At 37.6% G+C, this 72089-nt stretch overlaps 1 protein-coding gene and 1 pseudogene across 4 annotated transcripts; both read right to left on the minus strand.

The window, feature by feature from the left end:
* Positions 1-5619: 5619 nt before the first annotated feature.
* LOC114236493 (small nucleolar RNA SNORA11) lies at positions 5620-5737 on the minus strand (annotated as a pseudogene).
* Positions 5738-17423: 11686 nt separating this feature from the next.
* On the minus strand, positions 17424-51983 carry TNIP3 (TNFAIP3 interacting protein 3). 4 transcript variants are annotated; one of them, XM_007172409.2, is made up of 11 exons: positions 51690-51983; positions 48409-48489; positions 46652-46717; positions 45119-45226; positions 42924-43052; positions 38288-38407; positions 35290-35415; positions 31105-31155; positions 30105-30203; positions 27148-27208; positions 17424-18180 (listed from the first exon to the last, which is right to left on the minus strand). In XM_007172409.2, the coding sequence occupies exons 1-11, from the start codon at positions 51723-51725 to the stop codon at positions 18149-18151; spliced, it is 909 nt and encodes a 302-aa protein (XP_007172471.1). In that variant the 5' UTR covers positions 51726-51983; the 3' UTR covers positions 17424-18148. The 4 variants fall into 4 exon arrangements, with proteins under 4 accessions (XP_007172471.1, XP_057403054.1, XP_057403055.1 ...); XM_057547071.1 differs by having other exon boundaries at positions 30105-30218; XM_057547072.1 differs by lacking the exon at positions 45119-45226 and having other exon boundaries at positions 30105-30218.
* Between the last annotated feature and the right edge of the window lie 20106 nt (positions 51984-72089).

The following is a 72089-nucleotide window of genomic DNA, read 5'->3' on the forward strand; positions in this document are numbered from 1 at the left end:
GGAGGAAAAATCCCTCCTTACATGATAAAATTAAAGGCATATTCATAACCAAAAATTCCTCTAAGCAGAATTGAATTTTAAAACTTCCAGCAAAAAGAGACTGACGTCTCAGCAAAAAGTAAATAAAGATACTTTCTGCATCTTCTACATAAATTGACACTCATTTAAAAATATACTAATTAGTTGATGGACAGTGAACTAAGGAATTTTCACCTTCTAGTAAATTATGTGAAGTAGCGGCACCTACTGACAATGTACGATATTGCAGTCTAGCATCATTAGAAACAAATTCTAAAGACTTTAATATACGAAGAAACTGTTTTGTCAGGTTTTAATTTTTATTTATTTATTTTAAAATTTATTTATTTTTTATTTTTTTAATTTTTTGGCTGCGTTGGGTCTTTGTTGCTGTGTGCGGGCTTTCTCTGGTTGCGGCGAGGGGGGCTACTCTTCGTTGTGGTGCGCAGGCTTCTCATTGCGGTGGCTTCTCTTGTGGCGGAGCACAGGCTCCAGACGCGCAGGCTCAGTAGTTGTGGTTCACGGGCCCAGTTGCTCCGCAGCACGTGGGATCCTCCCAGACCAGGGCTCGAACCCGCGTCCCCTGCATTGGCAGGCAGACTCCCAACCACTACGCCACCAGGGAAGCCCGTAAATAAATGTTTGTTGTGACTTAGATGGCACAATTAGCCTGATTTTTTTTTTTTTTTATCTATGATGGAAATCTTCCAAAAGTGTCTCTGTTTCAAACACATTCATTTTTGTCTTACTATTAGAGGTTCTTCAGTGGAAAACTTTTAGAAATATTGGATCTAGCTCATTCCCTTTGTTTGAAAGATGAGAAAAGTCATGTTCCAGCTTGTGTCTAGGCTCAGAGAAAAGTTCAGGGAAGACAGACTTACAGACTCTTATTCTTCATTCTTTCCATCTGAATTTACCACAGGGTCCCCATTTGTGTGGTAGATAATCAAAATAGAAAAAAAATGTTCAATTTGGGGAATCACAAACACGTGGTCAAAAGAATTTGGGGAACGTGAGAAGTTCTACAACCTCGGAATCACTGAAAATTGGTAGCAATGCTACAATAAAAATCTCCCATGGGAGAAATTCTGCAAGTTCTCAAAGGACCGTGAGTGACATCTAGCAATTCCAACAGCAAGCACGTCTTCTTGCTGATCGTCAGTCTCTTTTTGCTGGAAGTTTTAAAATTCAATTCTGCTTAGAGGAATTTTTGGTTATGAATATGCCCTTAATTTCATCATGTAAGACAGCAATTAAATCACCAGCATTAGCTTTATAGCACGTTAATGTTCTGAAACACATCTATTCCACATAATGAAAGATACTCAAATTTAGGCCAAATTTTTAAGTTCAAAGAATAGCTTTAAAATAAGACTGCCAATGAGTCTGTTTAGTGTTTGATTTGCAGCTAGTTAGATATCCAGATTTTTGGGGTCATACATGTCTTTATGTTCTACTTTGCTTTATCAGAAAGCAAAAGGACTTAGATGTGGCCTAACAGTAGACAGATAACTTCAGAATTTCCAAATGATTCTTCAAAATGATATCATAGACTGAGGTTGGCAAAAATAAGAACTGATAATATGTAAGGATCATTACTACAGCCAATAGCCAAGCCAGGCTCAAATGGGTGCAAATTTGCTGTTACCATGTTGCTGAAGAGGCACGCATTTGGCTTTTAGTCAAAGTGACGTGGTCAACATGGAAACTTTATTGTCGCACATAACTAGTGTTGCAGATGTAGGGAGCCTCCAGGGTTTGTTAATTCAGCAACTTAAGACAGCCGTTAAATACCCAGAATTATTCTTTTCCTTCTATCAGCCTTGCCATCTGGGATAGGCCCTTTCATGCTTGCAAAATGATTCTATCTGCAAACTTTACATCCTCACACATCAATGTCCGGAGGAAAAACAAACTCAAGAGCCCTCTCTCACATGTCTTTTTTAAGAGCTTAGAATCTTTCTCCAGGAGTTACTCCAACAGATTTCCACTCATGCCTTATTAGATTTGGATCAGGTATCTCTTTCCAGCTCAATCTCCAAATGGAAAGGGAAATTGAACTACTGTGTTATGATTGGTTGAAGGTAATCAAGATTCACCCTCTTGGGGCTGTGACTAGGGCAGGACTAACCTTTCCTGAGCCCTAAGACCTGCATCAAATATGGGTTCTACAGAAGGAAAAAGGGCTCTTGGCAAAAAACCAAGTGTCTCCTACATGGCATATCATAAAGCAACAGAAATTAACATCCCCAAAGATCGATGGGGAGAAACTTTTAACATGGAAGGTACCTTGATATAAAATAGAATGTATAGGGACTTCCCTGGTGGCGCAGTGGTTAAGAATCCACCTGCCAATGCAGGAGACATGGGTTCGAGCTCTGGTCCGGGAAGATCCCACATGCCGCAGAACAACTAAGCCCGTGTGCTACAACTACTGAGCCTGCGCTCTAGAGCCTGCGAGCCACAACTACTGAGCCCGCGCGCCTAGAGCCCGAGCTCCACAACAAGAGAAGCCACCGCATTGAGAAGCCCACACACTGCAAAGAAGAGTAGCCCCAGCTCGTGGCAACTAGAGAAAGCCCGTGCACAGCAACGAAGACCCAACACAGCCAAAAAATAAATTAATAAATAAATTTTAAAAAATAGAATGTATAAGTGAAAGATATGCTTAGAGGACTTAAAGAAAGGAAAACACATTAGGTCAGTGTTTCCATCTATCCCTTCTGCTATCTGGGAATTTTATCTCTGACTCCTAATCACCAAAGGCAAAGGCAGACTAACATCTTAAGGCTGCTTTCCTCAGCCGGTATGTATACAAAGTACAAGAAGGATAATGACTTGTCTTGCAAAATACTGGGACAGCAAAAGGGTTTTGGTCCAGCTGCCTCTTTCCCCAGCACAACTCCATGGGTTCTTTGTGCTTACACACACACACAAATTCATAAAGGCTGTTTCTAGCATTGCTGTGTGCCTGACCTTGGGTTGTGGTATCCTGTGGGAGAAGGAGCACAGGAGATGAAAAGGAAGGCATTTGTTCTCAGGAAGAATTGTGAGCTCTTTGGGTTCTATGAATTCAATGTAAGGGTCCTGTGAAACAATGTAGATTATGTAGATAATATAATGGAAGTTTATGTTGATAATTTCATTTACAGTGCATATTCTTATCATGTTCTACATTATGGTTACAAAGTAGATTATAGGATTTTTTTCCTCAAACAAGATTGAAAAGGTCAAAGGGATGTTATCTTAATAAATCTCTAAGCCAGAATCACAGAACAATATCGTTTGAAGAAGAATTCTTAACCTTCTCTGTGGAAACTTGAAAAACATTAAAGAAAGGCAAACCTCAAGACTTTCTACTAAAACAAACTGGTTATAAACATTTTTTAGCATAAAAGAAAATTGTACTTGGATATCCTATCTAATAGTGATTAATGTCCTAAAATTATATTTAGCTAAACCATATTTAGCTGTACTAAAGAAAGCTCAGGCTCCTTTCAGATCTAATATGATTCCAAGATTTCTAAGATTTTATGTATTACTTAATGTTGTTGTTCTTTTTGTTACTGAGTATTTAAAAACTATACAGATTCATTAATTTAACAACTATTTATTCAATAACTCATACACGCCAGGCACTGTTCTGAGTGCTTGGGATACATTTGTGAACAAAAGTAGACAAAAGATTGAAGCCCTTGTGAGCTAATATTCTAGTGAGGAAAAGAGAGACCATGAATGATAAACATAACAGATTAATAGATACACTATGATAGAAAGTAATAAGTGCAATGGGGGAATACAGAGCAGGGTGAGAAAATCTAGAGCATAAGAGACGTTGCCTCTTTTTTTATGTTTTTTTAAAATTAATTTTTATTGGAGTATAGTTGCCTTACAATGTTGTGTTAGCTTCTACTGCACAGGAGACGTTGCCTTTTTAAATGAGGTGGATAGGGTAGACCTCATGGTGAAAGATGTATGTATATCTTATAAAGTTGTATGTGTATATATAATATAATATATATTTACATGAGTACATAAATGCAAGCTACATTAAAATTAAATATTAACTATATGTATGTTTTTACACTGAAAGTCTATTAATGTATTTCCCACTAATTTAAAATTTGCGATTAATTCAAACACTATATTGGTTAAAAATTTATCTTTGTGTTTTCCATGAAGAGCTTCTAATAGCCTAAAATGACTTCAAAGAATGTTTTTATAATATTTTTTATTTTTCTTGATTCTAAAAGCTTGCTTATTTTAGGAAATTCAGAATATTAAAAAGAAAGAAAATAAAAATCACCCATAATCCCACTGCTCATAGAAAACTACTAATATTTTAGAAAAATTCCTCCCTTTCTTCATACCTGCCCTTCTTCCTCTTTCCTCCCTCCCTCTCCCCTTCCTCCTTCACTTCCTTCCTTCCAATCTTCCTTTTATCCACTTAGATAGAATTAAAAATAATTATATAAATGGATAGGTTTTTTTTTTTTAAATTGAGGCTATGCATAGGTCTTCAATCTCTTATCTGAAAACTCTGGAACCAAAATGTGCTTGAGAATTGAGAAATGATTGGGTATAAAAAGGTAATTTTATATAAACTGTACATTACGTAACATCCCTAGTGTGTCTGGGGCAGGACCCTGCAATCAAATACATTAATAGTGAAATGTTTGTTCATAATACATGAGATTAATAAAGACTATAAACAGCCTCATATGAGTTACGGTCATATTTTGCTATTAATTGACTCACAATTAGTCACAAATAGTCTCTTGTTTTTCTGAGCTTATTAGATTTCAGAACTGCAGATAATGAATTGTGAACCTAAGCACATTTTTTTAAATGGTGTTGTTTCTTTACTTAAAGCTATATTTTAGAAAAAATTAAAAAAAAATTTTTAAGGTTATGTTAACATTCTATCATGTTAAAGTTTTGTAAACAATTTTGATAGTGACAAAATAGCTTACATATTAAAAATTTATTAAATATATTTTAGGCATGTTAGCCAGTTGTTCACCATATTTGATGTGTATGTTTTTCTAGTTTATGTTTACCTATTTATGTTGTTTTTAAAAATATTTACAGATATTACATGTATCAATAAATACCACATATGATATTTGTGGTGTCATCATACTTATGGCTGCATCTGTAGACCAAATCTGTAGGTTCTTTTTTGTTTGTTTCACCTTAAGTTTCACTTTAATGAAGTGACTAGTGTTGCACATTCTATGGGTCTGGACAAAAGTATGATGACATAGATCAATCATAATGTCAAAGTATTTTCACTGCTCATAGAAACTTCTGGACTCTGTTGTATTCCTCTCCCCTCTCCCCCCAAACTCCTGACCACCACTGATCTTTTTATTGTTTCCACAGTTTTGCCTTTTCCAGAATGACATATAGAATCTATTTTTCTTTTTTCTTTTTCCTTGAAAAGAGAGCTTCAAAGCCTTTATGTCTATAAGACCACTCATGGCCCACCCATGCGAGGACCGGACAGGCTCTAGGTGGCAAACTCCCCCACTAAACACTGTAGCTTTTCCAATATTGAGCCCTGTCCCACTGGTCCTGCCCAGCCGCCACGTGGAGGACGTGTGTTGGGTATTTGTTGGGTATTTTGTGCCCCTTGTCACAATGAGCCCAGATTCCTGTCAAGTGTGTTGTAATCAGACGAGCCATTTCTTCTCGTTCCCTGCTCTGAGCACACCCCTATAAGGTGTTTTCAGTTATGTCTTTCTTTTAAGATTTTATATTGTCCTTTTTACCCCTCAATCCATCTAGAATAAAGTCTTCAGCTACAAGGTAACTTCTAAACAAAAACATTTTAAAGATACATTATAGCTATATAGATATTACAGATATATAGTTATTGTAGATATATGTACAGGAGCATTGGCACGTGGTATAAGATTTTGGCAAGTACTTTCTGAGGATCCTCTCTGACTTTTGGGAGCCCTCTGGCTCAGAGAGCTGCTCTCAACCACGTGGAAGGTTTAGGATTAGAGCCTGACCCTGTCAGGAAGGACCACGTGGTTCAGCACTGCAGGTGCTGGGTCAGTATGAGGAAGGTTCTTAGTCAAGAATTATCTTCCAAAAATCAAAGACAGTGATTTCCAAGTGGATGAAAAAGTGAAGAAAGAAACGCAGCGTTTTTCTTAAGAAAGTTCTTGAAGAGTGGAAAAAGAAAACCCAGTGATTTCAGTGAATGCCAGTATAGCAGAAGAGAGGCAGCCCCTTTCTGCACGAGCTAACAGGATGCTAGTCAAGAACACAGAGAAATGTCTTAGACCGTGAACTGTGTGCGAAGATTCAGAGACTCCAAAAAAGAACTTGATGATTCTTATTCCATAAAGAGCCATAACAGATGGCCTTTCTCAGAAAAGTGTTCTCTGCTGGCCTGGTTGATAATCGTAATGTAGTTTTGTAGTGGCTGCTAATTTACCAAAGATGACCTCAATGCTTCAGACATTGACACTTAAGTATAAAGGAACTTCTGGCTGTAATGTTCCTGCGGTTCCCAGTGAAGCGAAGCTGATTGGTTTTGCTCCTGGAGTGTCAGATGATGGGTGTTCTTTGATGTCGTCCTTTCTCCATTACATTAACAAACCCTCAGCCTTTCCTCTTTCTGCCAACTGCCTCCTTCCTCTTGCAAAAGCTTAGTAATATCAGAAGATTGTGAAGAGGTCAGTTTAGATGAGAATGGGAGAATAATTTTTTAAAGCTTCCCACACTCTGAGTTCTGCTTCTTATTCTAGCAATCCTCAATCCAAGAACATGTAAATGCCACACTGGCATGACTGTTGCTAACTTTTACAAGCTGCATTGTAACATCCTTAGCAATCAATTTGGACTTCGCTTATAAAGAATTTGAAATGCACTCAGGTGGTATGTTTATTGGTAGAAAAGAACTTTCAGAAAGTCATCAGAAGAAAAAAAATTTTATCAGAAGTTTAGTTTTTCTTTTATTGTTAATTTTTTGTTGGATTATTGTCCATCAGGCTATTTAATTCTGTACTTAATATATATATATATAAGATTTAACATATATATCATATACAAATTGTTTTTATATATTATCTATAAAGGGAAAACATCTGGCATATATGTTTCTTACCTTTAATTTCCTTTTTTACTTAAACAAATAGCTTCAGGTGTATCTTTGGAGTATCTGTACTTCCAGTTTTTGAAATAATCTAATTAGGAACTAGGAGGCATATTCTATTGAAACTAATCGACAATCTGTCTTTTGGAAATTGGAGTTGTCTTGCAGACATGAACATCAAGAGTGCGCCTGAAGCTGGAATATTGCCGGATCTCCAAAATGTCTCTACATAGAGTGACATATGTAAGTTCAGCTTCATAAGGATGCTTGCAAACTAGGCTATAACATAAAAAGTCCTCATTCTGCAAATTGCTAACCCCGTATCCACACCTGTGATTTAGCTTCTCCTTGAGTGATATGATTTGTTTTTCTACAGAAGGTAAATGTGAAAACTGGAATCTGAGTTTAACTTGAAATTCCTCAGAACTGCAAGATAGAATAAAAATTTTGAAAAGAATTTTGTGTAATAGCCAAAATGTAAAACGCTCTTACGTTTTAAAAGTAAGCACTTCTGGCCCAAGTAGCCCTTGGCTTTGAACTGTGGCCGATATATAATGAAACTAATAACTTTCAGATTTTTAAACAGAAAGATAAACTTGCAGGGAGGCGGGCTCTTTGCATGGTACCATTGCTACATTCTAACTAACCCTAGATATGGGAGCACTTTAATGTATTTTTTAAAATGCAAATATATACTACTAAGAAATAAGGTATTTATAATCACTTTACCATAAATTCAGACATTATAAAGCCATTTATATAAAATGTAATGTAATTTAACTTTTGTATATTATTTATACAAGGATACCCCTGAAAGATGACTGAAAAGATAAATGAAAAATGAAAGTATAATGCCAAAAAAATGACAAGTGCTGCTCCATTATCTCCTTGTATGTCAAGTTGTCCAGCATTGGTTGGTATTCCCTCTACAGTTCCTTTGTAGACCAACTGATGTTTTTAGTTTAGAAACTTGTATGAGAATTTTTTAAAGTTTATGATTATTATTTTTGTAATACAAATAGTTTTTTCAGAATGTGTCTGTATAGTCTTTAGTTCATTCTGTCTGGATCAAGATGAGCTCTTTTAATTTGCGTGCTTTGATCCATTTTCAGTTGCTTTCAAATTGAACATCGTTATCACTCCCTGTTGGGTTTTCCTGGGGCTTACATCTAGGTTGGTCTGCCCCTCTGTCTATCACCATCGACTTGGAACATTCCGCCCATTCCTCCTGTCATCTGCAGCTGTGTCTTCCTCATCTGGGTCTATACCACCCACCCTATGGGTGTGCTGTACTTCCTTTCCTGTACTTCTAGCCTGTCCCAGCCACTGAAGCTAACCCTACGTCTTTGAGTGGTATGTGATAGGATAACCCTTTCTGTGTTTGAGCCACTCTTTTAATAAGCATAATATATCTCAACTTAACAGAGAATAACCACTTTTTATGCTTTTGTCTTGCAGAGATAATCTTTGGATGGCATCTGATTTTTGTGTTAATTCTATTTATGGTATCTTTATCAACATGACTTAAATTCTCCACAAGTTGGGGACAGTTCACAGAGTGAGTTTCATAACTTGCAATTTCACATGAAAAGATCTGAGAACTCCTACAGTAAAAACTGGGTTGGACAAAGCATTTCTTACATTTACGAGGAAATCCTTTCCTGCACAGCTCCTATTTTTCCTCCTATCAAGCACATTTTGGGAAATGTTACCCAAGAGAAATTTCTTTAACCGTCACAGTAAGCAAAGGGAGCTAACATACGATGAAAACCACCCAACTGCCAAACATCACATATTTGATATCATTTAACTTTTTACAAAAATCTGAGATTGTTTTCTTGTCATTTTTCAGTTATGAGAACTGAGGTTTATTAACATCGGGCACACTTGCTCACATTCATACCTGTGCAATCAGGGCCAGAATTTGTACCTGACTCCAAATCCCGTGCTCTTTCTACAAAATTTTCTACAAAATTTACTCATTCATTACATTCTTATTTGATAGAAGTGAATCTCTTGACGATCTCAGATAAAAGCTCTTAAATTATCTCAACTATTCCTATTTGGAAAAAAACTCTTATTTTTACCTGATGATTTTTTCATTTTACTGGAAAGCAATCAGTGGAGGGTGAAGGAAATTGATACTAAATAATTTGGTAATGAAGCAAGAATTAATGTCTAAAGGTAAATTAAAAGTTTGCTAAATATTGTTAGTGGTAGTTTCTTTTGAAAAACATATGACAAACTGGAAAAAAATTAAATTTACAAATATAAATATAAATTTATGTCAGAAACATTGGCCTACCAGTTCCTTATATTTTAAAAATTCATTTTAACTTTGTTTGTAAAGTTTCTTAGTGATTAATCTATGTCCTGGGATTAACTTTAATGTTCAATGGGAAAGATAGATTTCTGCCATACTGTTGGAACCTATTGAGCTAGGAGTAATAATAAATTAAAGAAAAAATAAATTAAAGGCTAGTTATTCTTTTGGGGAAAATGGATCTACATTTTGCTAATTAATGGAATAATACATTTTGATTAAAAAACTTACAAAGTTTTGCTAGAATATTTGAATATTATAATAGTTTGCTCACTTTAAATTGCCAAAATTTGACTGATTGCCTCCTGTGATTTATAGAAGGAAGATAATACTTCTAGAGACATTGAAAGACTGAGGAATAGGTTGGAAATTAAAAGGAGATTCAATCTCCCCTGGCTTCAATGCATTTTCCCCACAGCTGCTAGAATACTTTTCCTTAGACAATAGAAAGAATAGGAACTGCCTCTCTTTGGTATCACCCATGCATCACGCCACACACAGTACAGTTTTATGCAAATAAAAGAAATTTCCAATAAAATGACAATGACAAATAATAATCCAAAATAGATCATTGATCAAGATGAGAGTTAGGATATGTGTAGAATTGGCCAAATGTCCAAAAATGTATTGATTTACAAGAAAGTTTTAAGCCATCAGGAATTTTACCTTAACTTCTTATTGAGGAGCTGCCCTGTATTAGAATTCACATTTTGCTGCAGAATAATCTGAAGTTTATAATGCTAGAGTTCAACTTTGCTGGAAAGTAACACCACCATCTCACTGATTTTTAAAGCAGAACTCATTTGGTATAGTTCTTTCACAAAGGAATTCTATTACCTATGATTTATTTATTAACAACCTATTAAAATGTAGATTATCAGTTATATGCAAGTAGGCACTTCATTGAGAGAAATAAGGAAATTAGACATGGGCTTTGGTGGTTTTATTTCACTGGAACTTTTCCCAAAGTTGCTTCATTAAAATATTTTCTTAAGGAGCTTTGTCAGATTTTGGAGGAAATTCAAATGAATAATTGTATTTTATTTTTATTATGAAGTTTTCCACTTTAAAATATATTTGAGTGTACTGTGCAGTGATCCAAGGTAATATTTTGTCAGACGTGCAAGCATAGCATTTGAATTGTTTAACTCATCTGATTATATTGGATCTGATTATATTATTATAAAGCTACCACCAGTCCGACTTTCCATTTTCAAAGATATAATAAAGAAAAAAATATGTATATTGTATGTGTACATATATTCTTCACAAGACCCTTGATCTAAACTCTGAGCTTTAACTCCCACATTTGTGATTAAGATTCGTTTGTTTCAAACTAGAGAAACTAACTCTGACTGACTTAAAGAACTGATTGGAGAGATACTGGGTTACTCACATGAGTAAGAGGGAGGTTGTAGAACATGGTCAATCTTAAGGGGCCAAGGTAGCAACCACTATCCCCTCAAGGCACCCTGCTGCCTTGAAGTTCAAATTCCAGCAAGGGAAAGTCCAGCCGGCCTGGTTTGCATCTCATGGGTGTCCCTTGCCTAGGAGAGGACAGGACACTTTAGATCAAACTGGGTCCAGTGGGGAAAAAGATAATTTTCCTAAAGGATATTAAGGTGCTATTCCCAAAAGAAGATGGAATGGGTGTTTGGAAATCAAGAAAGCAACAATTTCTCAAATACCTTTAATAAAGTATTATGCTAGAGTAACTTTCCTCAGAGAACCAGGAAATCTTATGTGTATTTTTATCATTCTTTTGAGTATGCACATGCAAAGATATATAAGGAATAATATTGCCTAATAATTGACCTTAAAGCATATAATTGACAAGAGGTTTTGAGCTATGTCTAAGACTGAGTTAATTGGAAGTATCCCATTTTATAAATGAGGTAGTTACTGTATATGTAACCCAAGTTTTAACTCCGAGCTCGTATAGATAGAGAAATTTGTTACAGCATTTAGAAAACTGGTGATTTTATTCACATATATCTTTTGGGAGAGAATCCTCCTTGGGAATATCCCATTTCTTTACATCTTGCAAGCAGAGACACTGATTGCCTTAGTTCTGGATTATCTTTTCAAAAATATTTTTCAGGGGCTTCCCTGGTGGCGTAATGGTTAAGAATCCGCTTGCCAATGCAGGGAACACGGGTTTGAGCCCTGGTCTGGGAAGATCCCACATGCTGCGGAGCAACTAAGCCTGTGTGCCACAACTACTGAGCCCGTGTGCCACAACTACTGAAGCCCGCGCGCCTAGAGCCCGTGCTCCGCAACAAGAGAAGCCACCGCAATGAGAAGCCCGTGCACCACAACAAAGAGTAGCCCCCGCTCACGGCAACTAGAGAAAGCCCGCGCACAGCAACGAAGACCCAACACAGCCAAAAAATATATATATATATATATTTCAGAAGATAGAGGAAGTATTTCCTTCTGGAGTAGGTGGCAGACAGGTTTGCTGCCCAATATAATAAAGCTAATGTCTCTTTCCAAAGCAACAGTCAGGCAGGATTACTGCCCATCATAAAAGGCTTGGGTTCTCTAAATTTAGGGTTCCTTTCCTGTAATGTGGCCACTGCTTGTGTAGGTGTCACCTGGCCCTCTTCACTTTGCCCTGTGGGAATCAGGCTCAGATAACGGGCACAAGGAGATGCTGATATGGTGGCTACTGCTATTGCTGGGAGTAGTGAAGTCTTCTGTCTCTGACCCAGGAATCTTGTGTCTTCTGCTAGCATTCCTGAAACTATGGCAGCTGACTTATGTATTTCAGACTTTTACAGTTCTTGACAATAGCAGCCTTTATCAACATTGACATTTTTCTTTACAGATATTGAAACCAAGGAATTTATTGAGTCCCTACCATGTACCAGCCACTGTGTTAACCTCTTTATATACATAATTTAATCCTTAAATAATCCCATAAATTAATAACTATTTTCTTCATTTTGTGCCTTAGCACTTAGAGAATTCATTAGAATTCATTTCAGAGAGAGCCTTGCCATTTGTCTGTCTGTTTGTTTTGGTGACAGAATACATTGATAATACTCTTGAGTACAGGGTAAGACCTCAAGGACACGTTTGAAAAATAAATGACTGTCATTATATTTTTGACAAAGGGGTAAATGTTTGTTGCTACTGAAAGAAGGGAAAGAGTTGCAAGTTAGAGAAAAAGTCAGAGACTGAATACTACGTGGAAAAAGGCAGAAGAGAAAGTAAAAATAAAAATAACAAGGCAATAAAGCTGTGGTAGAGGGCAAGGCAGGGTACACAAATACTAGACAGGAACCTGTAGTGGGATGCTATGAATGCAATCCCCATGATCCCACAAATATTTAGGACAGACTGTACAAACCATGAGAAACTCATTTCAGGGATTAGATTACTTGCGGATCCTCTGGAAGGTTCCGAATTTCATATCCAAGTTTACATCCAGGGTGACATGAGGTTTGGAGGTCATGGTGAGTTGGTAAAACAGAGATGGCAAGACAGAGATGACAAGCCAGAGGGTCTTGAAGTCCCCAAATACTATGTGGGATACTTATTCAAGGAAAACCTGATGCTCATAGAGGTTGAGTATTTTGGTCAAACTCACAGAGTTATTGTGCTGTGTGGCAGAGGTTTTAAAAACGGAACACTTTCATCATGTTTAAGTAGAGAATCGCATGCAGAAATACAGTCAAGAAGGTTTTTTTCGCTTAACTTATGTGGAACCCAAATATCAAAGCAATTAACATAACCAAGCTGGTGCAAATGATTTTCAATGCTTGATTTGGATATCTTGAGTATGTCAGCTATCTCCTGCATGGTATAACATTGATTGTTCTCAATTAATGTCTTGATTTGATCGCTGTCAACTTCAACTGGTCTACCCGACCGTGGAGCATCGTCCAGCGAGAAATCTCCAGCACGAAACGTCGCAGACCACTTTAGACATGTTTGATCAGTCACAGCACCTTCTCCATACACTGCACAAATCTTTTTTTGTGTTTCAGTTGCATTTTTACCTTTCTTGAAATAGTAAAGCATAATATGCCGAAAATGTTGCTTTGCTACTGCTTCAAAGGTCTCTGGTTTATGGGACTAGATGAATGACAATTCTGTAGATGAAAATAGGAAATAGAAGACAGAGTGGGTTTAGAAGGGACGATGGCATTCATCACAGTTTGGGACGCACTGAGCTCTTTATTAGGAATCAGGAGAGGGGTCTGGATTAAGTAATAGGAATCTGGAGACTCCCGGGTAAGTTACCACATCTGAGAGAACTTGAGATCATACTGTTTACATTCACGCTAGCATCTATCTTGCCTTTTTGAAACTTCCGTTACTTAAAAGGAACACGAGAAAAGTCTGAATAAAGGTAACTGAAGGGAAAGACATGTTTTTGGTTGGCATTCAGGAGTGGTCAGGAAGCAGGAAGACATTAGGGTCTCCACCCAGGAACAGAGAGAAAGAACCTGTGGAAGTTAAACAGAATCAAAGGAGGAGAGAAGGCTTAAGTCTCATTCTTTACATGCTAAATCCTGCTCAGTGCTGTAACCCCTTGTGAGAAATGCGGAGTATCATCTCAGCCTAGGCCGGCCCCTGCGATCTCGCACATGTGTTCCCTCAGCCCCCCTTCCCAGGGCAGATGGAAATGGCCCGAGTGTGGCAAATGCACGTGAAGCGACACACTGAGCACCTTCACCAGCACAAAGCCAGCCCCTCGGCCTGCAGAGGCGTCTCTGAGTGGAGGGGGCCTCGTGCTTGCCAGCCGCCTCTGTGTCTGTGTTGGCTGATGTGGGTCGTCATCACCCACATGTGGGAGAGGAAGAAGGGAGCTGTGAGGTCCCCCGCAGATGTGCACATGCTCCCCCCAGTCAAGGGCAGACTCAGGAAAGTCAGCTCATGTGATGATTCTCCCAACAAATGAATTCTCAGTAATAGGTTAAGAGCATTGGGAAGCCCTAGGGTTGGGCTTAGTTTAGCAGAGCAGCACTTCGTGAGCCTCATATATTGTGCTCCTCCTTCTGACGCTGGAGTGGAACAAAGTGGAAGAAGAACAGAGAGAAATTATTTTAACTTCTGAGTGCAGGACACAAATTGGCGAAACTCACGCATTTCCACAAACATTGAATTCCCCCCCCTATTACTCAGCAATTATTGGCTAGTTAACTGGTTCTAGATCTCAACATTATCACTTCCTGTAGGAGGCTTAAGATAGAGTTTGTCAATATTCTTGGCAATATATTACACACACACCAGCATTTGAGGCAAAATGGAAAGAAATAACTTTATTATGCAAAATTTTCCATTTGAATATATCTACCTGGCCACAAACGGAGAAACTAGAGTCCCACAGGGCTGTCTGGAAGGCTGGGGAGGCAGAGGCGGGGCGTGTGTGTGTGGTGTGTGTGTGTGCGTGTGTGTATAACATGTGTGTGCTGGCAAAACTTTCCTTTTCTATGGAATCACAAAGGCTGGAGGTATAACTGTTTCCCCGTAACACCTTTTTCCCTTGGAGCAAAGACTGATGAAAGTGAAGAGGTAGTTATATAAGATGGAAACTAGGCAAGAGAAATTATTTCTAAAATTATTGAAAAGTGAGGATTAGAGCAAACATTTTCTTTTCTTTTGAGCTTGTACTTGGAGCTTAAGCAATTTTAAGCCAGCAAGAGGATCACAGTGTGGCTGCAAGAGCAGTGCAACTGATTTTATATCTGCCTAGGATTTAACATCCTGCAGGTGCCCAGGATGATTAGAAGCAAATGACAGAAATGAAACGGGGCAAAGGGACCCTCAAGTTGGGGAGAATAATGGCTGCTAAATGACTCTGTCCTCCCCTCCAAATATGGACTCAACCAAAATTAGTGCATAAACAAAGAATCAGTGTGAGATGCTTTGAGCTGCCTGGACATTTTTGAAAATAAGTGAGTGTTTAAAGAATAATTGTTAAATTGAATCATTGAATTGGGAGATATATGTCTTTTAGATTCAATTCTACCAGTGTCTGAGCTACATGAAAAAGTATCAATACATGAAAGCAACCAATCAGGCCCAACTTCTACCTTTAATGCATTTTAACGTTAAATGTACATTTTCCTTTTTCTATGTAGGAGCTTAAATGAGATACTTCTCTTAACCCAGGGGGTAACATAAATTCTATAAAATATATAGCATTTTTTATCAAAATACTTTCTCCTAGAAGTATGCTCTTATAACTGCAAATTGATGAAGACCCAAAGAACCATAAAACAAGTGGAACTTGCTGGAATAATTTAGGAAGCAGAATTATAGCATGCATAGAACTGGGTGGCCAGCCCTGGGGCAATTTTGAATCCTGGCTCTGCCATTTTCTTGCCATGAGACTTCAATTAATCACCTGTAACAACGGGATAATTATACCTCTCTTGCTGGGTGACAGAGCTCAATAAATAAACTAAGGAAAATCATCTGAAGTTAGTCCATGCTTAATAATATTAGAAATTTAGTCTGAAATATTATTTTTGTTGATAAGGAAAATGGGGTTAAAAAAAAATCTATGCTAGTGAGCGTTACAGGCTGGCCTCACTCCCAGACCTAACTAGACTCCAAGGAAGGTTTTCTTCTGACATCACATCACAACCATGACAAAGTGAATACATCTTTCTCTTCATGTGATACCTTCAAGTCAAAGATCGAATTCTCCATGACCTTTGAAAACTTAAAATATGCCTGGTCTTACATTTCCAAAGTAATAGAGACCACTGTGTGGCGTGACTTCCTCTCTTTTCAAAGGGATAGAGCTACTCCTCACACAGTTTCTACAAACTGTGTGTGATAATGAAGCAAGTGCCACAGCACAGGGGTATGACCTTTATAATGAGCTGAGATGGAGACGTCCCCACATGATTCTGGAGAGGGTCACCAGAGGGATTGGCTGACTTGCAGGCCGGGGGTGTGGAAGCCTGTCTTCTTGGAGCTACAGTAGTGCCCTGAGCAAGGGGTCCTCTTTGCACATTTGCAGTCACCCACCGGGAGTTCAAATGAAATTAGGTCTCGCCTAAACTGGATTTTCTCCCAATACATTAGCATTTGTACAATCTTGCCAATGTTTGGCAGTTTGCTAATTAGTAATAGGATGACTTCAGTAATAGTAATGGCATGATTAAATCATGTTTTACTGCTGTTGAATTGACCTATAACAAGGCTACCAAGGGGTACTTCTTATATATATGTTCAATTTTTATTCTGGTGAGCACACCTCAGTTGGCAAACTTAATCCACTACCAGAAAGTTGGATTACAATGACTTTTTCACGAATTCAAGGAAATGGAAATTAAAAAAAATACACCAAAATGTTATGATGCAACTATTGTCTTTCTGATTCACTTATACTGAAGTATTGGCCAAGAATGATTTGTCTCTTTAATCAGTAATATAAAAAACAAAGCTTTAGTGAATTAACGTAAGAGAAGGATAATTCTTTCTCAAGAATTATCAAGAATTAAATAGCCAAAGACTGAGGTTGAAAGTATTTAACTGCATAGTAAGGTTCTTTCATCTTCCTATTACACAAAGCTTCAAGTATTTCCAGAAATTGAAAAAACAAAAAAAGATTGAGCTGGAATTAAGCAGAATAACTTTTGGAAGTTGGAGCTAGATAGTCTCAACTCTTATCTCTGGATTGTTTATTGGACTGCAGCTTCAGTTGACGCTCCTGGTTTTCTTTAGTTACTTCTAGAAGTACAGATATCCGTGAATCTCGCACTCCTGCTTTATACCGCCTTGTAAAGATGATCTCCAGTTGGTCCTAGTAGAATCCTTATTAAATGGATGAACTTAATACTTTTAAACCTGCTTAATCTTTAGACATCTGTCATGTCACTGTATAATTTAATTGCAATAAAATTTGGATACATTCGTTTTCCTTTTTAATTGGTTTGAGAAGACAGAGTTACGTTTTTTGTTAATAATTACGCAAATGCACAGGAAGAAAAACAATTTAACTGCAAATCTATGTGTCTCTGAACTGCTTCTCTAAGTATATATGTACGCAGCAAAGCCATCACCATCACACTAGGATTTTATGTTTCATAATCTAGTCCAGCTAAAAATGAAGCAGGCTCACAATTTCTCATCTTAAAAAAGTGATTTGTTTATAGTTTCAAGTTTACATTCAGATTGAACCACTCACTTAGTTTAAGAATGTATATACACTTCTTTGATTCTATTTATAGTTTCACTAAGGACAACAATGATGAACATAGTATCTAGATAAACTGGCTAAAGAACTAAGCCCCGATAAAAAGAATGGGAGCAATGTTAAAATCTTACTACCGCAGAAACTTTTCCCCCAGGGAACACATATTTAAATCAACATACAATATTACTGCACTGCAAATGGAGCTGCTGAAATCCTGAAATCATCCCTGTGAGTCCAACAGCGATGTGCTGAAGAGAGTTTCAAGGCGTGGTGCCTCATCCATCAACCAAATCTCATTTCGAGGAAGCCGGAAGTTGTGATAGGTTGTATAATTTTGGCCCCTAGGACTTGATCAGGATCTCAGCTGGAACAGCCTTGTCCTCCATCCGTGCCAAAGGGAAACATTACCAGGTATAAGCAGTGGCGGAGGTGATGTGCAGGTGTGGCGGACACAAGCCACAGTAAGAAGAGGAACAAGGGCCATCAGCCGAGCTCTCCCTTGGCCTGTGTGCTCCTCCAACAGCGTGCGCTTCTACGCATTGGCTTTCTTTTCTGAGGAGAAACCTATGAAAAACAGCAGGAAAATGTTTCAGATTGAAAATTAAAAATTCATTTCTCTTCTTCTGGCTTAAGGCTAACATAAACTTCGAGGCTGGCGAGAAAAGAAGTATTTTGTTCATGCGCACCCACAAGTTTACACTGAGAAATCAAGAGGCAGCAAATGGAAGGTTATTATTTTCAGGACTGACATATGCTTACCATTTCGTGAAACCACTTGTGGCCTAGTCCTAATCACGCCTGACAAGGATATACTACTTCTCATTCTTGCTGGCATTTTGGTGGCTCTGGCATTTGCTTATGAAAGTGAGTCATATGTGTTACTATTTGGTTCAGTACTCATCCCACAGAGAGATAACTGCCAAATAAAGTACTTTAAAAATACGATACTGGGTGCGTTCTTGCCGAAGCCATAGAAAAGATCACAGGTCTTACGATGTGAGAGTGTATCACGAAAACCAATATGAAAAATTTGGAATATTTTAGTAAGAACAGGATAAAATGCCACAAATAAGTGCCATAGGGAAAACAAAATCAAAGAAGTCTACTCATGGCAACAGAAAAAAAAATCGCATAAATGCCAAGAAATAAGGTGTTTTCCTGGTTCATGATAACGTTTTAGTATACGTTAAATGTTTTATACTTGCTGCCCTGCATTTGGTATTTCAGAGATATGCTAAACTAACATTTTAGTAACAGGAAGATAAAAGGTTACTTTTTCAGGCTGAAAAAATATTCTTCTGAGAACTGTGGCCATTATATAAAAAGGTATCTACTGGAAACAAAATGAAAAGACAAGCTACTGAATTGGAGTAAATACTTGCAAATGATATGACTGATAATGGGTTAATATGTAACATATATAAATAGCTCATACAACTCAATATCAAAACAAACAAACAAACAACCCAATTAAAAATGGGCATAAGACCTGAACAGACATTTTTCCAAAGAAGACAGTCATTTGACCAATAGGCACATGAAAAGATGCTCAACATCATTGATCATCAAAGAAATGAAAATCAAAACCACAATGAGATATTAGCTCACACCTGCCAGCATGGCTATCATCAAAAGGACCACAAATAACAAATGTTGGCAAGGATGTGGAGAAATGGTAACCCTTGGACACTGTTGGTGGGAGTGTAAATTGGTGTTGCCACTGTGGAAAACAGTATGGAGGTTCATCAAAAAAACTAAAAATAGAACTACCATATGATCCAGCAATTCCACTCCTGGGTATGTATCCGAAGAAAACAAAAGCACGAATTCAAAAAGATATATGTACTCCAATGTTCATAGCAGCATTGTTTACAATAGCCAAGATATGGAAGCAACTTCAGTGTTCATCAACAGATGAATGGATAAAGAAGATGTGGGATATATATATATATATATATATATATATATATATTATATGTATTATATATATCCATTACATATATAATGGATATATATAATATATATAATACATAATATATATATAATGGAATATTACTCAGCCATAAAAGAGAATGAAATTTTGCCATTTGCAACAACATAGATGGACTTGGAGGGTATTATGTGAGATAAGTCAGACAGAGAAAGATAAATACTGTATGATATCACTTATATGTAGAATCTAAAAAATACAACAATGAGGGAATATAATAAAACAGAAACAGACTCACAGATATAGAGAACAAACCAGTGGTTACCAGTGGGGAGAGGGAATGGAGAGGGACAAGAAAGGGGCAGGGGATTAAGAGGTACAAACTACCACACATAAAATAAATAAGCTACAAGGCTTTATTGTACAGCACAGGAAATATAGCCAATATTTTATAATGAATGGATGAATATGTTATAATGAGCTATGAGCAGAGTATAACCATCAAAAATTGTGAATCACTATGTTATACACATGAAACTTATATAATATTGTAAATCAACTACACCTCAATAAAAAAAGAAAAAAAATTTAATGCCTTTTTGGAAAGTTATATTAAACATAATAAGTATCATACTTTCTCAGAAATGTTAGCTACAGTTTCTACAGGAACTTAGCCGCATAACGTTCTTAAGATATTTGTGGTGTACGTTTTTGAAATTACATGCAATTTATGGCACTGAATTACATTTTATGGCAAAGAATTGATTTACAATATATACCTGAACTTTTGGTGTATTTTAAAGACAGACTAGACATGATTATGCACTAAACTGAGAAAATATAAAAATATAGGTAAAAATGAGTTTAGATGGGAATATGATAACTTTATAATAATTTTTTAAAGTCTGGAAGCATTCCTTAATTTGATTAAAAAGCTTTTGCATTTCCAAAAAGAAAAGATATCTAATATGGTGAGAACATGAATTTGGATCCAGAAGCATAATCTACTGGTCTAACCAATCCTGAAGTTTAGAATTAATCCACTAATTAATGATACCTACCTCTAGGTATCTTAAAACATTAAGAAAAATTAGTTCCTGTGTAGTTTTTACAGCACTCTTGTGAAATAGGTATAGAGGCAAGGGCTACTACCCCCAAGTTTTAGATGGAGAGCAGCTATGGCCCATGAGATAATCCATGGCAGAATGGAAATCTGAACAAAGGCAAATACAGGTCTTGAGTTCCTTGAATGGAAGGCAGAGTGTCCTTATATAGTGAAGTTGGTTAGAGACTTCTGTCGTGAGACTTGGCTCTGCAGTTATGGGGGCAGGACAAGAGAAACACCACAAGGGAATGTGTGTCCTCACCTGCTAGGAAGAGTTGGCTTTGCTTATTGCTTGGTGAAGGACTCCACCCAATAATTGGGTAAGTAACTATCTATTAATGGTGTTGGTTACACTGTAGGTTTCCATGTTCACAGGAGCGCAGGTTAAGTAGCCTGATGCCAAAGTGATCTGAATAGACCCCAGAGATCTTGGTGGCAGAAGCCATGTCTCAACTCTACATCAAGTATTAGCTGAATCTAAAGTTCAGTTGGTGGTTAAGAGTGGAGGGGGTATCAGTGCCGCAGGGGGGTTTTAAAAGGATTGAGGGGACTCTGCTCTCTACATGCCCACTAACCTCTTTGAATGTGAACTCTTAGGCATGAACAGTAAGGAAACCTAGGTAAGTAGACTTTCTTCCCAGTTGGGATGCAGAAAGTCTACTTACCTAGGTTTCCTTACTGTTCATGCCTAAGAGTTCACATTTTATATATATATAAAACATATACCTTGCTTTCCTTCCCTATGGATTTTTATCTTCCATTTAAGATAATTACTACAATTTTATTTACCTGGTGGAATTGTGACTAGTCTAGACTTATTGTGTGCATTTTTCTCATCTAGGATCGATCTATCTATCATCTATCTATCTATCTTCTATATCTATTCATACAAAATGTTAAATAGAATGTTTAGTCTTTGCTTATAAAATCAATGTTTGACTAGGAATATATTTACCATCTGTATTTTCATATGTTCCTGTACATATAAATATACTTTTGCACTTTATTATTCTTTTAGCAAAATCATTTAGTTTACTGATAAGCTGACCTTTAGAGCATTAAAGGTGAGGTGGCATTTCTCCTGTAATTCTTTTCAAACAATCTAGAAACAGGCATAAAATTATCTGCCTCTAAGTTTCAATTAATTTCCTTTATTAGGAAAGTAATGTATTTTATAAAAGAAAAATATTGTAATATTTTATCCATCTGTATTGAAAATTACACAAAGTATGGTCTTTAAGTTTCTTCTGTTCCTTACATTTCTTAAGTACTTTTTACTATTTACACTGGTTCCTTTATCTCTTCATACTCTTAGGAACTGGAAAAAATCCAACTAATCCAAGCCATTTACCAATGTAAAATCACCTGTAATGTTTAAATATAAAGACAGTTATAAAAAGACACACCCTGAGAAATAAAGATTCTGGCTTTCAGGACAGGACCATTAGAATTTATTTAAATAGAATAAATGCAAAGTATGACACTATTACATTTTACTTAATGCAGAGCATGGGGTGGTCCATATTGCTTAGTGGTTACAATGTGGGCTTTGGAGCTAGACTGTGTGGGCTTGTCTGTGTCCCAGCCAATAACCAGCCATGTGGGGTTGGACAAGTTACATGATCTCTCTGCTTCTCAGTTTCCACATTTACAAAACAGGGACAACGGCAGTCCTCGTTTCACATGGTTGCTGTAAGGTTTTGACGAGATAATAAATATAAGGCCCCTAAAATAGTTTCTGGCATATAGTTAGTGTTATTGGGTGAACCGTGTCCCCGCAAAAGATATGTGTAAGTCCTTGCCCCTGGTACCTGTGAACGTGTCCTTATTTGGGAGTAGGCGCTTTGCAGACATAATCAGGTTAATATGAGGTTACACTGGATTAGCCTAATCCAATATGACTGGTGTCCTTATAAGAGGAAAATTTAGACACAGACACAGAGGGAAGATAGCCACGTGAAGAGAGAGGCAGAGATTGGCGTTATGCTGCCACAGCCAAGGAACATCTGGGACTACTGGAGGCTGAAAGGGTCAAGGAAGGACCCTCCCCTACAGGCTCTGAAGGCAGCACGACCCTACCAACACCTTGATTTCAGACTTCCAGCCTCCAGAGCTGTGAGAGCATAAATTTTTGCTGTTTTCAGCCACCTAGTTTGTGGTACTTTATTATGGTAGCCCTAGGAAACGAATTCAGGCAGTACTCAATTAATTAGTTATTATTAGACATCGGTAAAGGCCAATTATAATGGTTGGGCTTTGATCTTCTATACTGTAAAGAAATAATGATGTTTGCTCACAACACAATCTTGCATGCCTACATTTCATGCCATTCCAAATATGTAAGAATTGAGCTCCAGCTCATTAGACAAAGTTCAACTCTATACCATATGAAAATTTTGGAAGGTACGGAAGTGATTGGCATACAATAGAGTCAGAAAACATAGCCTTTTGACATTTCAAAGAGGAGGAAACAAACAACATGCTTTCAAGGTTGTACTAACTCTACTGTCCCATAATTGTTCTGGAAACATGGAAGTCATTTTGCATCTCATTCTGATAACAGATAAAATGAGATTAAAACTTCTTTGTAAAATCACATGTTTAAACAGAAACTGTAACCCACTGACATCTGGGAACATCATGTAGATGTTGCATTTTCTACATCATGTAGAAAAATGCCATTATGTAATGCTATGCAGAGAGAAAGCTAGGAAAGTCTCAAAGCCTTGAGACTTTAAATCTTGAGGTTCTGAAAGAAGATTTGATTTTCAGTGTGTCCCCAAAGCACTCCAAAATAACCACAGACAGTAGCTGAGAGCAAGGCTGGAAATCAGTTGACCTGAAGACTGTTCCATGTTGCACTCAGTACCAATTGACCGTAATCCTCGGCCAGGGAGCCCTTCACTGGGTCCCCACTCTTCAGAGGACCCTGCTCTGGCCCTCCTCCAGCCAGACTCCCCCTCATCATGTGAGCCCACCTTCCTTTAGAACAAGCTCCTGGCACCCACAAGCAGACCCCCAGATTCTTTGCCAGGTGACCCTGGGTCTGCTTCCAGGCCCCATGTGGTCTTCTTCCCCAGGCCCGAAGACAAGGGGTGCTGTTTGTAGGGTAGTGAGGGGTATACGAAGTTGGGATGTGCCTGCCGGCTGTCCTCAAATTCACGCTCAAGACCCTTCCCAGTGGGTAGGTGGGAGGGAAGGGGGTGGGCCATGGCTCAGGTCTTCCCGTGCCACTGCGTTCTGGCACAGAACTGGTGGGAATCTGAGTGTTCTAAATTTGATGCTGGCCTTCCAGGTATATTTATCAATAGGAGGATAGACTATACTTTAATAGCTTCTAAGCCTGATCCATAACGTTTAAATATTTACAAATAAAGTATGCAGCTTTCCTTGTGTTCTTGTCGCAGACCCTGGGAATGTCAGAGGAGGCTCTAGTGGTAGCAGAGACGTTTAGTCACCCATTTTGTACCCACTGTACCTTTTAAAAATCACAAGGCTACCGCTCTATGGGTAGACATTGGAGCCACTATTTCAGGTTAAATTATAATAAGAGGAATAATTATAAAGGAAGATATTAAGATAAAAATATCCTACATATATTGGGGTCAGAAAAATAAATTTGTCAGGAGTAATAGGAAATTAATAAAAACCGAGAACTAGGACAATCTAGGAAGCATATGTACTAATTAATATTAATTTAAATATCCACATTTTAAAAAGGATCCTTTTTATTTAAATATAAATAAAATATTTTAAGTATTTATTATATGAATAAAATGTATAGCAGTTTTCAGAAATAGTTTGCTTATAGATTATCAGAAACAGTCTAATTTTTCCACTCATTTTTCTTTCCATTGTTTGCATTTTGGTATTTCTAGTCCAAAACACAGGCTATATTGACTAGCAGTATATTCTTGAATAGTGGAGAATAAATGTATTGGTCATATAATGAGACAATAAAAATATCTTTATAATAAAAGCTCTTTAAACCCATATTTTTTTTAACAATCAATACTACACAATTATTTTTAAGAACTCTGAGCAATTGTGTTGGATCGATAAAGCAAAAGGAGCTTTCCAATTAAATAAAACAAAAAATAACAAGAATCACTACCGAAATCAAATAAGGGCACGTGGGATGTTTGTGACAAGGGTGATTTCAGAGCTTCTGCCAAGTGTCATGACCTGGCTTGAGCTTTGAAACAGCATCAGCTTTGGAAGCTAGAAGAGGGGCAACAGGAATTCCAAGCAGGTAGATTTTAAAGTAAGGAGTTTCTTTCTATAATAGTCCCCTAGTCATGATCAGCCCTCTTACCTGCTCCAGACAAGCCACAGTCAGCTGCAGAGCCGTGCTGGTACGGAGGACAGGTTTCAAATGGTAATATAACCCTTCAGTTTCCACCAGGATTGCCCAAGCAAGATTTACCTCATAACACATTTATTATGCACTTATTCTTACATAGTACTGTGTCATTTACCTGTGATATTCTAAGTGTCGAATGAGAAGCACAGATAATATATGCTATGAGTTCTTAGGAAGAAGAGATTATTGAGGGTGAGATACTAGACCTATAATTATCCAAGTTAAGACCCCCATTGTCATTTTTATATCTACCATTTTAGAGAATTTTAATATAGTAAGAGAGGTAGGTTTTCAAGGGCACTACAGGATATGATTCAAGCACAGGTTTTGAAATGTTATACACCTGGAATCTAATCCCAGGGTGAAATCTTCCTAACTCTGTGATTTAGGCATGCTACTTAAATTCTCCAAGCCTCAGTTTCCTCATCTGTAAAATGGTATAATAACAAAACTTACTTTATATATGTAGACCCTGTCACACAACATGTTTTTACATCACAGAGCTCTTATATTTCTTCCCAAGTAGACAAAAATCAGTCGGTTTCACACACTGACTATAAAATTATATTTTTGCATGTTATTTAGTTTCTGAAGATCATCACAATTCATTCCTATTTTATATAATCATTAGTTTCTATTACTTTGGTCCAGGATGAATACAATAGTGATATATAAATGGCTTTATGATATTATTGAATTCTCTACTGCATAATTATACTTTCTAGTGATTCAACTCCAACCCAGGAGAAAATATCTTTAATAGTCATTCCAGACCAATATAATATAAAATGGGAAATTATAATTGGGTGGCAACTCAGCTAATGCATTTCAGACACACAGACATTATGCAACAATCATTATGGTTAATAGTATGCCTTTCTATTAAAAGCTCTCCTTTATGACTGGAACCCAAGAACTTCATTAAAACCAATGGTTATATTAGTAGTAGAAAGAAAAGAAAAAAGAAAGTCCTACAGTTTTCTGATAAATACCTAGACATTTTATTATAGAGTTCCCACTTTTTATCTTTCTTCTGCATAATGCTGCTGTGAGCTACGGCCTTTGCCACCGTCAGTGCTGTTGTGTACAGCTGCCCAGGTTGTGGGCTGCACAACTGTAGGAGGCTCCATTTACGGAGACGACCATGAAAAGCCCTTGGACTTGTGAAGTTCCCAACTGGAAAATTACATATGGCATCCCTGGCTCTCTCCTTCCACTCCATAATGGATTCCTTGTACTAAACACTAGAATTCTGTGACCTCAGATCTGAGCTAAATGAGATAACATTCCAAGTATGGCCTGAAATTGGAATATGGCTCCTCTTCAGCTTTTGTAGATAGATTCCAATCTCTGGAAATTAACAACTTAGAGTCACAGGTATGTGTCATATGAAATTTTAAACATGTAGCAGACATTGCTGACTTTTGATTATATGTGATGAAAACAGAAGAGGGATTATAATTATAGCCCAGTTTATTCAGCCCACTCCTGGGTGGCCTCATGAGACCAGAGAAACAAGCAGTAGAAAGTATAGCAGATTCTGGAAAGAAAGAAGAAAATGGTAAACCAAAGAAAAATAAGGTAAAAGAGTACTCTTAGTTGTGAGTACTTGGTAGGTGACTTTTTCATTTTTCTCAGCATACTTAGAAGTGGGTGTTGTGGGCAACTCTGGCCTAAACTTGGAGCCTGACATTTAGTCATTAGGGAACACAGCTCTGAGCCTTTGGTTTCCTCTGTCTGTCTGCCAGTGACATTTAAAACATCTGTCTAGCAAACTCAACCTGGAATAGTGGATGTGCATCTGTCTTTTGCAGTAGAATCACAGAACTTTGTTGTTGTTGTTATAATGCAGCTCTGCTGGAAGTTCTCATTTCTAACCCCAGATGGAATACTGACTCTGAGATGGAATAGGAACAGAAGCCAGAACTGAGATCCATGCATTTCTGCATTCAAACATTTTCTTTTTCTAAAGTTCAATTTAACCCCAGGTGCATCACATTAGAGTTGTGTATGCAACTCAACTTTATAGTGGGTCCTCCCCAAGTATGAGTGAATGTATGTCGAGTAAACATCCCCAAAAGAGCCCATTAAAATGTAAACATGAAAGAATGCTCAATACAGCTGCGGTCTTACCATTCGCCTTGTCCTGCACATCTGGCGGAAACAGGTCGGGAGCATACCACTGATAGTCTGGCTGCGTGGAACAATAAAACATTATTATAGCAACATGGGCTTCAAACCAAACATAGTGGCATGTTAAAAATATAACTACCCTATGTGGCTTTTGTTATGCAGGCAACACAAAAGGGGTTTCTATCCAACCCTGTGGCCAATCTTGCTCACCTCTCTTATCTCCCTCATCACTATTACCATCTCCTTACCCCCCTCCTAAATCCACTCTGTGTTCAGCCAGAATGTCTACTACTTTGGGAATGTGGCTTTTTTTAAAAAAAAAAAACAGATGTGTTTTGGATATGTGCAGAAGTATAAACACTTTTGTAAAACTTACTATAGCCCGTAAATAAAACAAAAGAATTTATCATCAACAAATACTCTTTATAAAACCCTCGCACAGGAGGCAACAGGAAGACCAAGACAACAGTGTACAAGTTTAATGTTTTCTGGCGGCTCAAGGAAGGAATCTAAGCCATTACATGAGGACAAGTCTTATAGAGGCTCAGGATGGTAAAGGAGCGAAAAGCTTTCCCTTTGTACTGTTCCTCTGCAGAAACTATTCTAAATTGCTTAGTTTAGACTAGAAAGTCAGTGAGAAGAGAGGGTAGACTTGGATTTTTCTCTTGGGATTTTTTCCCTAGATTTACACCAATTAAGAACAGCTAGACATTGAACATCAGGAAACCTGTTAAACAAATTGCATTGAGATAAATCATAAACTAGAGACCTGAATTTCAAAATACAGATCCAAGGCCAGAATCTTTGTATTTAACCACTTAGACCAGAGGAATCTCAGCTCTACCTGCCAAGGAGGTTGGTCCGTCTTCCTGCTCCAGATGCTTATTCCTGCTTCCCCTACCTCTCTCCAAGACACAGAGAACACAGGCCTTTTGTTCTATTATCCAATTACCACCTGAAAATAACTCAGGAGAATTTTCTCTAACAACGAGCCAATAGGGGGCATTTTACAGGGCTGCCAGACCACTGAAAGTAGCCTAAGAGTTCAATTATCTAAGACGCTAAGAAATGCTGCATTTGGTACTGTCTGACCCCACGTTACCCTCACTCAGACACCTAGGCTCTTGGCTCTTTTTGGTCCACAAAAAGCTAAAAGAGGAAATGAGATCACCTCCGTTTTTCATCTCCTCGTTTATTTTTAGATGTCTCAAATAACACATAGGATAAGTGACATGAACCTCAGTTTTATATTCCAGGACAGTTGCCAAAAGAAGGTGAATATACCATAATTTTACAAATGCTATCGCATGTGCTTTAATCCAGGCTTAGAAATAAGCATGAAACATGAAATATTCTTTTAAAATGAAAAATGAAAAATGAAATTACATGAAAAATGTAATTTCTCTCCTTATACTGAGATTTTGTTTAAGTGAATACTGATTGAAAATGTAGTCATTACATGGCTTGGCATCTTGTTTCAAATACAGACGTTTATTTGGTGATAATTTTCAGTGATCTGGACTGCCTAATCTCTTGTAATTGATAGAAAAGGTTTGATGAGCTTTTATAGTAGGTGAACTTCTGCCTTCTTTCCACAAATGAAGATTTGAAGAAAATCGTCATTTTTACTTCTAGGCAAACTTGAATGACTCATTGAATTTATAGTTAACCTTCCACAAGAGTATATCCCCCAATTCCCTAACCTGCAGACAGCTAAACTCCTTAGTAAATTTCTATCTCTTTGTTTCCCACAATATTAATTTCCTTCTACATTCTGAAAAAAATCCAGAATGATAGCTGTGTTTGGAGATTCCCAGAAATGTTTCTAGTGAAAAGTAAAAAGTAAGCAAACGGGTAAAGAAAAAAAAAATGGAGGCAGGAGAGCAGACAGAAGAAGCAACCAACAACAACACAAAAAGAACCAAATTCTCAGCTGTATGCTGTGTCACACCAGGGTCAAATAAGAGATGCTCATTAAATTCTGACATCCTTCCACCACCCAAAGAGTCATTATCTCCTCCCTTGGGAAAAGGGCTTCTGAGTCACACTCAAATACAAAAGTGTGAGAAGTTTCAGGCAGCTAAGAGAACTATGTACTCCTTAAGTGTCCTGCTAGGAAAATCCCATTTAAAATCTCAGATTCTTTGCCTAATTAGAAACACAGTTAATAATAACTAAGGGGGAGGAGGTTGTCTGAGCCAATCCAAAATGCAGAAAAATGCATGATTTATTTCCTGTATAAAGATTCTGTCTATGTAGGCAAAAATAGAGAGTAGAGACAAACTTCCAGACCATGGGGGAGGGTGGGTGGAACACTGTTATTGAGAAGGAAAGGGAGGGTGCTCTGGGTCTGACTTATTCAGGTTGACTGTCCAAATCAATTTCACTCACAACTAATGGCTCCACTGTTCACTTCAGTTTGCTTGGGTAGACACAGCCATAGAGAGCAACGTAAGTGGGTCACTTTTTCTTGGATCCTTTAAGAAGATCCTTTCAACTGGAAAATGTCAAAAACTATTTTGCACAGATGTAGCAATATTCATAGTAGTTGAATATAAGTCTACAACTGAAAAAGGCGTCTCCCAGACTGTTTTGCTATATTCATTTTGCTTTTCTTTATAAACAGAAATGTCTTTTTGGTAGAGTCAGGTATGTCATTAAAAATGACCCATATAAAATGTTATATGTTTGTCCCTGGAATTTTAGCTCAATTCGATACCTTTCAGTTAATGTATTCCTATCTATATGTCCTATGGATACAGTGTCCCAAAGATAATTATAGTGTACGTAGACCACTGCAACTCTGCAAATTAGAGGCTGAGATAAATAGAGGCTCTTTATGTAGACAGTATTATGTGCCAAAATTCCTGAGACAGACATCATTTCTACCAAAAGAGAATATTAGCACTTATTAGAGATATAAGCACTTATTTGTTGCAATGAGAGCTCTTACTTACTGGGTACCTCTGTAGATCCTGCACAGCCCCAGGGCCTGTCAGTAGGCATGGATCCCGCAGGTGGAAATTCCAGCCGTAGTTACTGGTTGGAAAATACATCTGAGGAGAACAATGCTGTTGGTTCACGGGAAGTGGGTGAAATTGGGGAATCACACTGACACTTGTTTTATACAACCACAAAGTTTGGTTGAAATCTTAAGGTTTAGCCTAAATCTGGCATAATACAAATTCAAGATAGGAGGCCTGTCAATGCAGACTCTGGACTGATACAGATGAAGCTCACAGGCCAAATTTTACTTAAGGTGAAGCTGTAGCTACTTTTCCATGTTGAAGAAATTAGAAACACTTGAAAATGTATGTAGAGTTAACTTTGTGTCTCTGAGTTATCTTCACAGAGTCCTTGCTTAAGAAGAACCAGCCTTTAAGCCATAAAATAAATTTTCTTAAACTGCAGCCAGAGACACTGATGACATAACTAAAGTCCAGAGAGGAAATTAGGAATTAAGAGAAACAATATTCATTCCTTAAGGCTACTAGTGAACCAATGGAATAGAATGCTCCTTTACCCAAGAAGACAGTCTACTTTCTCAAAAGAAGGCACAAGTCTTTGACGTAGTTTTCCACTGTTGTGGAAGCAACTGCAAGGAATACTAAGGAAATATATTTCCCAGGAGTTTGTGAGTCTATGGAGAAATCTCCGTTTGCATGAACACACACTAAAGCTTGTGCTACTGTAAAAACGTATTCTGTAACATGTGCTTTTCAAGAGTGTTAGGGTTGAGAGGCCTTGGTGGTACCTAAGCATTAACCCTCCACTGACATTTTAGTTGACAATGAAAAGCATGAGTTGTCCTAGGCCATCTGTAGCAGAGCTTGAAAATGCCTTCAATTGGGACCATGAGGAACTGCTGTACTTGGGAATAAATGTGTGAGTAAAACTTAAAGTTGGCATTTCAAACACGACAAGAGGACTGGTGAATTTAAATAAGGATCAACATACCTGTTTTAATTGCCTTTCTAGTTTTTCTTTCTCCAACTGACAAGCTTTTATCTGTGGACAAAACAAAGGCATTTGTATATCAGAAAGAGCTCAAGTGTTCTAAAGCTACTCTTGGCCCAGAGGGCAGTGATCTACTCAGAAATCCAGGGGGTGAAGCATTGATAACAGTCATGCCAACGAAAATGGCTGAGTTTTGGACTTTTCAGACAGGCACTGGTTCTATCTTGAAATTCCCAAATGAAGTTTGGAAAGTTGGATAGTTTAAAATTGTTATTCCAATTTGTTGGGGCCATTATAATTCTCAGTTTTAGGTTGATGTATTTAGCTCTAGATATAAATATAGATATAGACATAGATATGGATATAGAAACAGCTTCTACTGCTTATTGAATGTAATTGGAATTGGTCAATTGTACAGTCAAAGGCTTCCACAATAAATTTTAGAAGTTGCATATGCACTTAATACATGCCAGACAGTGATCTAAGTGCTTTACACTTAATAACTCACATTCAATCTTCCCAATACCCCTATGTGATACTTAACATTATTATTCCTATTTTACAGATGAGGTCACTAAGGCATGAGATGCTGAGTAACTTGTTCAAAGGCACACTGCTACACTTCATGCTTCTCGCTATTTAAGGTCCAACCTCATCCAGCAGAGTCACCTATGCTGGGTTCCCCCAACATCTGACACATCTAGGGAAAGCTGGTTTTCCTTGGACTCTTTAGTAATGCTATTGTCATCCTTATATCCCTATAAAGCAAGGTCAAATGTCCCCTACTGTATGATACCTTTCCAAGTCCTACCTATCAGAATTATTCTCTCCTTTGGTCCTCCCATATAGATAGCATTTTACATTTACTATATGACTTTTTATAGTCTAATGTGTATTATGTACAGTCAGTTCTCATGATTCATGGTAGTTATGCTCTATAAAGTCACTGTGAACACTGAAGTAGCAAACACTGAACCATTTCTCCCAGGGAAATGCAGGCTTAGGTTCCTACCAGCTTCTGGTCATGCCATTTTTGTAAATCAATCAATACATTATTTTGTTTTACATGTGTTCTGTTAAAGACACCTCATTTAATAAATATTATAGATCCATTAACATTGAACTCATGACCAATAGCGCTATATTCATCCCTGAATGAAGCTTATCTGACACATGCCTTTTCTCCATTAGGCACATCACAGCCTTCCCGTGCTCAGGAACACTGGACAGCACTTCAGCACTATGCTTGGGGGCCACTTAAAAAAAATGAAATCACTGGGGGCTTCCCTGGTGGTGCAGTGGTTAAGAATCCGCCTGCCAATGTAGGAGACACGGGTTCGAGCCCTGGTCCGGGAAGATCCCACATGCTGTGGAGCAACTAAGCCCGTGCACCACAACTACTGAGCCTGTGCTCTAGAGCCTGCGAGCCACAACTACTGAGCCCGTGTGCCACAACTACTGAAGCCTGCGCGCCTAGAGCCCATGCTCCACAACAAGAGAAGCCACCGCAATGAGAAGCCCATGCACCACACCGAAGAGCAGCCCCCGCTCACCACAACTAGAGAAAGCCCGCATGCAGCAACGAAGACCCAATGCAGCCAAAAATAAAATAAATAGAATAAATTTATTTAAAAAAGTGAAATCACCACCAAAAAGCACAAATACGTGAAAAATGTGGCACTATATAGACCATGAAAAGGATGCTTTTTACAGTATGAGATCTGAAAGAAGAAGACAGCATCACCTGTTGGACCTCCACTGGGAACAAGTGTGTCAGAAAGCTCAAGTATTTTGCTGCTCTGTACAAGTTCACAAATGACCTTAAAGGTGGCACAAAAATTGATTTTGGGGTGACAAATATATTTTAGTGAGTAGGCAAATTCACAAAAATGGAATCTGCAAAAATGATGAGGACAGACTATATATGTCCCCCTCATTATCTTGTGAGTCTTTTAATAGAATGGATCATTTTTTAGTTCCCTCACAGCATATAGCAGAATGCCTTGCAGAAAGAAAGCATCAAAATTAGATTACGAGGCACTGAATGTGGCAGGCTAATTATACAACTAAATGAAACTATTAAAAATTCTCCCTTCCATCAGATTATTTATGAAATACCTGTGAGCCATTACTTGAACTAGATGTTTCTGCATAGATTTTTTTTCACTTAACCCTGAGAACAGCTTTGTGAAGTCATGAGGTAGGTATCATTATCTATATTTTACAGGTTAGTATGCTGAGAGAGGTTAAGCAACTTACTTTTAGAGACAGAGGTTTTAGAGTTATAAGAAACATTTTAGAGATCATCTACTCCAACTTTTTCATTTTACAGATGAAGAAAAGAAAGCACAGAAAGGTTGAATATTTGATCAAGGTCCTCACTGATTGTCAAAGCAGGCATGAACATTGGGCTTTTATCCTTAAGTATCTCCTAAGTATCTTTCACTTCACCACACTGACTGTTTTACCAGTCATTGCCTTAAAATGTCCTTCGTGATAGGAAGAATAAACTCTGGTATGTAAGCAACTAGTGGCAGATCGATTTGACCTAAAAATTCCTTTGGTCAAGTGGTCCGTTTGGACCACAGGTAATATGCTACTCAAATAAGGTAATGCCTATTCTATCACGGCATTTAATCTGCTGTTAATACATTTAACATAGATTGTTAAACCATCTATTACATCTGGTGAATTCTGTCTTCCTTTCACCTGAGTAAATGAGACTTTTGAAGAATAAATGCTTGGATTATCATTATATAGAAAATTTTGATAGTTTTAGCATATCACTAGGATCCTCCCCTAGTTCATAAGCAGTTATACTGTACTGTAATTAGACAATACATTTATTTTTTGATATCAGTCAAAAATTACAGATGACACGGGAATGAAAATTACTGTGAATTACAGTCTATAATGTAAGTATGTGGTTGTGTGTTTCTGGCTGTACTACAGCTTTTATAATGGCAAGAACATTGCCAGTCTAGACAAATATTTATCATCAATCTGAATTTAATGTAGTAGAATGAATAAAATTAAAATATGGCAGGAAGTAAAATGATTTGTGCAGTGACAACTTCAAAAAAATTAAGGCAGCTTTGCATGTAAGGCATACAAATTGAGACAGTGATTTTCTCACCAAGAACAATCAGAACATTTTCTCACCCACTGTTGTAAAAGTATGCTGCATGAATTATTTTCAGAAAAAGCAGTTTATTATATTTTTACCGTTATTTTATTCCTTCCAGTTTCTTAGAAAGGAAATGGTTCTGCCAAATAATTCTCCATGTAAAACTAGGAACTTAAAGTTAATCTTTAAAAAAGATGTCAAAGAAGAAACTAAATTTAACTCACAATCTACTTTGTATTAGGAAGAAGGGGATGACAAAGTTTAAAATCTCTTCTAAGACTAAGAATCTTGAAGCTACAGAGCTGTCACAGCCTGTCCCACAACAATTTCTTGTTTATTGAAAAACACTGCATAATTTTGCAAATTAAGAATTTCGTGGTTCACTGTTTTTCTTAAGCCAAATTTGTGTTAGCTACGTTTCCCTCATTAACATCAATATTTACCCATCACGGCAACTTCCTGAGTCTATGTTTAATAAATTCTATTGCACCTAATTTTAGTATGCTTACATTTAATATTCTATTCTAATAAAGTGGCTAACATTATCTGGCTTCCTTGAGAGCACTCCGGTTACTTTAAATCTGGGAACCCACTGAACAAAATTCTTGGTTTCACTAGGTATATAAATGACATTTAGTATGTGTGTTTTTAGAAGACAGGAACATTCCAACATAGCCCTTCAAAGAAATTGATAAGAATTTAGAAACAACTTTACTGTACTAGAGTGTTTTGGCTTTGAATTTGAGTGCTAGGTAGTTCCAACTCCCATTCTACCAAGATAAATATTATGAGAAAAAGATCAAAAGAATTGGATTTTATAAAAGTCTTTGGAATCTGATTTCTTGGAAAACTCCTTAATATACTTAAGATGAAAGAAATCTCTAGTCATTTTCATCTCTTTACAGGATTGTTTAAGAATGATTTCATACCAGGTGCTAATCTCTCAAAAAAAAAAAAAAATCCAACGGCAATTAACAGAAGCCAAAATGTCTGGATTTTTAAATGAGAAAATAAAAATAAAATACATACATGCTGGCAAAGATTATTTGGACTTATACCTGAGAATTCAGCCTGTTCAACTGGGTTTGAGAAGTTTGATTAATTTGCTGTAGCTCCTCTTTTTGTTGATTAAGTCTTTCTCGGTCTGATCGCTCCTTTTTGAAGTCTTCTTCGTATATTTGCACCTAGGAAATATTAACTTACTGTTACTGCTAGCTTCCTTTTCTCTTAAGCCATTTAAATGAGTTCTGGAGTGGTGCTATCTGCATTTGTCCAATCTGAGACATTCCCGTCCTCTTTTCATGAATATTTCTTTATGGTGGGGCTCTATCTTGATACATATGACTATAATTTTATCTTTCACTTTGTTTATAATGGCAGTTCTCAACTTTTTTCTCCTTGAGCATATATCAGAAATTCATAAGTAAAGTAATAACATGGATATTTTGAAAATAATTCCCCTCACCGATTTTTTATTGCATATTCCATGATTGTGATGAAGCCTTGCTCCTCCCACCCCATCAGTGTTAAGTTTCACTGTTTTGGAGCAAATCATCCATCTCTAAAACAAGGCTTTGATGTATAAATATTGCTTGAAGTTCTGAAAGACAGTTTACTGACAATAGCTGCTAAGTGAAACCACTAAAAACTGACATGCCAAAGTTTCTAAATATAAATTATAAGTTTAGCACAAGATAGAAATGGAAGGCTCATGTATGTGGGAAAGCAAAGCATGTTTATTGAAAGATATTCACCAGAGTTGGCCTTTATAAATAATTGTGGGAGTATATCATAAAAAAGAGTAACATTCTAGTGGAATGCCTCTCAAGAGGTACTCCAAATATTCCAGAAAAGTAATCAAAACAACCCCCCCAAAAACAGATTTAATTATTGTTGTTTTAATTGGCGTAGTGTTGGCTGATGGCTTGGAGACTAGAATGTGGAGTTATGAAAACAAATGAAGCTTAAGAAATGAAGCAAAGGAATTCCTCTAAAACCAGATTTAAACTACAACTTACATGAGAACCTAGTAGCTAGATTTCGTCTATTAAAGTTAATGCACATTGCACCACCATCAGCAACAGTGCAACAAATTTTAACTAAAGGATTATCAATTTTAAGTCAATAATAATAGAACAAAATGTAATAGGCAAGGGGGGGGAATTAAACATTTTACATGGATCTAGATGCAGATATACATATTTAATTTCAAGGCTTTATTCACCAGAAGGTTGCAAGGGAATTATACACAGCCAAGCTGACATTTTGTTTTGGGGTGCTTTTTTTTTTTTGGTTGAGAGCTCGATTCAAATCCAGACACAGTTAAACCAATGCTCTGTAAATAATTACCAGAGGCATCTGAAGTGGGAGAAGTCCATCTGATTAGAACAGAACACTCTGTATCAAACACAACACTGATAGCAATTTCATCACTTAGATGGCCAAGATTCAAGCTCAGTTTCTTTGTGAATTTAAATCCTTTAGGGTTTCACGCAGCACTTGGTGATGTAATGATTGTGGGTACCCAATTAGAAATGTGCACAGTTAAAATGTGAATGCCGAAAGCTAGCAAAAGGGCCATACAGAAACGAAGGAGATGGATTCTGGTCTACTCTTGGGGTTTATGAGAAGAAGAATACCTGCCATTGTCTGTATCAAATACGAATTAAACCTTTACTATAAACACGTGTAAGAGCAACTCTCTCGCATGTGGTGTACATTATATGGGAGCACTGAAGATGACTCAGGTGTCTGAACGTAAGCAGTACCTTTTTCAGAGGAATCCTGGCTAGCGCCAGTGGTACTTTAGGGGTTGAGAATTTGGCAGTTTTAACACTCTGATTATACACTTATTCTTTCCATGGGTCTATTTTCAAGCTGTATATTTGATCCTGAATGTAATGAAGCAGATTATTCAAACTGAGTTGATGGAAGAGAAAATCCAACTTTATGTCAAATGCTCTGAATTTTTTAGATTTATAGATAGGTTACTTCCTATGAAGTAATAACAATAAAGTAAATAACAACAACAATACCACAATTGCTCTATTCTTCCTTGTATTGCATCAGGAATCCTTGTAATTGGCACTTGCTCAGAGCAAAACAGCCAACAAGTCATACCCAGGGGCATCAGAAAATAATACTTCTCGGCTCTTTGTTCTATGACATCCTATCCCCTGCCCCTGCCATTGCTAACATATTACTGACAATGTGTGCTTCCGGGATTGGAATTCCTGTATTTCCTGTACTTATCAATATCACTTTGAAATGTTCCAGCCCTTTGCTTATATTAGTTTATTTAACCTCTTACAGGAAAAGAGATGTGATATGCATGGGTGGCTCCTCAGCTAAGCCAGCTCCAGCTGGCTGAACTGAAATTAGACTCAAGTAGTTTAGGCAGTGCTATATCCCCACAGCCCTATGTTGCTGGTGCATGCAGAAGCTTAGAGAGAACATCCTTTACTCTTGCTGTGCACTTGGAAACAGTGAGTGAAGTGGGGCGAGGTAGGAGGAGGAAACCATTGTACATCAGTAAATTCCTAGGTGGTGCCCTGTGTATGTAGGGGTAGATGAACAGAACTGGCTCTTCAGTGACTGTGATTGTGCAGAGTATTCCCTTTAAAGCTGCCCTCATTGTTCAAAAGCCCAGAGGCCTGCAGCTACACAATAATAGCCCGGCTGCTACCATTTTCTGAAAAGGTCCAGAGTTTGGGTTAATAGTGTCTTCAAAATAAATCATGTCTACATGAAACCCTCTAGACCCAGTGCTAATAGAATTTCACTAAAAGGTTAATTAGCATGCCCCCTTTTTAAGTGTAGGATCTTGGGCGAGCCACTTAACCCATCTGAAACTCAATTTTCTCTTTTATAAAGTGTGAGAGTTGGACTAGGGGATCTATATTTTCCCATAAAGCTTTAAAATTAGGTAATTCTAATAAAAATACATGCAAAAACCTTTGACATGTTTTGAATAGGAGGACTTCCAGAAATGGCTAAAGCAGCGTGAACAATGGGCCCTAAGTTCTCCGCATGATTGCTCCACTTTCAACTTCTCACCTGCTGTTTGAGCACTTCCATTTCTGTTCTCATCTCCTCATGGCTGCACTCCATTTCAGACTTCCCCAAACAGTCCTCAGGAGATGAAGAACACTCCATCTTCAAGGCATCCTGAAGAGCCTGTGTTATAAGCACACTGTTGGCCTGAGAGTTGCCACATTATATGAATTTCTCTACAATTCTTACAGTCATCTCAAATGCACTCCTAAGGTAGAATTTCATTTTTAATGCTACTTTCATCACTGAGTAACTTTCTTCATATATGCATTTATATCAGAATCTCCGTCTTTTCTCCATGATGGTACTTATGTTATTCAACTCTCATTGTTACTTGAGAAGGCTTTGGTGTTAGAGCCCCTTCCACCTAGTCAACCATGAGTGGAAAACAGATACACAGCCTTTCTCTAGAGTCTCCGCTTCAGTCAAATATATGCTCCATCAATAAGGCTCAAGCTTTAGGGAGCATCAGAATCACCTGGAGAGGTAGCAAACACACCCACGCCTGGGCATTGCCTCCAGGGATCCTGAATCAGTATATCTGGAAGCAGGGCCTGAGAATCTGCATTCCTCAAAAGCTGAGCTCCTGATCTCAGAAGACATTTAAAAAAAAAAAATATCTTCATTGACGTATAACTGCTTTACAATGGTGTGTTAGTTTCTGCTTATACCAAAGTGAATCAGCTATACATATACATATATCCCCATCAGATGGCATTTTGAATAATGTATTTCTGCTATATAACCATGTCCCTTACAGGACAGAGGGAAACTCACATAAATGGAAACCCAGGCAGATTCATTATCCACTGTTGTACGGTTCTGCTCTGTACTCCTTCAGCATAACATGCCTTGGCCTAGACACAGTCATATTTATTCTCCAATAAAACATCCATTAACCCACTAGAGGGTGGAGAGAGTGCTCTGCTTTCTTGACATGCAGTACAACTTGGTGTTTTCACCATGGGGTGAGGAAGTGAAGCGAATAAGAGACACTTAGATTTGCCAACCAGCTCATCATCCTTACTCATAATTCCATGGCACTCTTATATATACTATACGTTTTCAGATTATATGAAAGACATTGTCTCTATTCTGAAGACTTCTGGCTCATGATGAGTTAAATAAAACGGCCACCAAAAATTGTGACAGAACATACCTCATCCTGTTGTGGTCTCAGAGCCCACACACAATATGACTACTTGCTCATTATCAAATGAGTCCTCTATACAAATAGAAAAGGTTCACTTCCAAAGCTCCAAGACTTTACTACCTCTGTATTTCTTTAGTAGCTTCGATAGTGTTCATTTGATGAATCTATTAGTAACTCACTTCCCTGCATTACTATACAATATGGTCATAAGGATAGAAAAGAAAAGCAAATTTAAGGTCTTAAATATGCATAGTTAAGATTAGAAATTTCCTAATAGAATGTCTTATAGTCTAGCCTGATGTAAATATCATTTTTCAGGTAGTTGTAAGAAAAACAAGAACTTTTTTCTTCCTCCAAGAATTATTAGACAACAGAAGTTGCTTAATAATTTGTGTTTTGTTAGAATTTATTGCTAAGCTACATAGTTCTAGGAATTATCATAATAGTTATATTTTTAAAAAATGTGTCACTAGTAATAGAATCTAGGGTGGGGTGAGCCAAGTGAGTCAAGATAATCAAATATGCTGGTTCTATATCCTACAGCTATGAATAGACTATTTTTTGTAGGTCTTGTAATATTTGAATTTTCTGATCTACCTTTCATGCTATTCAGACTTCTAGAAATTTTGCAAATGAGTCATAAACGAAAGGTGAGTCTAGTAGACATTTATTCCATCTTGGGGTTTTCCAACTTCCTTGAACAAACACCTGTAACCTACTCTAGAGCAGCAGTTTACCATAAGCACGGATATACTAAACAGATCTACCCATCTCACAATGGCAAGATGTCAGACACATCAATTTTGCCCATGGGTGGCCCTGGTTGACTAGCCTCAGGTAATTTCTCTCACTTTGATCAAACATCTGGCTTCTCTGTCAAGAACCTGATGAAAACAATGCCCTTAGGTATCTCCCTCAAAGCAAATAAGTAAAATTCAGTACACACAGTTGTGTGAACTTCTGAAAACCATATGTTAATTGCTAAGGTGACATGCTACCAATTTCTGCTGAGACCGGGTCAGCAGGCAGTGGGTTTGTGCAAGCAGAGTGGACCCCAAATTTCCATGCTGTGATGAATGGTGTGCACAATTAGCTACCCAAATTATCATTTTGAGTAACTTCTATTTATTACAGTGGTAAAAGAGAACAGAAGAAAAATCTATACTGTAAAATAATAATTTCTTACATTTCATTAGACACTAATACTAAATGAGAAAAAACCTAAATGAGAAAAAAATGAGAAAAAAAATCTCTTTATAGCTCATCACTTTCTATCTATGTTTTTAAAGTGACAGTTGAAGGTATAGATGTGTGAGATGAAATCTTTTCTGGCTTGAAGTACCTTTTATTTTTTCTTACTACTCATAAGTAATGTGTTACACCTATTAAAGCATGAATCTCAGGGCCAAAATTGGCTACTGAACATATTATGTACCAGCAAATTACGTTAATTAGTTAATTCATCCATTCATCCAGTCAACAAATATTTAAGAACATATTATGAGCAAGGTCCCGTTCTAGGCACTTGGAATATAGCAGTGAACAAAATAGAGAAACTCAGGGCCCCATTATGACTGTTGTCTTTGTGAGCCCCTTCCTCCTAATAAATATGTAGTAAAATTATATATTATAATTGCATTCTTACAAAGATGAATATGTTAATATTAATATGAAAATGTTTTTTCAACCTCATACTTTAGTTTTTTTCTTCTGACTTTAAGAGGAATTAAGCATATTAATGGGCCACTGTAAGTATTGTGGGCCCTCAATACTGTGTCCATCTTGCCTAGGAGAGAAGTCTGCCCTGCAAATATCCTGCCCACATGGAGCTTACAATCAAGACTGGGAGACAGGATACAATTAAGATAATAAATATGAGACATTATGCATATACTAGAATGCAATGAATTCCAAGGAAAAATTAAAACAGGAAATATTAGAAGTGGAGTATGCAATTTTAATTAAGATAACCAGAAAAATCCTCTTTGAGAAGATGACAAGCTCTGAATTTTACTGAAATTAATTTTTCTCATTGAGATTTTATGATTATAATCATGAGTTTTAAAGTTTTTACTAATTAAAAAAATTTTTCTATAAACACACCTACACAAAAATGAAGGTTATACATGGGTTTGAGTAAAAAACAGAGTTCTTGGCTGTTTTAATTTCTACAGGCTTTATATCCTTGTGCCTACATTTATAGAAATAGAGAACAGAAGAAAACTGATAAGTAATAACATATCAAAAATGGGAGAGATTTCAAATATAATCTCAATTAATGTCAGTTCCTCTAATTCATTTGCGAAGGATTTCCAGCAGTGATTAAGACAGAAAATTCATTTGCCTTGAATTTGTATCTCTGAACATTGTTTTTCTCTCTTAAACGACAGAGAAGTACATTGTTTACGAAGTCAATCTCCAATTTCTCATTTTCTCCTGAATAATAACTTGCCCCATAAACAGATCAAACATAGCATGACATTTGTAAAGCACCCTATCAACCATACAGGCATATAGTTAACACTTTGGGGATATTTAAGTTACACCTCTGAACACTACTTAACTACAAGATGCCACACGGTCCCAAAGGCAAGCACTGAGCACGTGTTTAAGGCCAGTCAACCACCTACTCTTTTTTTAGAAGATAATTTCTGTTACTTTGGTCAAGAAATATCTAGCTTGAGAGATGACTATCTCAACTCAACCATGTACTACAAGTATTACTATGGTCCACATACGACGTGGCTCTTGGAAAAGTCAACAGCAAAGGATTTATTTTTTTTCCCTGAACAAGTCAGTAATCCCTCCCCCCAAGAAAATTAAGGTTTAGTCCATTAAAACAACACACACACACACACACACACACACACACACACACACACACACGTCATCCTTTTGCAACAATTCACAGGCTCCTTTGAATTGTTGGAGCAAAGGCATTAAATCACCAGCATTTTCTTAATAGACCTACACCCCACTCCCCAACCCCCCATTAAAGGTGAGTTTTAGGCTTATTCTCAGGAAGGCTGCCATCTCATTATTGGGTTTGGCGTTTAGCCTGCTTCCAGATAGTCTGTACTACACTCAGCAGCTCCACAGTGATGATTTTAAAGAGCAGCCTGCTTTCCTCAGGAAACTTTTGTGGTTGACCAAGAGATAACGCTACTATTTGCAAACACCCACTTGCTTTATGTGGTTCTTTGAACTACCAAAAAAAAAGTTCTTATTCTCTTCTATAATTTCTCCTTATCTCTTTCTTTAATGACAATTCTTTGCAGAGACATGAATTCCCCAAAAAATTCTTAGCCAAGTATGGCTGAACGAAGCAGAGAGGAGTGATTTATGCAATTACAGAGACCTCCCGTGCAAGCCCCCGAGACTGTGAGCTGCATTGCAGTGTGGATTTTGCTGTGAGCCTCAGCCCAGAAAGTGCTCTTTATACAGAAACCTCTCATTTGATCTCTCCAGCTTCACCTGGCCTGATACCTTATTGAGGCGTTTTATTTCGCATTCAAAATGTTGCTTCTTCTGGTTCGCGAGAGCATTTTTTTCCTTCAAAAGCTTATTCTCTCTCTTCAATTCATGTAATTCTTCATTTAGGCTCTCCTTTTCCTTCTGAAGTAGAAAGCAAGAAAACAAATTCAAAATCAATAAAATTCAGATGAGATGATATTGTAGGACTACTTCTGAAATAAAAAACAAACAAACAAACAAACAAGAAACAGGACCTGCTAGATTTTCACTTAACATTCCATTTGAGCAATAATCTCTGGGTGGAGGTCAGGATTAGGATAGAAGAAATCTTTATGTTATCCTTACTGCTACTAAGTTTCGTGACCCCAGAACAAGCTATCAGAATCCCCACTCCTCACTTTCAAGGGTCAAATGGGTCTGCAGAAAAAGCTACTTGCTATGCACCCTTACAAGGTGATGAAAGAGTGACTCGGTAAAAATAACTGAAAGTTCTAATATGCAAAGTGTCATTGCAACAAAAGATACCAAATATCTCAAAGCCCAATCCTGCATCATTCAGGACTGGTGAGAGACAGAGAAGAGGATAAAAGATAAAACCTCAGGCAATAAGACATTTCACCACAGATTATTATTCAGAGAACTGTATTGTTCTGATGATTACTTTTAAAAGGTGGAGATGGGCTAGTCCAACTGCCATCACTCCTCCGCTTTCCAGATCACCTTCAAGGAATCCAGTGTTTTAAGTACCTGAAGCAAGGTCGGTGGCTTAGACACTAACAGACTCTGGATTCAGACAACATCTGCCTCCTGTCTCTTAATTTTATATTCTGGACAGTAAACTTTTTGTGGAGTGAATTGAATTTTTAATGAGACTACAGTTTTAACCCAGTAAAATAAACATTCTGGAATTTAGGTAAATCAAGATGAGGAAGTAGCTAAGATATATGTTAAAGTATATTATTTTAATAGCTAATATTTCCCATCACAGTGATTAAAGAAATCCACTTTAGGTGAGTCGTTTTCTTTAAAAGTGAAAACACTTCTCTTTGCCTTTGTTTAAACAGAATAGGTCCATATGCACACATAGAAAATTTACCAATCTTTTTCTAACTTAGCATAGTTTAAGAGAAAATTATTTCCACAAGAAAATGGTCCCAACTGCATAGGGAAAAAATTACCATGATTCCTGTGCTGCGAGTACATGGAACCGAAAGGTTCTTACGTGGCAGAATGGGAGTTGCTAAGCAAGGAAGGGAACCTGGACTGATGATGTCTGCACTGATTTGTGACCTTGCCTTAAGATTTGGGCACGTTTGAAAATACAGCCAACTGCATCACAAGACTTCACCTGAGAAAATCTACCCTTCTCGTTCTTTCCTAACATGCCTGAAAAAAATGAGAGGCCATTAGAGCTCAAGGGTCTCCTCCCATTTTCTACAAATCCATGGAGTCCCATAACTAAAAGTAAAACCGGGATTCTATTTTAAGAGAGGCCATCACCTCAATGGCCACCTTCTAGTTCTCAGGAGGATTAAAGGGGCCTTCCAGTCTGGAGACTGGGCTCAAGTCCCATTTTTCCACGTGCTACATGATCGAGGACATTAAGTCATCGAAGCCCTACGTCTCAGTCTTCTCATCTCTAAAACGGCAAAAATAAGAGTCTCCTCACAGATGGGCTGAGGATGTTAAATGAGACGACGAGGGTGAGATACTTTTCAAAAATGTTATATTTTTAAGATGACAAAAGTAACACTTATTTGTAAAGCTCTCTGTAAGCTGAAAAGCAGCTGTACAAATACAAGGAATTGTCGTATTATCAACACTGGTAATAAAAATGATCGGTATGAGTAAAAGCAAAAACGCAAAATGAATTTTCTCCCAGGCGGCGATGTCCGAGAAAGATACCCCGAAGCCCCGGCTCAGTTCTCCCCGCGGGAGGAGCCGGGCAAACGAAGGTCTGCCTGTTTGCGCGGCAAAGAAGGAAGTGAGCCGGGCACCTCCCGCCTTCTGATTCTAGAGAAGTGGCCCCTATTTTTGGCTCTGGGGACTTGCGTAACCCGTACAGCCTTGCCCATCGGTCACCGCTCTGCAGAGGGTTGATTTGAATAAACGGTTGGTGTTCAACCGTCTGGAGGCAGGTGCCCCCGCCCCCACCCACTGCCGCGCGCTCCTGGGGGCGGAGACGTCGCTCCCCGAGCCCCGCCCACCTCCTCGCGCCGCTGCCGGTCGCTCTCCCTCTGGCTCTGCGGCAGCTCCTTCCCCAGCGTGCCTGGGAAGCTTTCTGCGGCGTCCAGTTTCGTTTTCAGCTCTGCGACCTGTAGAAGTGGTTCACAGACAGCTGCCGACACCTCGCCTGAAGCCCACAAACCCCTGGATTTATTCCCAGCCTAAGCACCCGGGGACAGAACTGACTCAGTCTTGGGCATCCCCTAGGGAGTGGCTCTTCTTCCCACCGCCCCAAACCAAGATCGGGTCTTTTGCTTTTAAAAAGAAGTTTCCTCTACAAGAAAAAAAAGCAAACACCAAAACGGCCTCCAGCCTCCTTTCTCTTAGACCACACCACTTTCGAGGAAATAAACCCGTGGACCTTAAGGGAGCCTTCTAGGCTTGTCATTCTATTCTCAGCTCGCAAGGTGTGCCTCATCTGATCTGAAAAGGACAGCGAAGGATAGGGGATAAGTGAATACGCCTACCTTGCCGAAAAACAGACATGACCTTTAACTCATCAGTAACCTGCAGCATCTGACCTGCTACTAAATGCCAAATTAGTCGTCTGAGTGACAAGGGTCCAGTGAGAAAAGCCTTAGGGACAGGCACTTCATCAAAGATGGGAACTGTGACCATTGTTAACCCTGGGTCTTCATGCAGCTGCAAGCCGTTCAGGAAGGCAGCTTAAACAATTTTCTCTGGGATCATGTGCCTTAAAATTTGGAGATCCCAAAGCTGTCCAGACCGAATATTATAAGGTGGCTTGACCATGGCCTGGTGTAGTGAAACGTTATCCTGCTCTTTCCAAATTTAATACTCTGAGTATCAAAATGAGGAAGAAAAGAGCAATACTAATGTATTACTCACTTGTGGTCAAGTTTCTTGATTCTGAATTATTTGGGGGAGTTTACTTTCTCTTTCCTCTCTTTTAGAACATGGAATGGTTTTAAACTATAAACTGACTTTTACCCTTTAAAATATATTTCCTCCTAAAAATTTCTTTCTCACCAAAGCAAAAGTTTCTTGACAGAGAACATGCTTTGGAGAGAAGAAGGGATTCCCCACTTCCCCTCACACTTTCACCGCTAACACTGCTTGTCTCTTTTTCTGTGGAAAACAGCTTATGCTGTAAAGAATTAGAGCAGTAGCCTTGCATAAAAAAGTATGAACTTTAAGCCATTTCTCACCGCACTTATAACCTTGTGTTTTTATGGCTGCTAGTAACAAAGCCGAGGCCAGGATACTGTGTGAGCTATGATAAATGTGGGCAAGAACTCTAGAGACAGCACTGGGGGCTATATTTAGTACCTTTCTTTTGCCATGCTTAAGACATTTCACTGACACGTTCCTTCGTTCATTAATCTTCAGTACCAAGAGGCCAATAATGCACTCAGCACCCTCCCCCTTATCATTTTTCAACAGACAGCTGGCTATCCACAAATCTCCTGTAGTTGAAATCAATGAGAATCTTCACATACTTGTCTCCCCCAGATTACTGATTTAAAGCAAATACCAAACAGAGCGGTGTTTACCTTTCTTTCGTATAACTCTTTCATGCTTCTAAATTGCTGATCCCATCGCTGGTTAACTTCCAGGAGCTGAAATGATTAAAATTTGGTAAATCAACACAGGGTTTTGCCCATTTGGAAATTTAGCCAAAATGAAATCACTTTTCGAGGCTACTAAGGTTTTGGAAGCCATGGGTGAAGACAGTATTCCTTCCACCAAGTTCTGGTAGATCTGGGATAAGTTAATTGAACACATTCGCCTTTCATAATTGGTTCACATATGAAAAACTATTAAGCCTTAGGTATATCTTGACTAGTCAGTTGAACAGTTTATTAGCAACTTCTAACTTTGCTTAGTTATTTGAATTTTCATCTTCTTGTTTAATCTAACCAGAATCTGATAAAAAATTGTATTAATGGTTTTATGTAAGATTTATTAATATTTGAAGGGCCTTTTTTCAAACCTTTCCATATTTTTTGTGCTTACATTGATTTTTATAATGAAATATTTCTTCTAGCTTTTTAAAGGCAGAATTTATATTAAAAAATTCCAAGTTCAATTAACTGATAATCATTTGCTTGCAATACTGTGTTTTTAAAAAAATCAGTACATGATTTGTATTATATACTCAGCTAATGGATAATATCACCTTTTTGGAAGCATAGGTTTTTCAGGGAATAATAGTCTTGTCATAAGAAAATATTTAGAAACAATTTAGGCTGCAAACAATTTGAAAGTTTTAAAACTGTGTGCCAAATAGATGAAAGAAAAAACACTGAGACCTGTTTTCAGTTTTCTTGTAAGGGAAGTCTACAACTTTCCACATTAAGAGGAATTCCAACACCTATAAATATGGGACAGACATGGAGAAGACTGTCACAATGACTAAAATGTAGCAAGACTTTCTCTTAATTACAAAACAAAATATCTAATCCAGAGTGGCAGTTGCTAGGTAACTCTTATGCTGGAAATAGATATGACTATTTAGTATAAGACTATATAATATTATTATGTAAAGATCCCTGATCTGTTGTTATTTTAGGGACTAACATTTCTATGCTATGGTAACATTACTCTGCTATAGTTCAGTAATTTTCCAGAAGGGCACACTATTTTATGCAGTATCAAAGAAGGGTAGAGGAAACCATAGGAGAAAACATGAAGGCTGTAGCATAGAAAATGATTTCGAAAAGGAATTACAAAATTGACAACAGAGTGCCAAAACTGTTAACTTTTTACCTCTTTCTCTGTCAAGGAGAATAAAGAGGTTCTAATATTCATTAAACTCAGAAAAACGGAACTCAAAATAATATCCATCACATTCCCGATGACATTTTAAAACAAATTTCTTTTATGATAATGCTCCTTAACCCCTGTTGGTCAGATGCCCAACTCATGAAGTCATAGCACCTAATCAATGATGCAATAAAGCCTCTGACAGTTTGAGTTTCAAGGTGTGTCAAGTGCCAACCATAAAGGGCACAGATGATAAGCTCACCTAGCCCATGTGGAGGAAATGTCTAAGTTTAAAAAAAAATTAAGATTATAATTATTGGATTTATGGCTTTGTCATTTTTATTCATTTGCACAAGCACTGAGAGACCGAGTAAGAGATATGTAGGTGAATAAGAAAGAAGTATTTGCTCTCAAAATTATGCAGTCCAGTATCCTTAAGATAAATACTGTGACCCAATAACAAAAATAAAAGGCACTAGGTGCCTATTTTATTCTCAGCATTAATCCACGGCACATGTTGCTTCAACTAATATTTCAAAATTACCTCTTTTCTCTGTTTTTCCAGGCACCTTATCTTTTGTTCAAGGGAATTTGTTAAGTTCTTTCTTCTCGATGATTGAGTCCACTTAAAAAAAAAAGAAAGAAAAAGAGTGAAACAGAATAGTCTATAAACAGGAGAAATGCTTCTCTTCACAAACTCTCATGTTGTAATTCATAAAAATTTTTTAGCAATAATAATGCTCACACCATAGTCCTTCATAGAGACCTGTTGATGACAAAGCTTTATATTTTAGACTCTTTTATATGACTTAAGTACCAAAATAATTCTCTAATAAATTACAAATGTATCTATATAATGGAAAAGCAAGAAATTAAGATTTTATGAATTTGGATTTCAATCCTTTTCCAAAAAAAAGAAAATTCAGAGTATAATGTATATAGAAATCAGGTAAGTTTCATGGATATATGTTAGGTATTTACCTGGCAAACATTTTTAAAAACTCATTTTTGTAGACATACCCATGATCTGAAGAGTGGCCCTGGCAAAAGTCAGAGAAGTGACAGAACCACCAAGAAAAAAAGACCAACACACTACAGTTAAATGGCAACAAATTGATTCTGAAACAATAATACAATAAATTAACTACCTCAATGACCATCATTATGATTATGTTATAGAGGTGGGCATAGATTATCTGGTATTTTGTAATTTTAACCAGCCCTTTGTATAAAGCTACTAGGTGACAAATTTAGATTAATAATAAATCATTGGTATGGTGAAAAATTAACCACCTTTCTTTTCAGTTTTTTTAAAAAAAATATTATTCATTTAAAGAAAGCACAAAAGCTCTGGAAACTCCCTGACATCTGTCTAAATCGACCATCAACAAAGTTTTCTTAAGTACTGTTTTCTCTGTTTTAACTCAGTAGTCTTAAAACCATCGCATGGCTGAGTCATATAAGTAATACAATGAATGGGGTAATGAGGGTCGTGCCTAAATCTGCTATTCAGTTTCAGGCTCAATAGCTATTGTGGACCACGAAATTGCTTAAGGGTATTCATGAGCAATTAAGAAATATTTTCAAAACATGTTGGCCTTTGCCACAAGCGTTACAGGAAATGCTGTTTTGCAATCATCATAGGATTTCAAGGACTTTTTTCATTAGAAATGATTTATAAAACTATTTTCTATCTTTTCTCTACCTACCTTTGTCTCACAATGTTTTAGGATTTGACGGTATTTTATACCTCTATAGATGCTGTTCTTAGTTTTCTTAGCTACTTCCTATTCAGATCCATGTGTAACTAAGACTGCATTTAAAAAGCCATTCTTCTGTAGGTCAACACAATGAGAATGATTATACCTGCTTCTGACCTCAAGGTGGTTTAGCCCAGTGCCAGAAGTGACATCAATTTCCAGGTGACAAATATGTTGGGTCCTGCAATTGAGATTTCCCTTTTTTAGGAAGACTTCCAAGGGACTCGACTTATTCTGGATCAGCACAGACTAAATATCAGGCATCTTTGATTTGGAGAATGCTGTGAGCCAGCCCTACTTAGTGTGTCCTGGGCTCTGTGAAGCAGAGATTTGGTGAGACTGGATTCTAGACCAGTGGTTCTCACCACTAGAGCACATCAGAATCACCCTGGGAGCTTGCTAAACATAGGGGATCCTGAACACTGATCAGAATTTCTGAAAGGGAACCATAGCACCTCCATCTTCTTTTTAATAGACTACTTTTTAAAGCAGTTCTAGGTTCACAGAAAAATTGAGTGGAGAGTATAGAGATTTCCCACATACCTATTGCCCCAACAAATGGGTAGCCTTCCCCATTATTGGCATCCCCCATCAGAGCAGTATATTTGTTAATAGATGGGCCTACATTGACACATCATTATCACCCAAATCCACAGTTTACATTAGGGTTCCCTCTTGCTGTTGTACATTCTATGGATTTAGACGAATGTGTAATGACATGTATCTCTCATTTGTAGTATCATGGAGAATAGTTTCACTGTCTTAAAAATCCTCTGTGCTCCACCTATTTATCCCACCTCTATTTTTAATAAATACCACTGATTATCATGAGTTACACTAAAGTTCAAGCTTCTTCCATTCCATACCATGCTTCGGAATATGAATTTTAGGTCCTCAAAAAGTCTTTTTTCTGTTTGTGATATAGACCAAAAAAAAAAAAAAAAAAAAAAGAATCTGTGACCAACAAATATTTGTATGATCCTACTTTCTGGGAATCTAGATTAAGAATAATCAGATAGTATGCATTTTTTTCCATATATAATTTTCTCTGGAAAAAAATTATGAAATATTTTGACCCTTGATTTTCTTATAAATGAGTTATTTTTAAATAACTTTATAAAAATCATTTATAAAATGATTTAGTAAAGATATTAAATCTGCAAGACAGAGAAAGCACAGCAATAGGTATGGCTTATAAGTCATAAATGTATCACTAGGGATTTCTCTGAGGGTTAATCAACATTTTACCACCATTCATATGTCTTAGGTGTGCATTAAAATGAAAGAAAATCAATTAAATACAAAGTTTTGGGGAAACTTTTCACTTGTTTTTGCTGTGCTTCCCAGTTGCTAATAAAGGCATAGAAAGATTTTTAGTCACTGGTCCTTCTAAGGGCTCATTTAAAGAACATTTATCCCCTATAAAATGTAATCTGTGTTCAAAGTATTTGGACCTTGATTTCTCATTTACCCTAATACCCAGACGAACTTCTAAAAGATCCAAGTTCTGAGACTGCTAAATTAAATACCTAAATGTACCCAAAAGTCTCAGTTTCCTATTATATATTAGTTACCTCTAAAAAAATCTTTAAGAAAGCACTTTCATTCATTCATTCAATTAGTAAGTATCTGTTGCAGTAACCAGTAACAGAACAATGACTGTGGTATTAATTACGTATATAGAAGTATTTCACCATAGATACTCTATTGCTATAATAGTTTTTATTTCTAACCACACAAATATAATATTCTTTTTACATTAAACCAAATTCCTTGAAATCAAGAGCAAAATATGAAACACATAGAATTGAAAAGCTGACAGGACAAGATTTTATTTCTCACTTTGTAAAAGAAGAAATGTAGCTCAGAGGTGTCAAAGGAAATGTAACCAGTCACCTAGGTATTTTTCCTTTGTTGAATAACATTCTTGAAATATATAGAGCAGATCTTAGCTAAAGAAAGCAAACTAGCCATTTCTACTCTTATTAATCATTGCATAATTCGCCATTAGCAATGCTGTCGATGATATATATGGTCAATTCATCCCCTAGAAATGCGTTCTTACCTCTGCATGCTCCGTAGAACTTTCTGTACCACTCATTCTAGTTGTGGACTGTAGGAAATGTGTCACGGAAGCTGGCTTTCCTGGAGTCTTGGAGAGCAGAAAGAAAAAAGCAAAGAAAATCTCTCTTAATGGTGTCTTTTAAAGTGAGAGCAAATATATATATAATTTTTAAAATACCACACAAATAGTTAACTGATGATAGAAAATAATAGCAACAGTTTTTCACTGAAAATGTACAGAAGTGACTCTGTATGTGAATTATACAGAATAAGGTTAAAAGCACAGCAAGTGTGATTATAACTTTTCTTCTCTTCCAGATAGGGATTTCCCAGCATGTCTCAAGCTGCAGGCTGTGACTAACACACAAGGCAGATAAGCCTTGCTATGGTATGTAAATTGCCATTCTTCCCTTACTGGCAGTTTCTCCCACCGGAGGAAGAAGTTACCACAGAAGGCCTAGGCAAGCCAAGTCTTTCCTCAGTAGACTAGCTGCCGTAACTTCACTGTATTTCCAGATCAATTAGGTAACTGTTGACTTTTTGACAGCCCAGTTCCTTGCTTCCCTAAGGGAAGGATTTTCTGGCAACGCCTTATACATGTCAGCTTAGCTGTGCAGAATTTAATGAGTCATACATAATTCTCATGGAACTAAAAAGAAAATAATTCATTACAAAGTTATTGGGTATTGTTCGTAAAAACTAATCTTCTGTATTGGCAGGAAGTTTAAACTTGGTTCTCAAGTTTAAAGTCTCAGGACTGTCTTTTCCATAGGTTGTCCACATTTTCTCCATGATCCCATGGAAGTAAAATCTTTGCACTAACATTTAGCTTTAATGAGTTGGCTTGTCGTTTTACAGGGCACTGAGATAATGGAGCACATTATAAGTAAGGCAGATAAAAGCACGGAAAGCAGATGTTTGGAGCTACACAGATGGGCCGTGATAGAGCAGAAGACCTCATTCTTGACTTGGAGGAGAGGGAACAGAAGACAAGGCAACAATATAGAAAGGAAAGAATGTGTTGCTGAAAGGAGAAAAGGAAGAATTTAGTCAATCACTTAATTTACGTTTTTCTTTAGACCTCCCTATTTGATATCCACATATACATAGGATAAATCCTTAAACTCCTGAAATTCAGATTCTTTAAAAGGGAATGAATGGGTGGCTAAGATTTGGCCCTCCTTTTTCTCCTTTAGATCTTCTACCCATCTCCAATTCTTGGGCTCCAGACGAACTGAATTCCCTCTGCTTCCTGAACTGGTCATGCCCCCTGATATCTGTGGCTCTCTCCACCTGGAGTGTGTGTGTGTGTGTGTGTGTGTGTGTGTGTGTGTGTGTGTGTGTATTTACTTTCTGCTGGTTTCTTGGTCTGTTTGGGGGGTACACTTGAGTGAAATAGAATGATATTTCCTTAAGGCAATATCCAAAAATACAAGTGGGAATGAAATTGTTCAGAGTTCTAAAGGTAAAACTTATGACTCACATATGATTCGATTTTAGGGAATATAAGCAGGGATTTCCTGGAGACTGACACTTCATTAACAGTAAAATCTACTCATCAGAAAAGAATAAAAAAGACAATAACATAAAAATATATTTTTTCCCTCTCAATCCCTGCCCCAAACACACACACACACACACACACACAAAACATAATTATATATGGTTCAAGGTTCCCTTCAGCCTTATTTGTGTATTTGGTAATAATAACCCAGTGGATGTGTTAACACTGACCTAAAGAAATGGTTAGAAAGAACATTTTCTTGCCAGGCACTGTCGTCTTTGGGTCCCCTCTGTGTGGGTATCCTGTTGCACATTCATCGTTGTAGCCCATCATGATATGAGTGATTCTACTGAATGGAAATCCTGTATCTTTGCATTTTTCATTATAAATTTTTCCCTCTTTTTCTGCTATGGCAGTTTAACAACAAACAGATTTTCTATTAGCTCCAGAGAGCCAAGTGGTGATTTGTGAATAAACAATAACTCTTCTGGAGTGTCCCAAGTTCGGTTTGAGAAAAAAGGAATTTGCATTAGTACAGTCCTAGGAATAAACTGGATATTTTCTGTTACATATGCCCTCTTCACCTCACCTCCATCCCTTTCACATATGCTATATACTTTAAGAGTCTGGCTTTTAGTCAAGCTTTGTTTCATGAGAAGTCCCACTAGCTGCAATAACTTTCAGAGAAATGGACATGTCACTCCATGTTTCCAAAGTGATTTTGAAGAGTCCTCATTTCTCAAGTGAATAAAATAATCTCTAGAGGAAAATAACTAACAGAGGGAAATATGGTGAAGTAAAGGACCAAGGAACTACCGGTCAGTGGTCTGTAACTATCATTCCGGTTGATGATAATTCTCTCAAAATTAGTTCAAGAGAGATCATCACATTTCTATACATGCTTGGAGGGATTCTTTGGCAGGTAAAATAAACATGGCTTTTTCTTTAATATCCATTTAGAATGGGGGTTAAAAAACCTCCTTTGCTTCCTGAATCTATTTGCATAGATTTTTAAGTGAATGTGCTATCTAGGTAGGAGACAGAGTACGTACGTAGTGGTGACAAAACATCTGACTCTAGAGTCCAGTCATCTGGATTCATATCTCAGCTCTACCTTCACTGCTTGTAAATCTGGGGATGATGCTTAAGGCCCCTAAGTCTCAACTTCCACATTTGTAAACTAGGGATAGTAGAGATGTCTTCTTCCTGGGGTTGCTGTCTATGATAATACATAGAAGAGCTTAGATGTTAATAATGATATGACCTTAAAGATAGGGACCATCAATCATTTACACATCACTTACTATGCACATGGCACTAAGTGGGTTCCAAAGGAAAATAAACAAAAGTAACAAAAGTTCCTACTTCTAATGAAATTTACATATCTATAAATAAATAAATAAATAAATAAATAAATAAATAAATATATATATATATATATATATATATATATATATAGAGAGAGAGAGAGAGAGAGAGAGAGAGAGAGAGAGAGACATGACCGTAAGAATTCAGAGCTTTAATCATTATTGCAGGAGTTGGAATTTCTGCTGGGCCTTGAAGGCTGGATAGGATTTTCATAGATGGTGAGAACTGAGATATATTATTGTAAGGGGAGCAACTTAAATGAAACAGAGATAGACAAGCCTAAATATGAAGGATTATAGCAAGCTCAGTGTAACTAGAGGGGGGCTCATGTGGTGTATCTAAAGTCGATTTGGATCAAATTGTGAAAGGCTTTTAATTTCAGACTAAGAAATTTTAAGTTTATTGCATAGGCCATGGAGCACTGCTAAAGACCCTTGAGGAAAGGAATTATATGATCAAAGTGGCTTTTTAGTAAAAATAAACCTGGATATGCACATTATGTACTAAATGGGTTAGACAACTGCAATACCACTTAATAGATATTATCAAAAGTAATATTCAAAATACTTAACATCTCATGGTAATCAAAATATTTAATAATCAGTTCACCTGGGGCACTCAGAATGAACCACACCTCTGAACTCCAGGCACCTATATTAATTGCCTACTCACCATACCTGTTTGGTTGCTTAATAGGTTCCTCCTTATCCACTTATATAAAAGCTATTTCTTGATCTTCCCTCACCAAACTTGTCTTCCCCATGACAATGACAAATTCCATGCTCTGGACTAAGAACTGTGGAGTCATCCTCGACTCCTCTTTTTCCTCACAGCCTATACCCAATCTATCTGAACATTTTTTAGGCTCTCTATAAACATACACAGAAAGGAGAGTAACATGTTGCCACAAGAGCCTAGAGACTTCCCAGTTTAAGGAGAGAGTGAAATAAACATACAATTTTATAAATTTTCAAAATGGAAACTTTAATGATTACTTCCTGATTTTATTCACATGAAAATTCTTGAGAACATCCAGTAGTTACTGACATCTGTCTCTGTGTCAAATCCTAGTTCCATCCTTTACCAGATATGTGACCTTGGGCAAGATGCTTAGCATCTTTGCATTGATCAAGCCACCATCATCTCCTACCTGGATTATTGCAATATTATTGCAATGTTCCTTGCTTCCCCTCTTGCTCCTTTCCCATCTATTCTCAGCCCAGTAGCCACTGTGAGTCTTTAAAATATGTCATTTCATGTCACTCCTCTGCTCAAAACCTTTCAATGGCTTCCCATCTCAGAGTGAAAGCAAAACTCTTTATAGTGGCCCACAGGGTACTAGACACTCTAGCCTGTGCTCCTCTGACCTCTTTCTCAGTATCCTCCTGTTTGTTCACTCTGCTCTATGTCCTGGCCGCACTGCTGGTCCATGAACCTCTCGTGTACACTCCCTGTTCTGTCCGCCCAGAACTATCTTTCTCCTAGATAACCTCATGGCTCATCCCACCCTCCACCCCAAACAGGTAATTGCTTCAATGTCATCCTTTATTAAGATCTTACCTACCCCTCTCCCATTTAAAATTACTCTCCATCCCAGTGCTTTCCTGCTTTTTTTTTTCCTGCTTTCCCAGTGCTTTTCCACAGCACTGTATATCATACCCTATATATTTTTCTTCTTTGTTCTTTGCCTCCCACCATTAGAACTTAAACTCCATGACAGCAGTTGTTGTCTGTTGTGTTCATTCTATATTTCTCGAACCTAAAATAGTGCCAATTATGTTAGTGCCTATGCAAGTACACGTAGTGCTCAGACACACGTAAATCCTCCTCCTCACCCAAAACTAAATCTGTAATGTTGCTGAGTCATGTATCTTCTCAAGAGGTTGTAGAAGATCTCAAGATCAGAAAAGTCAACTTCTTGGCCTCCAAACTAGTAAATTACCTCTCTTTCATACCCCAAACCTGGGTTTGGACTAGAAGAGTCCCATGAGAGGCGTGTCCCAAATTCCACAGCCTCAAGGGGGATACGGGCTTGTGTCCCTCCAGGTGGGCGCTTTGAAGCACTTCTTCCATGCAGTACATACATGTCTGTTTCCACTGCACACTTTTAGTTTTTAGTGCATTGCAGATACATCACAGGGCAAATTGGACTTTGCTGACTATTCTCTAGTCTTTAGGAAACTGCAGAATTTATGAAACTTCCATGTCTAAAGATTTCTCAGCGCTGCCCAAAGCAATAAACCATCTGACACAGCCTGACCAGCAGCCCCTTTGAAGTCTCCCCTGGTTTTCCAGAGCAGTTAGTTACCTCCTCCTTTGTGATCCAGGGCACTTTGTGAAGCATCAATTCCTGCACTTATTGTAAAACTGTCATTAATTTTATGTACCTTTCTCTCCCAAGGCTGTAAGTTTCTGGAAGGTAGGGTCGATATTTATCATTTCAGCCTTGGGAACTGACATAGTACCTTCAGAGTACAGAGTAGTGACATACACATTTAAAAAAAATAAACCTGTTTATGTATAAATTTTCAGTAGGAAATCATAGTACACTTCTACATCTTAGAACACAGCCCAGAGGAGAATGACCACAGGGATAAACAACGTTATATGTTTTGTCTCCAAATCAGAAAGGATCAAGTAGGGGTTTCCACTTGTAAAAAGCTGTTCTGTTTAAATGTATTTTCTTTTTATTCATTTTATAGGTAAATATTTCACCCTTTTTTATTTTGGTTACGTGATCAATATTATTTTGTCTCCATACAAAACCTCCTTAAATTTTTTTCTCCTAATCCTAGTTAATATTTAATAAATAAATAATATAAATGATTATACATGTTACGAGGGAATATTTAAAAGGTATAAATGTGGTCTTCAATAATATCTCCTACATTTGTACAGTGCTTTATTATATCTTATGAGATAAGTTAATCTCTTGAAGTATTAACTGGTGATTCCCCCAAACACATATGGTTCTTTGTTTCATGTAACTAATCCTTTCTTTGCTCACTAAGAGATATTTTTCGTCTCAGGGCTGAGTAAGTTTGTCATTGAATGCAAAAGGAAAAACAGTCCCTGTTCAGCCTTTGGACTTCAAAATAGACTCTTCAAACTCTAGAGACCATCCTGAAAACCAAAGCTTTGAATTGCAAGAGCTAGTATTTCTGAAAGTAATATATTTAGCAAATTTTTTTTAAAGACTAATTCCTTTTGCGAAATTTATTTTGAAATGCTTCAAAAAGTAACATGGATTGATGGATGAAACATGTGGTGGGTAGATGGATAGATATATGATAAACAAGTAGAGTGAAGTTTTAATAGTAAAATCTATGGGTGTACACCATAAAATCCTTTCAACTTGGCTATATATTTGAAATTTTCATAACAAAATGTTTGAGAAAAATCAGAATCAAGCCATAAAATCTTATACCATAAACAACTGACAGAAGAGAGGGTAGATGAAGAGACGGTATAACCTATTCCTTACCTCTTCCACACTCCCTACCCCATCCCACCCAGAGAAGAGTAAAAAAAGGTATATGGCCCTGAGGAAAAATGAGAAAAGAATCAGGGGAAAAGAGCCCTGAATGTTGTGAGTCCTCTTGGGGAAACTGAGTACAACTCTTCTAGGGGCTCATCCATCATCTATCGAACGGCCTAGATTGAACATCAGAGAGCAGAGAGAGCTTTGGCCTTACCCCCTGAGGTAAACCTGGGGAAGGGGCAAGTCTTGAGAACTTCTGCATAGCACACATCTGGGACTTTGCAGCATGTCTAGGTAGGGAGGTCCTGAGACAGACACCTCAAACACAGAGTGGTGTGGAAGCAGAGTCAGAAATTTCCTGCATTCCTGAGAAGGATGTAACAGTGGTTAACTAGGGTTTTGTGGATTTAAGAATGCTTTGCTGTCAAATTGAGGAAAATGCAGTATTTATCACATGGATCCGAGGACAGGAGATGAGAAGAGGGACCTGGGAGCTTCAGTGATTGCCAGTGAAGCAATAAGCCAATGAAAAGAGCCCAAGGAGCAGATTATACCAGTGCTAATGGCAGTGTAAGATGATGGATTATTGCAACCTGGTACCTTCACCCTGAAGTTGCCAGAAAAACATAGGACCTCCAGATAAATTTGAGTGTTAGATGCACAATAACTTTTTTTGTAACAGTATGTCCGATGCAGTATTTTGTTGTTTATCTGAAATTCAAACTTAAGTGGGCATCCTGTGTTTTTATTTGTCACATCTGGCAACTCTACTCCACCTGCATTTTCCCACAAAATCTGCATCACAGACTGTAGGTGCTGCTGTGGGGAGAAGAAGACAGAGGAGAGAACCCCTGCATAAGGCTGCAGTGAAAATATAAATTGCCTGAGAAAACGCTGAAGTGGCTGAGATTTCCTGAAGTCAACTGGATTAAATTATCTTCTCAAAGACAGCATAGGGGTCCTAGATTGAAACTAAATTCAGCTTAAAAAATGGAGAAAATTACAATTTTGCACATGTGAGTTCTGTGGTTTGAAAAATTTTATCTGCTTCAATTTGAACTTCATAACAGTCCTGTGCAGCTGTCCGGAGAGGCATCTTTGATGTTAAGAAGGATTAAATTGAGGTTCAGAGTTGAGAAGTGACTTGCCCATGGTCATTACATGATGAGTGGGTGGCTGAACCCATACCAGGACTCAGTCCCCCTGGCTTATTCCCCACAAAGAGTCTTTCACCTATGCGAGGAGACATGAATAGCATAGCTAAAGATTATTGGACAAAACATAATTTACTTTGTGTGATACAGGAGCCTGAGCCATTAAGAAATATAATTCAGAAAAGTTTCAAGGGAGTTGAGCTTTCTTGAGGGCCACATATGAACTGGCTTGACCTTCAAGATTATATCCAAACAAAATCTTACCAGTTCCCGTCACTACTTGCCTAGAGGTTAATTTCTACTGCCAGTGACTGGTGGTCAGAAAAGAGAAATTTAGCCTTCGAAAATTGTAATCCTGCATTTGAATTTTTTAATGTTCTCTTCTCTGCCAGGACTTTAATCCATGATCACTCGGTATCTTTGCAAATCACTTTATTTTTCTCTTGCACTTAGCTTACATGTGTTGACTTCACCTTCATTCATGTACTCATTCATATAATAAATATTTATTGATTATGGACTGTGTATTGGACATGTGATAAGTACTAGATGAGCAAAACAGACATGTCTTTCATGCATTTTCTGGTTTTTGAACATAAAATCTGAAGATTAGAGGGATCACTCCATTGATGATGAAATCCTTTCTGCATCATTTCATAATCACCAAGCGATTAGCCTGGAGACCTCAGGTGAAAGAGACTACTTTCTTCCTGAGACAATACATCTCAACATATCATAGCTTTAGATACTATTTTTAAATAGCAAAAATTATAGTTACATATAGTAATTAAGAAAGGGCATGTACATATAAAGATGACGGAATAATGGGAGCCTATGGTGATGACTTGTGGAAACACAAGTGATCAAATAGTGTATATTGGGACTGTTTTGTCTGAAAATGAGCCTGGCTCAAAGAAAATCTCTCAATATGATAGCTTGAAAATATTGCAAATATTTACTAGCTGATCTTACTGATTTAAGGAACATTTACTTTAAAAAAGTAAATCTTCCTTACTGGAGAAAAAAAAAAAGGAATAAATTATCTCACTTTTTGCGTCCTATCCCAGAATCCCATAGGAAAAGATATTTATATACTTTGTGGGTCCAGCCTCACTCCCCTCACAAGTACAAAAGAAGGTAAAAAGAGTCTTAAGATGCATTTCATCTAGATGGTAGACATTAGAATACTATGAGCCTTCTTCAGTGAGAGCTGAAAGTGCCCATTTCGCTAGTATTTTCCCCACGCTCATTAAAGAAATTGTTTCTAACCAAACTAGAAATGGGAAGGCTTGCTTGAGAAAGAAGGCTTCTTGAGGCATTAGATTCCAAAACCCATCTTAGGTTTAGAAGTCCCTACGAGAGATCCACATTCTGTCACAAAGCTAAACAGATCAAGAATATAAAGAATACATATTTGCTAAACAACTCTTACGAACGTGTTTATTCGTGGTATCTCCCAAGCCAAGAATTTAGCTTCCTTAATAGTGTCACAAACTTACAAATCTCTGAACCCAGAGGCTGATGTTACTCTTCCTTCTGCATAATAAGAAAGACATATCTAAAGTTTTTTCAAACGTAATTGCTGAAGTCATCTAAGTCTAGGAGAGGGCAACGATTCCAAAAGTAAGGATAATACTTTTAGTTCCAGAAGTCTGTTTGCTAGAAGCCCTGACACTCCGAATTCATTTTCTTCTCTTTGCAGCCTCCTGGATGCCTTATGTTCATTTATTCCGTTAAAATTATAAAATGTATTATAATTTCCACCCAGATGTCACCCTTCACTTCAAGACTTGGTGGTTTCCTCCACTAACACCCCCCTCGTGTTGGCATGCTGCTCTCCTGGCCACCGAAGCAGTCTGCATTGGAGTTTCCAGGATCATTATGTTCAGAGGCAGATGGACTCCTCTTGCACCTACTGCGGGCATCTTCGAAAGGACAACCTGCATCTTCCAGTGTTCTCTAACTCCCTCTCTTGTGGAACTTGGGGCAAATCCTCCCAGCGATGGAAGAGAAAACCTTTGAGTAAGAAAGTGTCCTACTCAAAAGTGTCTCTTACTTATTAACCAAGAGGAGCTTGAGTTTATCGCCTCACTTCTATCCAATAGACAGCCATCTGTCCAACAATGGACGCCTCTCAAGTGTTAGGGAGAGTTTCTGTCTCCCTTCTTTTATAAGAGTTTTAATTGTGTCTTAGAGTTCGATTTTGGCTTACAGACTTGTGTGTCTGTTTTCCTGTGGTACCTGGTGTTATACCTTATTATAAAATAGAGTTCAAGGTGGACAGACACAGCAAGATCTCCTTATCTGGACATGCATAGTGGAAGCTTTTAAAATCTTTGTAATGAATGGAGGAATAATATGTCATAGATAAGGCACGGTGATATTTTGGGAAACACAACCTGGCCTCTTTATCCACTAATCTGTTTAGTTTTGAGATTTGATTATACTTTTAGAACTATAAGACTAAAAACTACTAGCTGAACTTAGAGATAAGAGAAAGATACATAGCTCATTTAAATGACTTCACCCTGGTTGCCAACTGTGAGCTTCAAACACCACAAAGTGCAGCAGCTGAGTTGAGACAGGCCTTCTTGTTGCCTAAGAACTTGCTGTTTTTCCAGCCAGCTATTCAAACATTTCCCAGGGAACAGTAAACAGGTCCTCACACAACAATGCAACGTTTTTTCCTAACAAAAAAAGGATCGAAATACTCCACGATTACCACAACTGAAAATTAAATAATGGAATTCAAAGAGGAAGCCAGTAATTGTATGAGAAAAACTAAGAGGACTTTGAGGCCCAAGCTAATCCCACTAGTGTAATAATAATAAAAATAATAGTGCTATGTTTCAGCCCTTTACAGTTACTTACAAAATGCTTTCACATTTTCACTCTATTTTATTTATTTATTTATTTATTTATTTATTTATTTATTTATTTAACATCTTTATTGGAGTATAATTGCTTTACAGTGTTGTGTTAGTTTCTGCTGTATAACAAACTGAATCAGCTATATGTATACATATATCCCCTCCCTCTTGCGTCTCCCTCCCACCCTTCCTATCCCACTCCTCTAGGTGGTCACAGAGCACCACCGAGCTGATCTCCCTGTGCTATGCAGCTGCTTCCCACTAGCTATCTATTTTACATTTGGTAGTGTATATATGTCAATGCTATTCTCTCACTTTATCCCAGCTTACCCTTCCCCCTCCCTGTGTCCCCAAGTCCATTCTCTATGTCTGTGTCCTTATTGCTGTCCTGCCCCTAGGTTTATCAGAACCATTTTTTTTGTTTGTTTTTTGTTTTTTAGATTCCCTATATATGTGTTAGCATATGGCATTTGGCTTTCTCTTTCTGACTTACTTCACTCTGTATGACAGACTCTAGGTCCATCCACCTCACTACAAATAACTCAGTTTCGTTTCTTTTTATGGCTGAGTAACATTCCATTGTATATATGTGCCACATCTTCTTTATCCATTCATCTGTCAGTGGACACTTAGGTTGCTTCCATGTCCTGGCTATTGTAAATCATGTTGCAATGAACACTGTGGTACATGTATCTTTTTGAATTATGGTTTTCTCAGGGTATATGCCCAGTAGTGGGATTGCTGGGTCGTATGGTTGTTCTATTTTTAGATTTTTAAGGAACCTCCATACTGTTCTCCATAGTGGCTGTATCAATTTACATTCCCACCAACAGTGCAAGAGGGTTCCCTTTTCTCCACATCCTCTCCAGCATTTATTGTTTGTAGATTTTTTGATGATGGCCATTCTGACCGGAGTGAGGTGATACCTCATTGTAGTTTTGATTTGCATTTCTCAAATGATTAGTGATGTTGAGCATCCTTTCTTGTGTTTGTTGGCAATCTATGTCTTCTTTGGAGAAATGTCTATTTAGGTCTTCTGCCCATTTTTGGATTGGGTTGTTTGTTTTTAATTTTGGGCTGCATGAGCTGCTTGTAAATTTTGGAGATTAATCCTTTGTCAGTTGCTTCATTTGCAAATATTTTCTCCCATTCTGAGGGTTGTCTTTTCATCTTGTTTATGGTTTCCTTTGCTGTGCAAAAGCTTTTAAGTTTCATTAGGTCCCATTTGTTTATTTTTGTTTTTATTTCCATTTCTCTAGGAGGTGGGTCAAAAAGGATCTTGCTGTGATTTATGTCAAAGAGTGTCCTTCCTGTGTTTTCCTCTAGGAGTCTTAGAGTGTCTGGCATTACATTTAGGTCTTTAATCCATTTTGAGTTTATTTTTGTGTATGGTGTTAGGATGTGTTCTAATTTCATTTGTTTCCATGCTGCTGTCCAGTTTTCCCAGCACCACTTATTGAAGAGGCTGTCTCTTCTCCATTGTATATTCTTGCCTCCTTTATCAAAGATAAGGTGACCATATGTGCGTGGGTTTATCTCTAGGCTTTTTATCCTGTTCCATTGATCTGTATTTCTGTTTTGGTGCCAGTACCATGCTGCCTTGATTACTGTAGCTTTGTAGTATAGTCTGAAGCCAGGGAGCCTTATTCCTCCAGCTCCGTTTTTCTTTCTCAAGATTGCTTTGGCTATTCGGGGTCTTTTGTGTTTCTATACAAATTGTGGAATTTTTTGTTCTAGTTCTGTGAAAAAGGCCATTGGTTTTTGATAGGGATTGCATTGAATCTGTAGATTGCTTTAGGTAGTATAGTCATGTTCACAATGTTGATTCTTCCACTCCAAGAACATGGTATATGTCTCCATCCGTTTGTATCATCTTTAATTTCTTTCATCAGTGTCTTATAGTTTTCTGTATAGAGGTCTTTTGTCTCCTTAGGTAGGTTTATTCCTAGGTATTTTATTCTTTTTGTTGCAGTGGTAAATGAGAGTGTTTCCTTAATTTCTCTTTCAGATTTTTTATCATTAGTGTATAGGAATGCAAGAGATTTCTGTGCATTAGTTTTGTATCCTGCTACTTTACCAAATTCATTGATTAGCTCTAGTAGTTTTCTAGTAGCATCTTTAGGAGTCTGTATGTATAGTATCATGTCATCTGCAAACAGTGACAGCTTTACTTCTCCTTTTCCAATTTGGATTCCTTTTATTTCTTTTTCTTCTCTGTGGCTAAAACTTCCAAAACTATGTTGAGTAATAGTGGCGAGAGTGGGTAACCTTGTCTTGTTCCTGATCTTAGAGGAAATGGTTTCAATTTTTCACCATTGAGAACGATGTTGGCTGTGGGGTTGTCATATATGGCCTTTGTTATGTTAAATTCCCTCTATGCCTACTTTCTGGAAGTATTTTGTCATACATTGGTGTTGAATTTTGTCGAAAGCTTTTTCTGCAACTATTGAGATGATCATATGGTTTTTCTCCTTCAATTTGTTAATATGGTGTATCACATTGATATCACATTTACATATATTGAAGAATCCTTGCATTCCTGGGATAAACCCCACTTGATCATGGTGTATGGTCCTTTTAATGTGCTGTTGGATTCTGTTTGCTAGTACTTTGTTGAGGATTTTTGCATCTATGTTTATCAGTGATATCGGCCTGTAGTTTTCTTTTTTTGTGACATCTTTGTCTGGTATGGTATCAGGGTGATGGTGGCCTTGCAGAATGAGTTTGGGAGTGTTCCTCCCTCTGCTATATTTTGGAAGAGTTTGAGAAGGATAGATGTTAGCTCTTCCCTAAATAGATAGGCGATAGAATTCGCCTGTGAAGCCATCTGGTCCTGGGCTTTTTTTTGTTGGAAGATTTTTAATCACAGTTTCAATTTCAGTGATTGTGATTGGTCTGTTTATATTTCCTATTTCTTCCTGGTTCAGTCTTGGAAGGTTGTGCTTTTCTAAGAATTTGTCCATTTCTTCCAGGTTGTCCATTTTATTGGCATATAGTTGCTTGTAGTAATCTCTCATGATCCTTTGTATTTCTGCAGTGTCAGTTGTTACTTCTCCTTTTTCATTTCTAATTCTATTGATTTGAGTCTTCTCCTTTTTTTTCTTGATGAGTCTGGCTAATGGTTTATCAATTTTGTTTATCTTCTCAAAGAACCAGCTTTCAGTTTTATTGATCTTTGCTATTGTTTCCTTTATTTCTTTTTCATTTATTTCTGATCTGATCTTTATGATTTCTCTCCTTCTGCTAACTTTGGGGGTTTTTGGTTCTTCTTTCTCTAATTGCTTTAGTTGTAAGGTTAGGTTGTTTATTTGAGATGTTTCTTATTTCTTGAAGTAGGATTGTATTGCTATAAACTTCCCTCTTAGGACTGCTTTTGCTGCATCACATAGGTTTTGGGTCATCATGTTTTCATTGTCATTTGTTTCTAGGTATTTTTTGGTTTCCTCTTTTATTTCTTCAGTGATCTCTTGGTTATTAAGTAGTGTATTGTTTAGCCTCCATGTATTTGTATTTTTTACAGATTTTATCCTGTAGTTGATATCTAGTCTCATAGCATTGTGGTTGGAAAAGATATTTGATACGATGTCAATTTTCTTAACTTTACCAAGGTTTGATTTGTGACCCAAGATATGATCTACCCTGGAGAATGTTCCATGACCACTTGAGAAGAAAGTGTATTCTGTTGTTTTTGGATGGAATGTCTTATAAATATCAATTAGGTACATTTTGTTTAGTGTGTCATTTAAACCTTGTGTTTCCTTATTTATTTTCATTTTGAATGATCTGTCCATTGGTGAAAATGGGGTGCTAAAGTCCCCTACTATGATTGTGTTACTGTCGATTTCCCCTTTTGTGGCTGTTAGGATTTGCCTTATGTATTGAGGTGCTCCTATGTTGGGTGCATAAATATTTACAATGTTATATCTTCTTTTTGGATTGATCCCTTGATCATTATGTAGTGTCCTTCTTTGTCTCCTGTAATAGTCTTTATTTTAAAGTCTCTTTTGTCTGATATGAGAATTGCTACTCCAGCTTTCTTTTGATTTCCATTTGCATGGAATATCTTTTTCCATCCCCTCACTTTCAGTCTGTATGTGTCCCTAGGTCTGAAGTGGGTCTCTTGTAGACAGTATATATGACTCTTGTTTTTGTGTCCTTTCAGCCCATCTATATATTTTGGTTGGAGCATTTAGTCCATTTACATTTAAGGTAATTATCAATAGGTATGCTCCTATTACCATGTTCTTAATTGTTTTGGGTTTGTTTTTGTAGGTCTTTTCCTTCTCTTGTGTTTTCTGCCTAGAGAAGTTCTTTTAGCATTTGTTGTAAAGCTGGTTTGGTGGTGCTGAATTCTCTTAACTTTTGCTTGTGTCTAAAGGTTTTAATTTCTCTGTCTAATCTGAATGAGATCCTTGCTGGGTAGAGTAATTTTGGTTGTAGGTTTTTCCCTTTCCTCACTTTAAATATGTCCTGCCACTCCCTTCTGGCTTGCAGAGTTTCTGCTGAAAGATCAGCTGTTAACCTTATGGGATTTCCCTTGCATGCTAATTGTTGCTTTTCCCTTGCTGCTTTTAATATTTTTTCTTAGTATTTAATTTTTGATAGTTTGATTAATATGTGTCTTGGTGTGTTTCTCCTTGGATTTATCCTGTATGGGACTCTCTGCACTTCCTGGACTTGACTGACTATTTCCTTTCCCATATTAAGGAAGTTTTCAACTATAATCTCTTCAAATATTTTCTCAGACCCTTTCTTTTTGTCTTCTCCTTCTGGGACCCCTATAATTCGAATGTTGGTGTGTTTAATGTTGTCCCAGAGGTCTCTGAGACTGTCCTCAAATCTTTTCATTCTTTTTTCTTTATTCTGTTCTGTGGTAGTTATTTACATTATTTTATCTTCCAGGTCGCTTATCCGTTCTTCTGCCTCAGTTATTCTGCTATTGATTCCTTCTAGAGAATTTTTAATTTCATTTATTGTGTTGTTCATCATTGTTTGTTTGCTCTTTATTTCTTCTACGTCCTTGTTAAATGTTTCTTGTATTTTCTCCATTCTATTTCCAAGATTTTGGGCCATCTTTACTATCATTACTCTGAATTCTTTTTCAGGTAGACTGCCTATTTCCTCTTCATTTGTTTGGTCTCGTGGGTTTTTACTTTGCTCCTTCATCTGCTGTGTATTGTTCTTTCTTCTTATTTTGCTTAATTTACTGTGTTTGGGGTCTCTTTTTCGCAAGCTGCAGGTTCATAGTTTCTGTTGTTTTTGGTATCTGCCTGCAGTGGGTGAGTTTGGCTCAGTGGTTTGTGTAGGCTTCCTGGTGGAGGGGACTGCTGCCTGTGTTCTGATGGAAGAGGCTGGATCTTGCCTTTCTGGTGGGCAGGGCTGCATCCGGTTTTGTGTTTTGGGGTGTCTGTGAACTTAGTGTGATTTTAGGCAGCCTCTCTGCTAATGGATGGGGTTGTGTTCTTGTCTTGCCGGTTGTTTGGCATGAGGTGTCCAGCACTGGATCTTGCTGGCCATTGGGGGGAGCTGGGTCTTACCGTTGAGATGGAGATCTCTGGGAGAGCTCTCGCTGATTGATACTATGTGGGGCCGGGAGGTCTCTGGTCGTCCAATGTCCTGAAGTCCCCTCTTCCACCTCAGAGGCTCAGGCCTGACACCAGGCTGGAGCACCAAGACCCTGTCAGCCACATGGCAGAAGATGAGAGATCATGTGGAGGAGAACTGAAGAGTCTCAGCCAACATCCAGTACCCACTGCCACACATCTGAGTGAAGACAACTTGGACCCTCCAGCCACAGTGGAGCCTTCAAGATAACTGCAGATTAAATGATCCCAGGATAAGGACCTCCCAGATTTACAACCATACGACTCAGCAATTCCACTCCTAAGTATTTACCTCGAGGAGGAGGCGTGTGTGAAGCTGCCTTCCACAGAACGGTAAGAGACCCGGGTCAAGAGGCATGAAATCAGGAGAAAATCCGAGTTGAGGCTGCGGCGTTGGTGCAGCAGGGGAGCAGCGGGGCCCGCGGCTGCTGAGCGAGCGCGCGGCTTCACTCTCCTTCACTCACTTTAGTATATTCTTGTGACAACCCATTTTAGAGATAGGAAAACAAGATTTCAATAATCAAAATTTTATTTTGATAAAGAAATAGCTTAACTTTCTAAAAAGGGAAATAAGGAAACGGAAACTAGATCTTTTGTTTTTTTCAACAAATGTGGTTACAAAAAACGTGTGTCAACTTACTGTACTTTCCAAGAAGTTTCATATTACTCTCTGAACATTTCGAAACATCTTCCCAAAGCTTTTTGCCTTGAGAAGAATGTCCAGATCTAGAATTTTTCTCCAGTTACTGGGAAATCTTCCCTTAGCTGGTACCAAAGTTGTTAAAAGCCAATTTCTAGTGCTGTCTCAGTTAAAATCAGAAAAGCAAAATAGAATCTAAACACAAGAAAATGCCCTTAAGCAAATTCAGTTATGGTATATCTTCTTAAAATTTGGACACTTTTCCTTCCCATTCCCAAGTGGCACCCTTGTTTCCAAGCATTACTGGAATGTATTTGTTTGTCCAAGAAATACATCTCAAGTCTCCTATCACTTTCTTTTGTATTTGAAGACTTACAATTACAGGGTCATAAATTAATGTTCATATGTTAATTTTCTCATAGTATTAAGACCATGTCTTGGTTTAGTGTAACTTCCATTTAACACCCATTTTGGAATTGAATATTATTCTCACTTAGAAAATTATTTGTCCTTTGCCTATGAGACTTTAAATGCCTTCTATTCACCAGCTTTCTACTTCAGCTCTCCCAGAATATTAAAACCTGCTTTCATACTGATGGAGTTCCTCATGTTCATCAATAATGTTTTTCTGTTTCCTCAAAGCAATGAGTCAGTCTGCTCATTTTCTCTTACAGTAATTCTCCCTATTTACTTATTCTTGGCAAAGATACAGCAAAAAGGGAAAATGACATATGTCTCAGGACTTTTCATTAAATCATATTTCTTTTATTCAGCCACACTCTTCCCATCTCATAATGTCATAAAGAAATTCATTTCCTCTTCCTGGAAAGGGAGTCTACCTTACCGTTCTTATGCTTACTTCCTCCAGTGGAAAAATGAGAGGCACCGTCCACTGTTCTTCTGTCATTGGCTCACCCTTGTCTTACCCCAAAAGATTTTTCCTATACGTTTTTTAGTTCCATCAGTATCTCAGTGAGAATGCAACAGTTTTTGTTTGTTTTGAATGTAGGATTTACTTCTGCAGAGTGCTATTGTAAACAGTAATTCAGCAGAGCTTCCAGCTGGAAACTAAGCTGTGTTTACTTAAGGAATCAAATATTTTAAGATACTTCAGATGACAATTGAGGAGGAGATGCCAGAAGTCCGTGAGATAAAGAGAAACTTCTAGGGATTTTTCCTGGGAGACCTTACCCTCAAAGAGAGAGTAAAGGCACAGTAGCTTGATCCAATGGTGATGCTTTAAGCCAGAAAGGAGGGTTTGCTCTGACAATAGCATCATTCCTGATACCAGCTTGAACTTGGGCCCAGTCACTGAATGGTTCTTATGTGAGGGAGGGGAAATTAAGAGCAGGATATATAGGGCAACCCAGACAAATCTGGGTTTAGGTCCAGAAACCAATTTCTACTAGCTGTAGGACCATAAGAAAATGATTTAGCTTCACCGAACCTCAGTTTCCCCATCTGCAGAAGGATGAAAGTCAAAAAGACTGTTACACATATTTCTGGCAAACACTGGATGTGTAAAGTAGCACTGGGGGCCTGTGTAGCTAAAGTTGGAAAAGAAAAGATCTTTCCATTGAAATGGAGAGAGCAATAGCATTTAACTGCATTTGGGCTCTGGAGAATATATCCAAATATTAGGCTTACTTGTCACAGTGAGTGGTACCACAACAATGCCACCGAGAGTGGTACAGCTGACATCTAGAAGCAGCAGTGATAGGTGGGCATCTGACAATCACTGGCAGTCAGAAGCTTTAGGATGAGAAACTGGGCTTATAAGTGTATATTCAATATTCCCCTGTAGACTTTGAGAATTATTTGTGAAGGGATTCTAGAGATAAGTTGATTTTGTATATCTAGTTTTCTCATAGTGCATGAAAACAAACATGTTGCATAACACTGGTACCCTCTAGAAAAACCTATATTGTGATACTTTACACATGCATGTGACACTTTATACCCCATCCTCAGGAAGTCTATGACTGGTGGGGAAGACATGTCTATACATAAATGATTACAAAACCAAGGTGATAAAGCCTATGAGTGAGGTATAAAGAAGGTATTTATTTAGGACAGAACAAAAGGGGGTTGGAGAAATCTGTGGGACTAAAGAGTCATGAAATGTTCAAACCTTGGCATAAAAGATAGTTCATCCAGTGGGCAAGGAGACGAGGGTTTCCATGAAGAATAAACAGCATGTGAAAAGGCATAGTACATGAAACTTCATGGTCTGTTAGAGGACTGTGGGGTGTTGGGACATGGGTGCATTTGGGGAAGTGGGAAATGGAGAGTGGAAAAAAAGAAAACAAGCAGTTTTAACAAGAAAGATACTGAATTCACCTTTGAAAATGCTGAGTGAAGCTGATATGAGTATAGAAAAGAACTTGACCTTTAGTAGGTGTATGTGTCGGAAGTCATCAGCCTATATTTTGTAGTTTAGTGAGCCAATGATTACGGAGAGATCCCTGGGTGACACTAGTATAACACAGGCAGGTGATGTAAGAGAAGTCAGTGAAGGTGAGTGAGAAGAAAAGATCAGAAGGAAAAAGGAGGGTGTTGAGGGATACTTTTATAGATGTAAATGGAGTAAGACATTTTAAGAAAGTTGAATTAGTGAATAGTATCAAATGCAGATGGGAGGACAAGTGAAAAATCAGATGCAAAATGACCGTGGATTTATCAGGGTAGAGCTTATTAGTGCTGTGATAAGGGGCTGGAAAGTCTTGGATGTCATGATCAATAAGCTTGGCTATCATGTATTAGAGTGAGTTAGAACATTACCCCTAAAATGGGGCCGAGGGAGGGATAAATTAGGAGTTTGGGATTAACAGATACATAGTACTATATATAAAATAGATAAATAACAAGGACCTAGTGTATAGCACAGGGGACTATAGTCAATATCTTGTAATAACCTATAATGGAAAATAATCTGGAAAAGAATATATACATGTCACTTTGCTGTACACCTGAAACTAACACAACATTGTAAATCAACTGTACTTCAATAAAAAAGTAAAAAATAAAAAAAAAATCATACTTAATGGTGAGAAAGAAAGAACATTACCCATAAAATAATATAAGGTCTCATAAATGTTTAAAGTTGAGGAGAATTAAGCTGGCAAGAGGTGATGGAGAGATTGAAGATTTAGGAGCCCAAACACTCTTTAGTGACTGGTGTTATTAAGTGGTCCTCACTGCTACTCAGCAACTAATTTTAGTTTTGCACCTCTCTCCTGTCTCTCAGTCTCTCAATGGCCATTTCATATCTTCCCTTATGTTAACCACTGGACTTCACGTTTACCCTCACATTCTCTGTAGATGTCTTTCCCTCACACTTCACATCAGCCAGGTACCTGTTCTCCTTTGCCTGGATATGTATCAGAAAATGAGCCAATTTCATCAACAAAGTGATAGGGGAAACAGTATCTTAAAGAGAGGTAGAAGTTCCAGTTAAGTCCCCAGAACAGAGCGAGCTAATTTCCAAGATGGTAGCAATAAGGATGGAGAAGAGGTCTTTACCATATAAGGAGGAATCCAGAAAACAAAACGAACGGAATGGGGAGGGAAGTCAGTCAATTGAGTCTTGGGGGCTGATAATCAGAGAATATGCAGATCAGGGTACCGGAGGGGATTCAAATTCTCATCATTAAATTTCTTTCCGGGATTAGACAAGATGGCCACTACAAAAAAGCACACATTTCGTGAAGGAAGGAAGTCTTAACTGGGAGTTAGAGGTATGTGTATGGGGGTGGGAGTGAGAAGAGAAGAAAGAAAAGCC

This window comes from Balaenoptera acutorostrata, chromosome 5 (assembly GCF_949987535.1).
Source record: "Balaenoptera acutorostrata chromosome 5, mBalAcu1.1, whole genome shotgun sequence".
NCBI lineage: Eukaryota > Metazoa > Chordata > Mammalia > Artiodactyla > Balaenopteridae > Balaenoptera > Balaenoptera acutorostrata.

Coding starts and splice junctions, on each gene's coding strand:
- TNIP3 (XM_057547071.1), bottom strand. CDS start 51,725: ATGAGTGGTACAGAAAGTTCTACGGAGCATGCAGAG. Junction 35,416..38,287: donor TGGAAGTGCTCAAACAGCAG/GTGAGAAGTTGA, acceptor AATATTTCCTAG/GTGCAAATATACGAAGAAGA. Junction 30,219..31,104: donor TAGAAAGGCAATTAAAACAG/GTATGTTGATCC, acceptor GTGAACCAACAG/CATTGTTCTCCTCAGATGTA.